The following is a 71347-nucleotide window of genomic DNA, read 5'->3' as shown; positions in this document are numbered from 1 at the left end:
ACTCAGGCTCAGAATGGAGGTTCCTTCCTGCTTATTCATAGGCACTGTGTTCTGAAAGTCACACATAACTGCTACTGCACCCTGGATGCATCCTCGTTCTCCTGGAAGAGAGGTTAGACTGGGAAATCGCACATCTCTTATAATCAGTGCAACAGCAGAGAAGAGGCCAGTGGAGCAAATGAGTTTTCTGTACTGGGCTCGCAATATTTTACAGCTGCAGCAAGAAAATGCAGACAACCATCCACTGCCTCAGGTCTGGTGTTGACCCGGTGCTAGGACTCTTCAGGAGCAGACAGCATCTGACTTTGTGGCCACACAGGGACGTTATACAAGCCACACAGTCAGGTCCCTGAATTTCCCATTAGCTGGACTCTTGGTCCTACCTCCAAGGCAGGGCTGGTCTCTAAAGAATCTCCACCATGTCTGTTGGACTTTTTAGAAACATTTACCCCCAGCCTCCTCGTCCAGTCCACTGAACAGGTTCCCATCACCTCCCTAGAGTTTTCATGCAATCCTCCCTCAGTGGAAAGCTGATTTCCACGGTGACTGTGCCCTCCTCGTGACCCAGTGCTTCTCAGGCTGGGCACCGTAGCACTTTGGAAGAGTGACTGGCAGGTGCTCCGCGTCACTCTTGTCTCTGCCCACCAGCAGCCACAGCACTCCCCTCAGTTGTGTGATAACCAGAATGTCTCCAGATAATGCCAGATGTCCTCTGGTGGACACAACCCCCACACTGTTATCTTTGTCTCTGAACCGCCATTTCAGTCAGACTAGGTGATCCCTGTTATCCTCCCCAGGCTGAAAATCTGTGCTCTGTCCACTCTTTGTCTCCTGTGGTCTTTACGAGAGGAACAGGAGTGGGATGCTTTGCTTCCAGTTGTGCAGAACAAGAGGCCAATTTTCACTATGGTGGTGGACCAATCAGGGTTCTCCAGAGAAATGAAAGCAACGGAGTGTGTGCGGGCATGTGTGCGTGTGTGCGTGTGCGTGCATGTACGTGTGTGTGCGTGTGCGTGCATGTACGTGTGTGTGCGTGTGCGTGCGTGTACATGCGTGCATGTGTGTGTGTACATGTGTGTGCACACGCACGCATGTGCATGCACAGAGAGAGATTTATTTATTTATTTTTTTTGGCCAGGGCTGGGTTTGAACCCGCCACCTCCGGCATATGGGACCGGCGCCCTACCCGCTGAGCCACAGGTGCCGCCCGAGAGAGATTTATTTTTTACAAATTGGCACACACCGTTATAGAGGCTTGGTAAATCCGAAATCTGCAAGGCAGGCTAACTAAAGTTCCAGAGAGGAGCTGCTGGCCAAGTTCAAAGGTCATGTTGCCAGAATTCCTTCTTGCTTAGGGGAGCTCAGTCTTTGTCTATCAGGTCTTCAACTGATTGGATGAGGCCCACCCATACTTGAAGTCTGTGGACTGAAATGTTCATTTCAATCCCCCCAAAACACCTTCACAGAAACAACCAGAATAATGTTTGACCACATATCTGATCATGTGGCCCAGCCAAGTTGATACATAAAATTAACCACCACAGGCCACAATGGATGAATTAATTTATCTTTTTCAAAGAGCAGAGGATCCACCTGAGTTTGTCTGGAATTTGGGCCAGGCTTTCCTGATTACTATTGGGAATGTCGCTTTTATATATGCCAAGTGGGAGCTTTCCCTGGTCTTCACCGAGAGAACCACCAGGGACCTGTAAAAAAGTATTGAGGTCAGCGGTACCCTCAGAGTGTCCAACACACTTTGTCTGAGGGGTGCGGGCACAGCAGAGATTGTTAGCGACGCCCAGTGGCCCAGTGTGGGTGCAGATCTACTTCCCTTCACGTTACTCTTGAGCTGCTGGGGCGGCAGCTCACCTCCCTGTGGCTGTCCCGGGGGAAGGAGCCTCAGCAGGAGCCCTTGCCACTTGCTGCCTGCTCCTGTCACCAGCACGGGCTTGGCAACTGAGGGTCCCTTCCCCACTATTTTAATGGAGGTTTCTACTAGAATATAACAATTATTATGTTTTATCTAACAGTTATTAAGGTTTGAGGTGCACACAGTACTAAAAGCTGGTATTATCTTATTTAATCTTCCCTTGACCCGACATGGATGGTTCTGCATTGGTCTCCAGGTTCTAAATGAGGAAACCAAAGCACAGAGAAGTTAAACAACTTGCCTGCCGTGGATACTGGCAGTCTGACGTTGATGACTTGGACAGTTAAGGCTTTTTTAAAAACTTGCTTCCATGAGACATAAATCAGGGTTACAGCCACTGGGAAGGAGCAAACAAAAATTAGCAAAGCTTCCAGATGTCATCATTGTGTACCTGGAAAACTGAAAAAATAAAAATTCTTAGAATGAATAGGAGTTTAGCAAAGTGCCAGGACAACTATTGCATTTCCAAAAATCAGTTGTGTTCCTGGTAACAGTCCGTGGAAGTCATATTTAAAAATAATGACTGGGTGGCGCCTATGGCTCAAAGGAGTAGGGCGCAGGCCCCAGATGCCAGAGGTGGCTGGTTCAAACCCAGCCCCAGCCAAAAACTGCAATAATAATAATAATAATAATAATGACTGGGTGGCGCCTGTGGCTCAAAGGAGTAGAGTGCTGGCCCCATGTGCCGGAGGTGGCTGGTTCAAACCCAGCCCCAGCCAAAAATAATAATAATAATAAATAAAAAGTAAAAACAATGACCGTATCCACATAGAAATAAAAACAAGCTACCTAGGAAAAAAATTGGCAAGCAAGGTGTGGTACTTGAATAAATAGAACTATGGAGCTTTATGAAGGGATTAAAGAAGATTCGCCCTTTGGAGACATGGTAAATATTGTAAAAAAATGTTGATTCTTTTCAAATTAGTTTATAGATAAAAATAATTCCCTTTCTTTTTATAAAATCCAAATTAGTCATGGAAATCATTTCTAAGCAATTTGAAAATTTCCAAGCACAATATATAAAATGTTTTTGGAGTTCCTGGCAACTTCCAGTATCTCAGAAGTGAAGAGTAAGTCATCATGAGCATTTGAGTCAGTTCTAAAATTTTTTTCAGACTCAGCTACCTACTGCAGGGAGATCCTTTTTGCTTGGCTGCACCTGGGGTTCTCAGATCCAAACAAATTGGCAACAAAATGGTCTCACCGTTTTAAAATATTTAAATTATGAAACTAACATCTATGAAATGTATATATATAATTCAACAAATAATAGAATAAAAACATATCTAGTTGCCAGGGAGGAAAGGCCCCTGGGCAGCCCCATGATGTGGCCCTCGTGTGTTAGCGGAATCCCTGCCCTTGAGTGTGGGCAGAACCTGTGACCTGCTTCTAGATGTACAGAATGTGGTGAAGATGAGGGGAGGACGTGGTGGTGCATGACGTGGTCGCGTTACAGAAGATTGAAATGTTCGCGTTGCTGGAGATGCTCCCCTTGCTGGCCCTGAAGACATGTAGTGAGCACCTTATATAGCAGCCATGTGGCAGGGAGCTGAAGGGCAGCCTCAAGTGCACAGCCAGCAAGAAACTGAATAGTGCCAACAACCACGTGAACTTGGATGCCAGTTAGTTCCCAGTCGAGCCTCAGATGAAACCACAGCCCCAACCAATATCTTGATTATGACCTTGCAGATGTCCTGGATAAGCTGTGCCCAGACTCTTGAGCCACAGAAATGGTGAGCTAATGAATGTTTATTGCTTTAGCTATAAAGCGTTTTTTGCAGTATTATGATTCACCAATAGATAACTAATATGCCATCACTAAAGGTAAGTCATAACTATAATTAATATCTATAACTGATCTCTCATGCATCGTTCCTGATCATATCTCTTTTCCTCCTTTCCAGAAGCAAGCACAATTTTGATTTTTGTTTTGATAATTCCTATGTTTTTCTTTATAGACTTGCTGTTGTATGTAAGTATCTCTAACTAGGACGTGTTTTGTTTTGGAAATATGAATATCACGCACAAACCTAACTCTGTAACAATTTTCAACAGGGTGATTTTTAACTTGCAATAGTGACTGTGTTCTTGAAAAATACATAGAAAATAATGGCAAAGATCTTGAAAAAGAAAAATAATAAAGGATGTTTTATTTTATTTTAGAGACAGAGCTTCAAGATGTCACCCTGGGTAGAATGCCATGGCATCGCAGCTCATAGCAACCTCCAACTCCTGGGCTCAAGCGATTCTCCTGCCTCCGCCTCCCAAGTAGCTGGGACCACAGGTGCCCGCCACAACGCCCGGCTATTTTTTGCTGCAGCCGTCATTGTTGTTTGGCGGGCCCAGGCTGGATTCGAACCCGCCAGCTCAGGTGTATGTGGCTGGCCCCTTAGCCGCTGGAGCCACAGGTGCCGAGCCAAAAGGATATTTTAGATTTGGAAGATATTGTAAAGCTAGAATAATAGAACAACGTGACCCTACTGCAAAAGTAGACTGGTGAATGGAGAAGAACGATTAAGTGAGAAATGAACCTTATTGTGCTTAGCAGTTTACTATCAATAAAAGCATCATAAACAGTGGCTTAAAAAAATGGACCTTTCAATAAGTTAGCAATCAAAAAATACCAAGTCAGATCTCTACAGCATACTTGTGTCTGCATATACCCACCCACACACAGTCACACATATACACACTTACACACTCCTAGGCGACTGATGGATGGGTCAAAGTACCACGACATAAAAGGAAACACAGGCAAATGTTCCTCTCACCCTGGTAATCAAGAACCTAAGCTTCAATGCAATGAAAAATCATAAAGTAATTTATTGATAAATTTAACTACAGAAAGATTGAGCTCGTTTTATCAGTTGACAACCTGAACATGATTAGAGGACAAAAAAGTGATTCATGAAACATACAAAGTTGGACAATTAAGTTCATGAACTCATCTCATCCTAGAAAAAAAAGTGCTGTACACCTTACTGCTGAATATCACCAGGGTCACCTTCGAAGTGCTCCCTTTAGGAAGCTGTGCACCAAGGCCAGTGTCTAGTACAGCCTCCAAAGCAGTTTTGGAACTCTTTTTCTGGAATGGTCATCAGAGCTGTCATTGTAAGTATTTATAACAAATATGCAACAGTACTAGCTTCTCTCTGTGTGTGTGTATATATATACCTAAAGAAATCATATATATATAATATATGTAAAGAAATCACACTTCAAAGGCTTAGAAATTCATGTAAGGAAAAACATAACTAAATAATAAATGTATTTAAAATGATCAACCTCAGCATTGCAAATTGAATTGCAGGGGACCATTGGCCGAGTTTCTTTTAAGTTACTTGAGTGGAATGGGATGTTCACACTCTCTGTTGAGAGGCCTGCATATTTAACAGAATTTTTTTGGAGAGCAGTGTGACAAAACTGTTCCTCAGTCTGGGCGGCACCTGTGGTTCAGTGAGTAGGGCGCCGGCCCCATATACGGAGGGTGGTGGGTTCAAACCCAGCCCCGGCCAAACTGCAACAAAAAAATAGCTGGACGTTGTGGCGGGCGCCTGTAGTCCCAGCTACTCAGGAGGCTGAGGCAAGAGAAGCGGCTATGTCCAAGAGCTGGAGGTTGCTGTGAGCTGTGATATCACGGCACTCTACCGAGGGTGACAAAATGAGACTCTGTCTCTAAAAAAAAAGCAAAACTGTTCCTCAATCCTAACAATGCATATGGTTTTTATTTAGTTACATAATCTCTCATAAGGCAAAAGTCTAAATGACGTTTGTATTGGTAAAGATGGAAACAATGCTGGTATCAGGGGAATGGCATCCACTTGTTGATGACATGAAGATATTTAAGATGATATTTACTCACAGTTTTTAATGACAAAGGTTAATGTTCATGGTCACAAATTAAAACAAACAAAAACAAAATTGTAATCCTGCAGCAGACTCTTAGCATCAAAGCAGCGGCAATTTTGTGGCAGAGTCAGATCTGGACTCTGCGACCTGCCGGCTTGCCGTGTACCTTTGGGGTAGCTTCTTAATTCCCTTGAGCCTCATTTTTACTCGTAGGTTTAAGGACCCAGTGAGATGACATAAATAAAGTAGCCCTGCATATCCTGGACATACCACGAATGTCACCTCCTCCTCCTCACATTAATAATGTTGCATACGGGAATTTTGTGTCACATGGGAGAAGGGGACAGAACAAAAAATTATATACAGATAGTTTAAGGTTAAAAGACATATCCATCCACTAATAGTCAGAAGGATGGAAATTGTCATTGTTAATTTTCAATATAAAATAAAGCAGAAAAGAGTTCCCTGTCTATACTTCCATAAGAGTGTGGCTTCTGTCTCAGGTAGGGATTGAGATAATCACAGACTGAGTGATCTTAGCAGGTTGAGAAGTGTGTGTGTGTGTGTGTGTGTGTGAGAGAGAGAGAGAGAGAGAGACAGACAGACAGACAGACAGGCAGAGACATGTGAGCACTGTCCATAGAGCATCCATCCATATACTGTATAAAAAGGCATGAACAATAGCTGGGTAATTTCTGGACAGCTTCTGTATAGTAAAGTTTATAGATTTTTTGGCGGGGGTAAGGGGGAAGTTTTTATTTTATTTTATTTTTTTGCAGTTTTGGCTGGGGCTGGGCTTGAACCCGCCACCCCCGGTATATAGGCCGGCGCCCTACTCCTTGAGCCACAGGCCCTGCCCAAGTTTATAGATTTTGAACATAGAGCTCAATGCATTTCTGTGTATGAATACACCGGTGTAGCCACTGTTCAGATCAAGATATTGAACGTTTTGGTTCAGCATCTGTGGCTCAAGTGGCTAAGGTGCCAGCCACATACACCTGAGCTGGCAGGTTCAAATCCAGCCTGGGCCCACCAAACAACAATGATGGCTGCAACCAAAAAATAGCCGGGCGCTGTGGCGGGTGCCTGTAGTCCCAGCTACTTGTGAGGCGGAGGCAGGAGAATTGCTTGAGCCCATGAGTTGGAGGTTGCTGTGAGCTGTGATGCCACGGCACTCTACCCAGGGTGACAGCTTGAGGCTCTGTCTCAAAAAAAAGATATTGAACTTTTCCAATACTCAAACAGCCTCCTCAATGCCCTTTCTGAACCACTAACTCCCACCACAAAGGGAATCTCGCAGGATTCACTGTGGATCTGGGTTCTCCCGCTCAGCATGGTGTTCATGAAATGAATTCCCTGGTCAGTAGTTCCTTTACTTTTATTGCTGAATACGGATAAACCACAATTTGTTCCTCTCTTCTACTGTTGCTAAACATCTGGACTGATTCCAGTTTGGGGCTCTTTTCAACAGTGCTGTTCAAACGTTCTCAACTGTTATCTTTTGCAGACCACAAGGGCTCTGTTCTCTTGTAAATACTTTGGAGTGGGAGTGATGGGTATGGGACACTAGTTTAATTCTAGTAGACACTGCCAAACAGGAAAAGCCCATATTCAAACAGCTATTGTCAATTAACACATAATAACTGTACATCCTTATGGAGTACAGTATGATATTTCGATACATGTATACAATGTGCAATGATAAATCAGGGGAATTGGCATATTCATCACCTCAAACATTTATCATTTCTTTACATTGGGAATGTGGCAGCCCAGCTGGGTCATACTGCCCACTATGCAGGAAAGAGCTGGTGCACCGAGATGGCCGGGGCTATGGTGGAGAAAGAGTTTACTCCATAGAGTGCTGGGAGGGGAGATGGCAGAATTCTCTGAGAATTTGGGAGATGGGGGTTTTAAGGATAGTTTGACAGGTGGGGAATTAGGTGATTAAGTTTACTAACTGGTTAAGTTTGGAGCAAAATTGTAGGGCGATGGACAGCATCTTCTTTTAGCTTCAGCTCCTGGCACCAGGAGTCCAGTTGAGTTTGTTTCCTTGGTGTGGGCCATGGATCTGGGCGTGTCAGCCAATCCCGTGGGGCCTGGAAGATATCTTAAGAGCTACCTTTAGGGTTCCAAAAGGTGAGTTATCTATGGAGGAAAGTTAAGGGTTTCTACAACTGACAGGGAGAGAGCCAAGGCCCTTTACAGCTGGCAATTAGGACACTGAGATGCTATGAGAGGATCTTAGTGGTGCCACAAAAATTTTTGAAGATCATTAATTAAATTATTTTCAAAAGAAGTTGAAAGCACAGTAAGTATATTCTTTTTTTTTTTTCTCAAGATAATGTAAGTGTGCCCTGGACGTTTAATTACAGGTTCAAGTGCGTCATAAGATGAAAAAGACTGAAAAACACTGAGTTAGGGAGAAAGTTGGGAATCTTTACAACTAACAGCTGTGCAACCCCAGCGTGGCATTTACAGAGAAGCAAACAGGGGAGAGTGGCTGATCATTTTCACTGTTCTTAACTAGGTTGTTCCTTCAAAGGGCTTTTGGGGGGCCCTTACTCCAGTTCCCACCTTGTCCCCCTTTATCAATCCATAAGAGCATTCAAAATTCTCTCTTCAGGACAGCAGAGAGAGAAAGAAGGAGGGAGGGGTGGAGAAAAGAAGAGCAGAGAGAGGGAAGGAGGGAGGGGTGGGGTCTTGGTGTGTGCCACACCTTTGGGGGGCAAGACCTGATTGCAAGAGGGACTTTGCCTAAAAAAATGCAATCAGTGTAACCTGGTTTATTATACCCTCAATGAATGCCCAACACTAAAAAATAAAAATTCCCTCTTCTAGCTATTTGAAACGACACAATAAATTATTGTTAAGCATTGTCACTGCACCAGAACTTTATTTCTCCTATCTGGATATCATTTTATATCCGTGACCCAACCTTTCCTTTTGCCCTCCCTTCCTTCCCTCTGACCTGTTCCAGCTTCCTGTAACCGCATTTCTAGTCTCCACTTCTACAAACTCTACTTTTGTAGCTTCCATATATGCGTGAGAACATGTGGTATTTATCTTTCTGTGCCTGGATTATTTCACTTACTGTACGATCCAGCCATCCCACTACTAAGTATATACATCCAAAGAAAACTGAAGGAACTGAACGCGCCCGATCGCGTCTGATCTCGGAAGCTAAGCAGGGTCGGGCCTGGTTAGTACTTGGATGGGAGAAAAGTGAAGGCGCTAAGGAAATTTCACCCCCAAATATGACTACTTGGTGTAAAGAATACTTTGAATTAAAGGCCATTGGAGATCAGGAAGACTTTGGAAGGGGCTTTCCCTCTATCTACATAAAACTGGACTGACCTGATCAAAAGATCAAAGGTGGCAACTGACTCCCTTTCCTCTCCTTGTTGACTCCTGGACTGCAGGAAAGAAGATCAAGAATGCCAGCAGACCTGGCCCAAATCATTCAAAACACAACACCTGTCTCCCCGGTTAATTTACAAGTCCATCTGTTTTCCCATCTCTTCATCCTCCGTAGTGACCACTTGCTACACCTGTAGTCCTCATCTCTCCCGCCCATCTAAAGGCAGGTGTCCATCGCTGAAATTTGCTGAGACATTGTGTAATCCAGGCATCCTCAAACTTTTTAAACAGGGGGCCAATTCACTGTCCCTCAGACCGTTGGAGGGCCGGACTATAGTTAAAAAAATATATATATATATGAACAAATTCCCATGCACACTGCACCTATCTTATTTTGAAGTGAAAAAACAAAAGGGGAGCAAATACAATGACACCGCCTCATGTGGCCCACAGGCCGCAGTTTGAGGACCCCTGGAAATCACGCTTGTGATTCTCACCATGTGCATGCTATTTGGAAATAAACAGTTTCTTATTGATCTGCCTTAATTGTGAGTTGATCTATCAGCAAATTTTCAGGGGATAAAGGGTGAGTTTCCCCTTGACCCTAAAAAGGAGGTTAGTTTGTCCAAGAGACATTTGCACGCCCATGTTTATCTCAATAGCCAAGACATGGAATCAGTCTAAGTGTTCAGTAACAGTCGAATGGATAAAGAAAATTGGATTTATATACATGACAGACTACAGTTTAGCCATTTTAAAAAAAAGAATGAAATCCTGCTATTTGCAGCAACATGGCTGAGATGGAGGATGTCCCTATTTGTATAAGGAGTTTCTGATGCACATGGTCTTGGCCACACACTGAGAAAGCCACGTGTCTAAACGCTGCATTAGTTGTGGTAGAGGGGAGAAGAGCTTGAGATACCAGCAAGGTGATTTGGGAAAGAGAAGAGGATGGGAAATGAACCTAGCACTCTCCATTAGCGCCTCTTTGAAACAACTTACTGCAATTTACCTCTTTTGTCCAAGAACGAGAACAGGGAAGCAAGCATTGGTAGAGTTGGGACAGCCAGAAGCCAGGCCACCATGTCCAACCAAACAACCTCTTCCCGCCCCAACTATGAGCTAGAATAATGCTCATTTATTTGGGTTCTCCCTTAAGGGAGCAACTGTCTCCTTGGCTTAGCTTAATAAACAAGATAATTGCAAAGCAGTGTTCTGCCAGTCCATCCTCCTAACAAAGGAGGTGAGAAAAAAAGAGATTGGCATTCTTCACTCGGCGCCCAGCCAGCATGATAAGCAATGCCAATTTGGCAGAAACTTTCACTTTTATCCAACTCTGGATGTTTTGAAACAGTAATATCCAGGAACTCGAGTGCAGGCCAGGTAAAGGGCTTCCTGTTGGCGGCACGGGGGCAGGAGGGCCTGCCTGGTCCCTCGGCCCACGCTCCCCCAGCCCTTCTGCCCGTCAGCCAGCAGTCTGGCTCAGCTTCTGCCCAGCCATGATCTGAAGCTGCTCTCTGCTGTTTCTAGGTGAGCACTGCAGACAGAGACCTAAGAAAACAGCGACAGTACAGGCCTCCGGAAAGGAGAGACTGGCTCCCACATCAAGGCAGGTGGAGGATTGGAGGTGGTGTTAAGGACTTGGCTATATGCCAGGGTACAACAGGCCCCACTAGCCAAGGTGAGTTGAATTAATTCCTGCCCCTCCCCACCCACCCCAGGCTGGGCCCCATCCCCCTGGCTCCAGCTCCCTCAGCTCACTGAGCCACCTCTGTGGCTGCACACACAGCACCACTCTGGGCCCTCTTGTTTAAACTCTTCCCCACTGCTCCACAAATGCAGTGAAGCAAGAAAACCCTTGTCTGTAGTATTCTCAAAGCTTAGGTTGTCCCTAAAGTAAGGGGCTTTGTACCATGTTGATGACCAATGAATATTAGTTGTGCAGGAGTTAAAAATATGCCGCTGAAACTGCCCTTACAAATTGCTGAAAGGGTGCAAGGCAGACCAGAGGAAGGGCCCCCAGAATTCTGCATAGGAGCAGGCTTAGCTATAATAATGAGAACAATCACCCACTGTCCCAACGCCTGCTTGATAACAGTCACGTTGCTCCTACATTTACCCTGCAGTCACGCATAGTTGTCCACATAAAATGTCACTTGTTTGGAACCTCGGGGTAGTTTTTGAGACGCACCCAGGCCAAGCAACTGACTCAAGTGGTCTTGGACACTCCCCCCAAGGTCCTGCATTGCAGTACCTGACCCACCCAGACAGCAGCCATCCTAAAGGATGGCTGACTCCTCCCTGAAACAGCCAATTAGCAAACCCTGATTGCCTGCCTAATCCTCAGCTCACCAAGCTGTCTTTAAAATCCCTGTTCTCCGAATTCTCAGAGAGGTGGAGTTGAGAGATTTCTCCCATCTCCCTGTTTGAATAAACCCTCGCTCCTCTGTAAACCCAGCTGTCTCTGGACACTGGCTTTGCATTGGGCAGTGGGCAGGCGACTCTGGCCGGGTGGCAACATCAGTCTGGCAAGTGGACTATTTTGATTATAGGGCGTTCAGGAAAATGGCAGGAGCAAGATCGCTCTCACCATGCTGTTTCTTAAAAGCAAAAGATGAAATTCCCACATGAAAAATGTAACATCCTTATCTTCAAGGATAATAAGCTGAGACCAAGGGAATTCTGTACTGGCTTTGCTAAAATAACACCTATCTTGTAAGCCCCTCCATATAATTTCAGTTACTTCTTTTCAGTTACTTCTTCACAACCTACTGGGTATCTCTATCCAATTCTGTATGTAAGGAACTGACTCTAATTACTTAATCTGGCTCTTCATTTCCTTACAAGGGCTCCTAAGCCATGTAAAACTAAATAAATTCGCACTCTTTCCTCTTGTTAATCTAGCTTATGTCAACTTAATTCTCGGGCTTAGCTGGGACTTGACGAAGATGTAAGTGGAGTTTTGCTGTCTCTATAATTGAATACATGAATCAGCAAATGATTAAGTGAACCTTGAATGAATAAGTAAATTGAAGAAGCCACCATCTGGATCTTTTTTTTTTTTTTTCTTTTAAAGAAGTGAATCTATTAGGATCATGGAGTTTTAAAGCTCTTCTACCTAACAGTTACAACAAAAACCTAGCTCTTTAAAAGTAAAAAGGGACCCTTTGAATTAGCAATGTCTGCAGCTATTTTCAGTCACCACAGTTGGGGCTACTGTTGTCTAGGAGAGGCCAGGGAGGCTGCCACCTCCTGCTGTGTGCTGGGCAGCCTCCCTCCAGGACCTATTCTGCCTAAAGCCTTGGTAATTAGCATGCTGAGGTTAGAATGCCGCTGAAGGATGCTATCTGCCAGAGGGCTGCTGTCCACATTGCTTACCACAAGCCAGCGGCAGCAGAGAGCTGCCATGTAGGAATTTCTTCCAGTTAAAGTGAAGACTGAAAAAGTGAGACAAACAAGAGCCACTTAGAGAAGTTTCTGCAGGTTCTATCAGCAAAAGCCAAAGAATTGGTACACCCATGTGTGAGGAAGGGAAGACCTAGCTTGTATCAGCTAAACCCCAAGTGTACTTGCATCTAATGGCTGGGGCAGTGCTGAAGGCATCTTTCCTCCCAGGCCAGAGACTGTGGTTTTTTGGTGTCTGTTTCATTTGTCCAAACTTCAGTGCTGACTTAATGGTGATGAATGGTACTTTGCAACCTTCAAATATTCTTAGTACTGTTTCCAAATCCAATGAATTGGATACTGTAAGGGAATGAAAAGAATGAAGGGAGGAAGGGACAGGAGGCATAAAGAAAGCTTAATTGTCAACCCCCCAAGTTGTCTGAAGCAAGTTGACCGAACTCACCACACTACAGGGTGAGCCAGAGCTCAGATGACAAGATGCCAGCAGGCTTCTCTCTGCAGCCCTCCTAGACGTGTGACCTTTTCCTGGCCCAAACTACTTAAAAAATAATGTCTCAGCTGGAACATATTCTTCTTTCGCAAAGTATCTCAAGAATGGAAGAAAGGGCGGTGCCTGTGGCTCAGTGAGTAGGGCGCCGGCCCCATATACCGAGGGTGACGGGTTCAAACCCAGCCCCGGCCAAACTGCAACCAAAAAATAGCCGGGCGTTGTGGCGGGTGCCTGTAGTCCCAGCTACTCAGGAGGCTGAGGCAAGAGAATCGCCCAAGCCCAGGAGTTGGAGGTTGCTGTGAGCTGTGTGAGGCCATGGCACTCTACCGAGGGCCATAAAGTGAGACTCTGTCTCTACAAAAAAAAAAAAAAAGAATGGAAGAAAATATCCAATGTACTCAGCCCTACTATGAAACTAATTTATAGCTTTCATATGAAAGCTATAACCCAATTATAATATGGGGAATAGGGGAAAGAAAGGGGAGGGGAGAGGGGAGGATGGGTGAAGGGAGGGTGATTGGTGGGACCACACCTACCATGCATCTTACAAGGGTACATGCGAAACTTACTAAATGTAGAATATAAATGTCTTAACACAATAACTAAGAAAAGGCCAGGAAGGCGATGTTAACCAGTTTAATGAAAATATTTCAAATTGTATATAAAACCAGCACATGGTACCCGTGATTGCATTAATGTACACAGCCATGATTTAAAAAATAAATAAATAAATAAATAATGTCTCCTCAGGCTGCCCCTTAGACTAGTTTGCACAGGACCAGCAAAGAGCAGGTTGATGATTGTAGGTTCAGTTGCTAACGTGACGTGTCTGTCCCCATCTGTAATGTGTGTTCTCCCTGCCACCACACCGCCAATGACTCCAGTCAGCATTATTCCTTACAGCCTTTCAATTTTTTTTAAATTTTTGGTTGTATACATGATATGCTCTTCTGTGAACATTATAGTATTCCAAATTAATTTACTTATTCCACAAGAGCACAAGACCTTGATCACATTCCTAAGAAGCAATTCCTTGATGTGTGCTTTTGTCACTGATGTGATAGACACCACCCACATCTGGCCTCCCCACACCTCACCACCCCTGTAGAGGGGCATGGAGACGGGCTGTGCCGTGTCACACACAGAGGCCCAGGGTCCACATTGGTCAGTGGGTGAGAAGCAGGTGCGGGCTCAGAGCTATTTTTCTGGTCCTACAAGCAGTGCTTTTTCCTTCAGATCACACACATGCCTTTAGGGTATTCAAGTCCAGGGTCTAACGTTGAATGTGGGCCTGGGAAATAGAATTTATGCTGGCAGCTCAGCCTGGATTTTATGCATCGAGCTTAATTTGTCCAACCAGGACCTCCTTTTCTACCCCAAGCCCCTCCAATTGATTCCAAAGGAGGCCTCCCTTTCCTATTGGGCAGCCCCTTAAGAGTATTTTGTCCCATGGTAGCAACAGTGCAGCCCCCACCAGGAGTGCCCGGCTGTGAATGGTGCTTCCATCCTGCGGCCACCTCCGTCACTCCAGTGAGTACAAGTCACCTGAAACCCATGCAAAAAATGAAATGTTCTGTGAGGACAGACAGGTTTGCACCCACCACTGGCTGAACACCTTTTCCTTGTGCGGACCTTGGCCATTTACACATAAGACGCCAGTAAAATGGGCAAGGTGACTTTTAGCTTCCCCCTAATGTTTTTTGTTTTTTGTTTTTTTTATTAAATCATATCTGTGTACATTAATGTGATCATGGGGCACCATACCCTGGTTTCATAGACCATTTGACACATTTTCATCACACTGGTTAACATAGCCTTCCTGGCATTTTCTTAGTTATTGTGCTAAGACATTTACATTCTACATTTACTAAGTTTCACATATACTCTTGTAAAATGCACTGCAGGTTTTCTTTTTTTTTTTTTTTAAGATGAAGAAATGGTCCTTGTTACCAAGCACAGTGGCTCACCCTGGGAGGCCAACGCGGGTGGATTGCCTGAGCTCACGAGTTCCAAACCAGCCTGAGCCAGAGTGAGACCTCGTCTCTAAAAATAGCCAGGTGTTGTGGCAGGTGCCTGTAGTTCCAGCTACTCGGGAGGCTGAGGCAAGAGAATCACTTGAGGCTTGGCACCTGTAGCTCAAGCAGCTTAAGGAGCCAGCCACATACACCAAAGCTGGCAGGTTCGAATCCAGCCTGGGCCTGCCAAACAACAATGACAACTACAACCAAAAAATAGCCAGGTGTTGTGGCGGGTACCTGTAGTCCCAGCTACTTGAGAGACTGAGGCAAGAGACTCACTTAAGCCCAGGAGTTGGAGGTTGCTGTGAGTGCTGTAGGTAGACGCTACAGCACTCTACCCAGGGCGACAGCTTGAGGCTCTGTCTCAAAAAAAAGAGCATCGCTTGGGCCCAAGAGTTTGAGGTTGCTGTGAGCTGTGACACCACAGTACTCTACCGAGGGTGACACAGTGAGACTCTGTCTCAAAAAAAAAAAAAAAATGGTACTTGTACCAGATCAGCTGTACAATCACAGCACGTTGCAACAGAATTCAAGGCAAAGACTCAGTTTAGGACAAAGACGTGCGCCTTCTTGGCATGGAGTGTTTAAAGTCTCGGGACTCTTCAGCTTATTTCATCTGGCATTCCTTTTCCCTTTCAAAATTAATTAGTTGACTATTAAGAATTAATTGTATTACCTATATTAATTAATATATGTTAATAACCAATAAAATATTAATACTTAAATAATGAATAGATGGACAATTGGTCAATAGGTGATAGTTCTCACCTAGCAAGAACACTTCTGTGGTGACGACACAAAGAGCAGAATGATAATGGGGTGACAGAACTTACACCCTTGCAACCTGTATAGTGTTATCAATGGTCCTGACTTTTGTCACTGTATGAGAAGGTTTTCTAAGTGGTGGCGCCAGACTGGATGGTGACAACTTCTTGGAAGCCACACAGAGGGCAGAACCCATTGGTGAGGTATCCAACGGTAGCCTCAGGCTGGGAAGGGGCTCTGTGACCCAGGCCTTTCCTTGGGCTCCTGTTGGCTTCGGCTCATTCCTGGCTGCTGCTCTTACGGAGTTCCCAGTCCTCATCCCTGCAGGTCCAGCACCAGTGCTTGCAATGGCTACTGCTGCCCTCAATGCCCAGCACTGGTGGCAGCTTTCCCCTTCATCCTGCCCACACCTCTCCAAATGGTCCTTCATTCAAGTATCTTCACTGACCCTTTGGCCGTCCCTTTGATGCACACAAACAGAGTCAGGCTGCTTACTGATTCACAAGCGGCCCATCCTACTATCCAACTGCAGTTGTCTCCCTGGCCGTCCACCCTTCAAGGGTCTTGATTCTGCACTCTGAAATAACAAGGAAATCCTATCAAGGAGTCTGTGTCAGGCAGGCTTGACTTCAAGTCCATGTTCTCCTCCCTGCAGGAGTCCCATCATCTGCCCCCATGACCCAGCTGCCATCTGTAATAGTCTCCATTCATTCATGTGAGCTGCATGTAAGTCAGATGTTTGTAACTTGGGAACTGCCTGTGCAGGATGCCCAGTTAAATCTGAATTTCAGATCCACAATGCATAATTTCTTTTAGTATATGTCTTTGCAATATTTGGGATATCATTCACTAAAAATTGTTTGTGACTTAGCTGATATTCAACTATAGCTTTGGCATCATCCTGGAGTTATCAGGTGAACCTAAGTATCTGTGAAGGGCACAGCATGTCACCTGCACTTTTCTTGGCCTCTAGTGAATAACAGTCGCTAATATTATTATTTTTTAATTCCTGTATTCCGAACTTCTAACACAGTACCTGACATATGCTCAAAAAGCAACAAAATTGTTGGCTAAGGAAATGAATGAATAAATGGGGAAACTGAAAACTACACAGGCAATTTGTCGGAGGTGAAAGAGGCTAGACAGTGGCAGAGAGGAGTCTGGAAGTCGAGTGCTCTGGGCTCGAGCCCAGTGGAGTGAACAGGTGCGGCCTGGAGTGGACTCTCAGAATCACTGGAAACAGCTTTTCCTTACATCCTTGCTTCCCTGATGTAGGCACCAACCCCCACCGATTCCATCCTCCCTTTTTCAGCTTCCTTCCAGCAAAGCAGACCTGACATTGGAGGGCCAGCTGCCAAGATAAAACGCAGGGGGCAATAGCATGAGGGTGGAAGATGTGATTTCAAGATGGTGGAGCCAGAATATCTGGAGCCAGGAGGGATGGTGATGACTTCAGTGGAAGCACAATAAAATCATGTTCTTATTGTCATGGAAGAAGCCCAAGTGCCCATCGACCCACGAATGGATTAGCAAATTGTGGTACATGTATACCATGGAATAGTATGCAGCCTTAAAGAAAGATGGAGACTTTACCTCTTTCATGTTTACATGGATGGAGCTGGAACATATTATTCTTAGCAAAGTATCTCAAGAATGGAAGAAAAAGTATCCAATGTACTCAGCCCTACTATGAAGCTAAATTATAGCTTTCACATGAAGGCTATAACCAAACTATAGCACAAGACTATGGGGGGGGAGGTTTGGGTGGAGGGAAGGTAATGGGTGGAGCCACATCTACGGTGCATCTTAGAATGGGTACAGGCGAAACTTAACTAAATGCAGAATACAAATGTCTACATACAAGAACTAAGAAAATGCCATGAAGGCTACGTTGAATAGTTTGATGAGAATATTTCCGATTGTATATGAAACCAGCACATTACATTGTACCCCTTGATTGCACTAATGTACACAGCTATGATTTAACAATAAAAGAAATTAAAAAAAATCATGTTCTTATTAAAAAAAGGAATGATGTACTCAATTTTGATATGAGGACAATTGATGACAATTAAGGTCACAGTGGGGGTGGGGGAAGGGGAGAGCAGAGAGAGGGAAGGAGGGAGGGGGTGGGGGCTTGGTGTGTGCCACACCTTTTGGGGTCAAGACACAATTGTAAGAGGGACTTTGCTTAACAAATGCAATCAGTATAACCTGGTTTCTTGTACCCTCAATGAATCCCCAATAATAAATTACAAAAAAAAAAAAAGATTCTACAAAGTAATTCTGAAGCTGATTCACTACTGATTTAACATAAAAATTTATTAATAATTTGCAAGTTTGTTTAGGACATAAAATATCAAATACAAAAATTCAACAATAACAACAACAACAACAAATTAATGATGAATACCAGTCAACAAACTGGCTCCTCAGTGCTGTGGCTTAGATAGAGCTAAAAAGACATTGCTTTTCTTTTTGGGATTTTCACCTCCCTTGAGTTAAAAAAAAAAATCATTAAAAGTTAAAAACTAGAATTTTTTTTCCTGGACCTAAATACTTATGAACAAATTAGGAAGCTTGTTTCTATTCTATAATGAAATAAAAAATTATTGCTTTTTAAAGATAATGTAACCTAGTGGCTATCAAACTTTTTTTAGTAAAATACTGTTATAAACAAAATCTTACAGACTCTCCATTTAGAAGTGTGAAGAGAATACCTATTAGTTAAAAATTGCAAAAAAATATAAAAAAAAATAAAAATTGCATGCTCCAAGCTCACATATATAGTTCATGCAAATTATGTTCCTGTTTGAAAAACCAAAATTTAAATTGCAGGGGAGGAAGGAAGCTTTGTGTGTGTTCATATTATGGATATTTGCTGGGAACAGCTTTTCCTTACATCCTTGCTTCCCTGATGTAGGCACCAACCCCCACCGACTCCATCCTCCCTTTTTATATTGGTCCCAGCAATTTCATGGCAATCTCAGTAAGCAAACATTCTCCATTTTGTTTTAGTTGGAGAGTACCATATTAGCAAAATCTAGGCTCATTCAAATGAATACTCACAATGGATATGATTTTTTAAATACAAGTTCTCTTTGCAACCTAAGAATACTGCAAATGGAGAAGTCAGGAAAATTATATTCACAGATCTGCCCACAAGCAACTGAAGCTTAGTGAGGCAGGTGGGTCGGCTGGCTCTCCCTCCCTGCTCCAGAGTAATGGGGTCATGTCTGGGCCTGGGGCCACCTAGCCAGTCCCTGCCTAAAGGAGAGTGTGCTCACACCATTCAGAGTTCATAAAATGGGACTGGATGTGGGTGTGTGGCCCTGAGGACTGCACGTGTGCCTCTTGCCTATGTTTGGAAACAAAATGTAGAAGCCATTCAACCTCTCCCCAACGGACCACTTGGTAGTTCTGGGAAGGCCCCATGGGACAGATTACCCCCAAGGACCTGGAATGTTCATTTGGAATTGTGAGTCCTTGTGAGCCTGAAAGTCTCAACATAAATGACATTTATGCTGAGATTAGTGGTAATTTGAAAAAAATATGACTCTTCACTACTCTGTGAAATGTGTCCACATTTGAAAGATCGGCATAACTCAATGAATAATAACTTTTTTTCTAATAATTAAAAAAATGCTACAAATTTATGCATGGATAAAAAGTGCCTTCAAAGTGGATTTTAACATAACAGAGGGCAAAAAGTGTATTGATATGGTTTCAGATTCCACGTAGCCATGAACCTTTAAAAAATTTTCACTTGTTGAGTTGTGGTAGTGTTATGCCCCAATGCCATCTTGCTAAGGGGTTTCAACACTTACACTCTAAGACTGGAAGCTCACCTGAAACAGTTCAGTAATAACTGCAGAACCCCAGCTTCCCCTTGTAAGGACTCCCCTTACCAGGTGTTGGCTCTTGTGAAATTCGTATTGATTAAGAAGTCCCCCTCCCCTACCAAGAGCCCCTTATAAAAGGTTTCCAGCCCTGCTTCTAGGGGTCCAGAGACTTTGAGGTGTGAGTCTGCTCTCGGCCCAGCCCATCAGTAAAGGACCCTTGCTTAATTTGGACTTAGTGTGCTGGCGTTTCTCTATTCCACTTGCTTTGGGTATAACAGTAGTTACAAAAGTAAAAATCCACCATTCTATGAAAATGCTATTCAAATACATGTTCGTCTTTTGTGCGTGTGTGAGACCAGATTTCCTTCAGGTAATTCAACTAAAACAATGTATTGCCCAGACTGAATGGGAAGCCAGACATTAAAGAGATCTTCCACAACGTAAAACAATGCCACTCTGTATTTTGTTTTGGAATTTTATTATTTTATATTTGACTTTATTTTACCCGGGCTACGTTTCAGTGGTGTCACAGCCACCTCAAACTCCCAGGTTTACGTGATCCTTCTGCCTCAGCCTCCTGAGTAGCTGGAACTACTAGTTTTTCTATTTTCAGTAGAGACGGAGTTTTGCTCTGCGGCTCAGGCTGGTCTCTGGCTCCTGGCTTCAAACAATCCTCATGCTTCGGTCTCCTAATGTGTTGAAGATTACAGGCTTGAACCACTGCATCTGACTGCAAAATGTTTTTCTTAAAAATGTGCAATGGTTGGAATGAATAAAAAAACAAACAAAAAAAAAACGTGCAATGGTAGGCCGGGTATGGGGGCTCACAACTGTGATCCCGGCACTCTGGGAGGCTGAGGCGGGTGGATTGCCTGAGCTCACAAGGTTTGAGACCAGCCTGAGCAAAAGCGAGACCCCATCTCTAAAAATAGCCGGGTGTTATGGCAGGTGCCTATAGTCCCAGCTACTTGGGAGGCAAAGGCAAGAGAATCTTCTGAGCCCAAGAGTTTGAGGTTGCTGTGGGCTGTGACATCACAGCACTCAATCAAGAGTGACAAGGTGAGACTGTCTCAAAACAAAAAGTGTGCAATGGTAACCTGTAATAATGGGTTTACAGTTATTTTATATATGTCAATAAATGCTTACATGTTTTTCTTGGTTGTCAAAGCTCGCTGGGACCTTCAAGCATTTCCAGGTGTCAAGAGTGCAGCGACCATGAAAACTTCCTTTGCGGCAGGGATCCAATTTCAGCACGCCCTTATATGCAGTTTGCACGTGCGTGCACAGATGCACACTTCTAAAAGCTTAGTCAAATTGTTCAAATGCATATCATCTGATTTTTAAAAGGTGTTCTAATGAAACTAAATACCTTTTGTCACATATTCCCAGAGAAGCCCACAGGAGCTAACAGTCTTCTAGCTGAACTTCAACTTGCCAACAGAGAGGTCAAGGTGTCAGAGCTGGAGAGGGAACTCAAGTCCCCTGCCTTGGTCTGGCTCTCCTGCCACACACTGTCTCCTCCCGGGCCAGTAAAGCTGTCTGCCCTGTCCTAAGCTGTCAGCGAGCACAACGGGTAGGGCCTGCCACCCTCTTAAACAAAAGTGGTGATTCTTGCCAGACACTGCTAATTGATTTCAGACCAATGCATGGCTCCAGTACAGCCCAAGTTTTTGGAGTCCTTAAACAACTGTCCCAGGTATCAAAAGCTGGTCTGCAAAATGCAGTTGGCGTGCATGGAGAAATCACCCCTTCCTTGAAAGGCGTGGCCCTGGTGTCTCAATCCTACAAAGACAGCTTCTCTCCTCCCCAAACAGTGGCTCAGGCCTTAGGCTTGTCACCACACACCACCAGCAAACCGCTGGCTTGAACAGACCACCGATTTCCTTTCCTCTCCATGGTTTTCTCCTAAACTTTTTGAGTACAAAGCTCTCACAAAGGGGGGGGGGGGGGGGAATCCCCAGGTACAGCTCTTTTTTAAAAAGCCTCGAATTTTGTTGAGTGTAGAGGAACCTCCCCCTCTTATCATGGGTCTCCTAAACCTCAAAGGTTTGCTTTTAAATTCTGAGCCTGCTGCCTTTTTTCAGAAAACGGGGCCACTCTAGATACATTATTCTGTTACTTAGTTTTTAACCATGTATTTTGAAAACTTCCGTGTGTAGACATGTAATTTCCATAAAAAAATTTGTTAAAGAAAAATTATGCAAATATCAAACCTACTTATGTATTCTTTGATCTAGTACAAGGTGGAAGTTTTGGGGCTATCCTGTTTTAAATTTTGTGACTGGCCAGAGTGAGACCATGTCTCTTAACAGCAGGGCACCTGTAGTCCCAGCTACTCAGGAGGCTTTGGCAAGAGAATCACTTGAGCCCAATGGTTTGAGATTGCTGTGAGCTGTGACACTACAGCGCTCTACCAGGGACGACAAAGACTGTCTCAAAAAATAAAAAAAATAGTGACTGGTGGCTCCTACCCGTAACTTCAATGCAGATGTTAAAATGTATCATTAAATGTAAAACTTTCAATTCTTTTTTGTCACTCTTAGAAACACTCGTGTTTGTGTGACTAAATTATTCCTTACTTTCTTGTACTCTTTTGGTTCCTTTGTTAAAAACTCAAAACTTTGATCTACTTTTATTGTCTATTGTAAGGACAAGGTAAGCAATAGAATTGACTTTTCATCTGTTACCGGTTTATTCAGCACCACTGACTGAACATTAATGTGGAAACTGCCCGTCCCAAACCCAAACCCACACAGGAACAAGGTGCACTTCTGGGCTGTGTTCTGCCATAGCCCCAGCTTTAGATATTATAGACTAACATTTAGTTCTATTTTTCTGACTTTCGTAGCTCCTCTGTAGACATGAACTGTAGAAGCAACGTAAAGATGTTTACAAGGGGAAGGCTGTTTATTAAAAGGGTTGCAAAGTTAAGGGACAACTTTATGATGTTGTTTTTCTACCCAAGAACAGTCCCTTTCACTTTGCAATTAACTTGGATGCTTGGGAATTTAGTTTTCAACATCGAAACACACGTTATTCCACACCTGCGGCAGTATTAGAAAGGTCACAGACTCCCAACAGCGTAGAGCATTAGATGGTTTCTCCACCTCACCTGGCTCAACCTTTTCAGTTTACAAATGAAGAAACTCAGGCACAGAGAAGGCAGGGATGCAGCCCAGATCTCACAGTGGTGTGGTGAGAAGTACCAAGTAGGAGCTGGGAGTCCCAGCCTCTTCTATCTGGGGACCTTCCTCCCACCACAGGGCACACCGTGAGATCCAGGTTCCTCAACATTTCCCCTCTGAGGCTGCAGGCTGAGAGACACCTGAAAGCACAAGGTCCTATGCAGAGGGCTCCCCACCTCCCGACATGCCCCCAGCACACAAAGTCAGCCATCCACAATGAAGAGAAAAGATATTTAATTATCTCTCAGTCTAATCTCTTAAAGCGCTCCAAGTGTTTTCACAAGTGCAAGGGGGAGGGATTGTTCTCAGCCAACATTTACCAGTGATTCCGACACACGCAAAAATACTCCAAATCACGGTGCTTTATACTTTTAATTTCTGCACTGAAAAAGAAAAGGAAGGTAAAAACAATAACAGATTAGTTTACAGTGACTTCATCTTTGCCCTTAAATTAATCTTTGCTCTTGGGAGCAGAGAGAGAGAAAGACAAGAAAACATCAAAGCCTGATGGTGAAAAGGGTGACCAGGACACCTTGGTCTGGCAAACATGGGCTCTCCAAGCCCAGACACAGTGCCGGGGCTGCACTAGCTTGTAAACAGACAGGCAACAGTAAAGTACATTTATAAAAATCCCACAATGCCATTTGTAAAATCAAGCACAAAATCTGACAATGAAACACAACCAAGGGTTCTGTGTCTCCACCTGCTCCAGGCAGCTCCCTGGAGGCAGCCCTGTGGAGACCCATACACGCCATGGGGACAGACACCTGTTCCACACAGAGTTCCGGCTTCACTGAACTGCAGCGAGCATGCCCTCTCTCCACCTGTGCAGAAATGTTCTGCAGGGAGGAAGAGGGGCCCATGGGTTGCTCCCCTGTACAACCTCCCTTGACAGACAGCAAGAGTTGCAGGTTTGGGGGGCTCTGTGTGCTTTTGAGGCTGCTGCCTCTGGAATGTTCTGTGTTCTCAAGGCTTGGTTGGGCTGTGGGTTTTAGTTACGTTCCTCACGTTGTTTAAGTGCTCGCTTTATTTTTCATGTGCAAACTGTTACTGTCTAAAGCTTTCAGAAGGCCGTGTACAGACATGGACACCCTGGAGAGAGGGGAGCGTCATCACTAAGGCCCTCCTCCCTCCTGCGGTGGGGCAGGGCAGGGGATGCATTACAGAAATAGAGAAAGGATGTGTTCCGCTGCAGTTAAACTCCAGTCCCTGATTCGGTCCGTCTGGGGTGGGCTGCTCAGTAGGTGACCGTCCACTCCTTGACAGAGGCGTCGTGGGAGGTGGTGACCAGCGTGTGCTCGTCCAGCCATGCCAGGCTGCTGACATGGTGTAGCCGATGTGCATCTGGAAAGAAAGGGCACGATGTAAGGAAATCCAAACTTCTCCAGTTCAACACACATAGGGACTAGATGAAACGACCCGCACCCAAATCATCGAAAGGGTTCCCCCAAACCCCAAGAATCATTGTTAATCAGGTCCCCTTTCCCCATTTCAGGATCCTGGGACAAAAGCTCTGTGGGAGCAGGGCCAGGCTGGTAACTCTGTTATGAGGTTCAGGAGAATGAGCACAGCAACCTTCTCTCCAAGTTCTCTCCCTCCAAGTCCTGAACCAACACGTCCCCTCCCACAAACAGTTGAAAAAAAGTCTTTCTTTTTACCTATCAAAGTAATAATATGTGGAAGGAAAGGCTGAGAAGCACAGGGCTGGGGGACTTGTCTGACCTGTGCAGGGGACCAGATTCCAGATGCAGACACTGTCTGCACCAGAAGTCCCCTCTGCAGCCAGTTGGTCCTTCCCAACAAGCTCCCCACTTGACAAGGGGGGGGATTTCCACCAGTTCTCTGCTCCCCCAGCCTGGGTGGCTTCTAGCCTGTAGGTGTGCCACCCCACCGGACAGGGGAAGCCTCAGCCCCGGCACAGCAGCACCTACTGTTGAGGTCAGCTTGTGTTTGCAAACCTGTGAGCACAGGACACAGACCCTGACCCCCCAACTCTACCCAACTGGCTCTTGCTGTAATTTTTCTTTCATCCACTTCATTCATGGACTTGTATGATTCTCACTGAAGGATGTCTATTTCCTTACAGACCAGAACAGCCAGTGACATCTGCTTTATGGCTCCTCTGTCCTCACCTGCTCTCTGCCCACCTGCCTAAGACACTGAGGACACAGCCCAGTGGCCCCCCTTGGCCTGAAGCTGGCGGACAGGCTCTGGGGGTGGGCTCAGACTTGTTTTATGTTTAATACAAAAGGCTGCCTTTGTATAGAACAGGACCAGAGGACAAGAGCACTCATGGAGGCCTGGTGGTGCTGGGGACAGGAGGGCATGGCAGTCAGGGCCGGGCCACCCCCAGGGAGGAACAATATGTCAATTAAAATACACTGCTAAGGGGCGGTGCCTGTGGCTCAGTGAGTAGGGCGCCGGCCCCATATGCCGAGGGTGGTGGGTTCAAACCCAGCCCCGGCCAAACTGCAACAACAAAAAAATAGCCGGGCATTGTGGCAGGCGCCTGTAGTCCCAGCTGCTTGGGAGGCTGAGGCAAGAGAATCGCTTAAGCCCAGGAGTTGGAGGTTGCTGTGAGCCGTGTGACGCCACGGCACTCTACTGAGGGCAGTAAAGTGAGACCCTGTCTCTACAAAAAAAAAAAAAAAAAAAAAAAAAATACACTGCTAAGGATAACTTCACCTGCTTCCTTTCTAAAGGAAGCTTTTCCTAGGAAAAGCTTAACATTTCTGTGTGACTCCCTGATCCTTTGTTGGACACCACCATCTCACCTCCCACCACCAGGCTGTGAGAACCTGGTCCTGGGCTGGGACTGAGGCCGGGTTGGGGAGGGAAAGCTGTCCAGAGTGCAGCCCTCACACAGCTCAGTGAAGGTCCTGTGCAGAGCACCCGGGTACTCCCATGGGGAACACAGGGCACCCTGAGGCCCCCAGGCACGGCCCCTGCCCTACCAAATCACCTCTCTAGTGACACTCGGCCCTGGGGACAGCAGCCAGAAGATGACTGGCAGAACCCTGGGCCATGAATATTCCCTGCCAGGGGCTAGTGGCAGGAGTCACCTTGGATCTTGACTCTGGTTTCTGGGTCGCTCAGGGTCCAGACGTACACCATCATGTCCATGCCACCAGAGGCAAAGTGTTCATTGTCTGGTGACCAGGCGAGGCAGACAATTTTTGCGTGGTGTCCATAAAAAACATTGTTTTCCTAGTTTTGGGTGGAAACAGAGAAGAGCAGGTGAGGTCTGGGCCAGAGCCACCCTGCACCAGGTGCCAGCTCTGTGCCGGGGGCCCTGATGCGCTCACTGGCTCCTCAATCCTACGAGGTGCCTGCTGCTTAGACACAAGCAAACAATACTCAGAAAGGGCAAACAATACTCAGAAAGGTGCAGCTGCCCAAGGTCACCAAGCACGGAGAACCTCCCACTGCCTGCTCACCGAGTAGCCATCTGCAACACTGAACACCGTGACCACCTTGCTGGCATCGCACACGGCGAGGAAGGCGCCATCGTGGGAGTAGGCCACGTCTGTCACGGGGCCCTTGGCCTCCAGGATCTTGTTCTCATCCTTCAGCGTAGTGCCCAAGATGGTGTACAGGCGGACATTGCCATCCTACACGCAGGGACAGCAAACAGGTGAGGCTCTCCCAAACCACGTGCACTCACTGTGCTCCCCTCCTCTGCCCATTTTTGAAGGGGGGAAGTCAGGGTCCTGTTGAGAGAAGGTGCCTTTTGCCCTCTCCAAGCCCTGCCCTGCCCTGGGCCCCCAGAGGCCCAGTGGCGGGTCCTCACTCCCACAGATCTCCTGGCTCCCTTACCACTGTGGGCACAACCACCTGGGAAGCTGTTAAAAATCCCACCCTAGATCTCCCCCAATTCTGACTCTGCAAGTCTGGGTGCTCAAGGCCTGGACTTTTCACAAATGCCCCTAGAAGTTCCAGCATAGGTGTTTACAGGCCAAACTCAGAGCAAACTCCTGCATGCACATAGCTCTCTAGCAACGGCCCTGTCTGCCTCAAGCCACCCTTGCCCACCTTAGGACCTGGGCAGGGTTCCCTGTGGCCCAGCTGTCAGGGAGAACCCCATCTACCTGCCTGCCTTGAGCTGCTGTCCATCACCCTGCCATGCTCAGGCACTGCCGCCCTAGACAGGGCACACTGGCTCCTTACCCATAGCTGTCCCCATCAGCCCTGGAGAGGGGGGAAGTGTCTTTCGTTCCCACAACAATCACCAGACTCCACCCAGCCCTCACGAATGCAGTCCTGTTCAACCCTGGCCCCAAGAACTCCCAGCAGTGGCTGGTGGGAGTGGACAGACAAGCTAGCCAAAGCCACAGTCGGGCAGCCACTGTCTGCTAAACTCCTACAGGGACACAGTGGCCTCCCCTTTGCTGTTCCAGAACCTCTTGACCACCAGACCATGGCCAGTCTCTGCAACCTGTCCTGAGACAGCCTTGGGCTTCCCAAAAGGCAAATCCACTGAAGACCAGCCTGCCCTCTTGAGGAGCTGGGCCCTAGTGTCCCCAAAACACCAGTGAGATCTCCTGCTCTCACTGCAAAAGCAGGAGGACGACAGTGGAATTCCAGCCCAGGCCGGGCTCCACTGTATCTAGGGACGTTCACAGACACGCGAGGTCTCTGAAAAGAGTCCTTTGAGGTCACATGCATGGACAAGACATCATTTCTTGGGCCCTCTTACTGCCTACATGGTATAGGAGTTGGGGCCCCGTGGTCCTACATGCGGGAAACTGCCTGTCCCACCAGGAAAGCGCTCACAGGAAAGAGCTGTGTTCACAGATGGCCCAGGCGACCCTGGGTGTGCAGAGGAAATCACAGGAAAGCAGCCACCAAATGTCTGACATCAGGTGAATAAGCTGCGTGACACCATTGGCCCAGAATGCTCTTTACCATTAAACAAGGTAAACAAAGCCCAATATGTATGGCCCGGGCACTGCACAGGACAGGGGCTGGGAGACAGCTGGGAAAAGTGGGAACGGTTGATGTCTCAAGCTGCGAGCTGGGCAATTTCTCTTTAGGGGAAACCATTTGAGGTCTATCTAACAGGGAAGACCCGGTAATGTGGCACTGGAGAGCAGCCGTCACCCCACCCAAGACCCGGCTGTGTCCCTCTGAAAGAAGATGAGCACACCACAGGGAGGCTGGGGAGGCAGCTGGGCCGGGCTGGTGAGGTCAAAGAGAGAGGTGACAGGCCCAGAAGTCCCCAGGGCTGCTGGCAGGCCACACAGGCTCTGGGGACAGTTGTCCACTCAAGGACACAACCCACATAGCCTGGGGGTAGCACCGAGCAGAACAGGACTTCTGGTGGCACTGCTGACCTGAGTCCAGAGGAAGACTGGCTGGTGGCAAGGGAGGGGATGCTCCCGGGGAGGGGCCAGGCCCGAGAGTGCAGCCACAGCACACAAGACACTGTGGCCGCCTAACTAACGGAAGAAAACGCGTATGTGACAAGCAGAGATTATAAAGCTGCCTGTCCTAAGACCACTGAGGACGGTGACACCAGCAGTGATGAGCACAAACACCAACTGTAACTTAAGGGCTAACAGGCCCCTTTTACCCGTCTCAGGAGGAACCACCTTGGTTCCCCTTCTCTTCACCTCGCACCTCTGGATGAAGGCCATACGGGTGCTACACAGTTGAGCTCACTCTGGGAGGCGTAAGTGGGCTGGAAGCCAGTCCCAGTGTGGACAGGCTGCAGCTGTGCTCATGAGCCTCAGGTGGGGCCATGGTGAGGCTGCCCAGTGCACTGCCCAGCCAACCCACCGTGTCCTCTACCTGCACCCTACCAAGGAGAGCGAGACAGGAGGGGCCTGCTTGGTGGGCACTGCCCAGCAGACCCACCGTGTCCTCTACCTGCACCCTACCAAGGAGAGCGAGACAGGAGGGGCCTGCTTGGTGGGCACTGCCCAGCCGACCCACCGTGTCCTCTACCTGCACCCTACCAAGGAGAGAGAGACAGGAGGGGCCTGCTTGGTGGGCACTGCCCAGCCGACCCACCGTGTCCTCTACCTGCACCCTACCAAGGAGAGAGAGACAGGAGGGGCCTGCTTGGTGGGCACTGCCCAGCCGACCCACCGTGTCCTCTACTGCACCCTACCAAGGAGAGCGAGACAGGAGGGGCCTGCTTGGTGGGCACTGCCCAGCCGACCCACCGTGTCCTCTACCTGCACCCTACCAAGGAGAGAGAGACAGGAGGGGCCTGCTTGGTGGGCACTGCCCAGCCGACCCACCGTGTCCTCTACCTGCACCCTACCAAGGAGAGCGAGACAGGAGGGGCCTGCTTGGTGGGCACCCAGAGCAGATGCTGCAGAGCCAATGCCATCATGCACCTCCCATGTCCCTGGCACTGGGCACAACCCTTCCTGTGAACGCACCCCTGAAAACCTCTGTGAGAAAGGCTGTTGGCACCTTGGGGCACAGCTGGCCTCCCAAAGTCCCCAGGCTGGTGGAGGAAGCTGCCACTGGGCCTGGGCGGGCTGGCTGCCGGGCCTGGCTCTGTGTGGACACAGGCAGACGGACCTCCAACAGAGGTGGGCACTGCTGAGTCTGCAGCTCGGCTCCCAGTAAGAAAGGGAGGAGGGCGAGTCCCCTGTGAAGCCCTCAGGACCCGGCCTAGCAGAGGGCACTGCTCTGCACACTCGAGCCCTGCCTATCACAGGGCGTGGGAACCACACTGTGCATGACAGGAGAGGCAGAACTCAAGGACAGCTGCAGCGAGAGCGCTGCACCCTGAAGGTGAAGAGAGCCCGTGCCTCTCCTCCACAACCTGGGAGCTCCACTGCGCGTCTATTTCCCTTCCTGATACGCCGCCCGCTCTTACTCCCTAGCACCTTACAAGGCTGACCTGGGGCAAGATGCACCCTCCTTGGTGCTCCCCGCCTCACTGCCTGGGGAGGGGCACTTGAGCTCCTGAGACCGTGGGTACCTCGGCCACCACACCTGGCTCGGTCAGTGGTTGGCACAAGGAAAATGCTCACTGATGGTCTGGCAATAAGGACTGCAGTGCGGACCCTCGCCAGGGCTCACCCCCAGCCCCTGCCTGACCCAATGCTCCAGAGGACAGGAGGGTTGGCACACCTCTGCCCCCGCTGCTGAAAGCCTGCGGCCCACCCTGCTGCAGGGGCCTCAGTGCATGGCAGGGAGCCCGAGGCCAGCCAGCCAGGGCAAGGCCCCGCTCTGGGCAGTGGGAGGCAGCTGAGCTGCACACTGGGCTCCTCTACCCCACATCATCTCCAAATCATAGCCCCACACAAGGGCAGAGGGTACAGGGAAGGGAAAGGGCCTCACCGTGCCTCCAATAGCCACTGTTTCTCCGCCAGGGTGCACTGCCACAACTTCGGGCTCATAGCCAGGGCTGTCGATGCTGAAGCACTTCTTCTGATCCTTTAGCAGGACAACCTGTGGGTGGGCACATGGCGGACAGTCAGAGCAGCGCAGCCCTAAACTTGCCACAGGCCAGTGGGGCTTCGAGCCCTCCACCCACCATAGGTTCAGCCTCAGCCTGTGAGCTCCACCAGCCGGGCAGAGCTGTGACAGGTAGGTACTGGACAGTCAGAACCTCAATAAACACTGCTGTCACTATCCCCATCATCACATCATTACCACAGCTATTGCTATAGCACTGACTTCCTGGAAAAGTGATGGCACTTAATTCCTCCCATCACACCGCGAGCATGACACACAGACTCTGCTCAACAGTGGGGAATGGCTTTCAAGCAACAGTGGATGTAATGATGACACGACCCATGCCAGGCGCTGGCTTCTCAGGCCACAAGAAAGAGCTCCTGGTCATCAGTGTGTCTGTGACAGCCTGGGGACAGGGCAGGCACCCAGGTGACAGTGAGAGCGTGGAGCTGGGACTGCCTCATCCAGGAGGCACCTTGCTCTCCACCCAAGCTGACCAACCCTGGAGATGGGGAGTGGCCGGGAAACAGCTGCCCGCTGCCTGGGGCTGAAGCTGCTTCTCCTCCACAGCCTGAACCCACTGCAGAGCTTCCTGATCTAAGATCCTAGGCCCCGTTCAGCACCCCATGGCCCCTGGGTAACAGGGAGCTTTGCAGAATACCCTCACCTGGAGTGAGGGTCACAGATGCCCCCAGAGGGCCCAGTGAACAAAGGCAGAGCACAGAAAAAGACACACATGCTCATTCCAGGGGTTCCCGGGACTTCACAGACCCAGCCCTGGCGCAGCGCGGCATGGCCAGGGACTCACTGGCACCTCCCAGTGGCAGTACCAGCGGAGCCCCACCTGAGAGTGTGACCGTCCGGACAGGGACAACTTCTCCTGACAGCAACTTTAGGCCTGAGACATGAAATTCTGCTTGAGGTCCACAGTGTAGAGAGGTCCAGAGGCTAGGTTCAGACACCAAGGCTAGAGGAGCCTGGCGGTGTGGAGAGGAACGGCTGCCAGCCTTCCAGAACACTGTTTCTGGCCTTGCTCCCACGCCCCAAGGCCCCCATGTGTGCATCCCTTTGTGTCCCTCTGGCCAGCCAGGCTGTCTACAGTAATTGCTTGGCAGGGAGCTCTTGTTATCTGGGACACACAGCAGTTAAGTTCACAGGACTGAGCAGGGGCAGGAGGATCCCAAATGGCATCTATCTTTAGCAGGGCTTGTCACGTGTGCTGACAGGGATTCAGGTGCTCCTGCCTTCCTCAGCTGACATGCTGGGATACCCAGGTCCACTGACAGATGTTTGCCACAGAGCAGAGTTCTCTAAAAAGTGGGTCAGGCTTGGATCTCAGTTGAGAGCACTTTGCTCCAGAAATTCCAAAAGCAAAGGCATGTAGGTTACCTCCCTATGTGGATGAGAACTCAGGCTACGAAGTCAGAAAAACTATACCCCATTCTGGCCCGGGTAGCACCCTGTGTGGGAATGCTCTTGGAACCCCAGCAGACAGCTGAGTGTACCCTCCTCATTTGTGAGAGGAACATAAGACAGCGTGAGCCTGCTGGAGATGAGAACACTGAAGCTCAGAGAGGGCGAGGTTCATGCCTCAAGTCACATGCTCTAGTTCAGCAGGGCTGGGACCTGAGCACAAGCCAAGACAGACCCACTTAAGTAGAGTCTCTTGCAGCTCTAGGGACAATGGGCACACAGTAAGGTCTGCTGCTCAGACAAATCCAAGCCCTGGTCCAGGACTCATCTGCCTGTGCCTCCTCCTCCTCCTCTGCGCAGTGGGAGGGACCATGCAGCACAGCACAAGCACGTGCTCTGCAGAGACTGTGGCTGGAACAGCTGCCAATCATGTGAGTGGGGTTCAGAAACTAGGCAGTGTGCAGTCACAGACTCCATCTGGTTGCACAAAGGCGTCCAGTTTCACACTAACCTGCCCGATGCACACTACCACAGCGTAGCCCCCAGGGCCAACAGCAACACACTTCGGCTGAACGTCCAGCTTCACGACTCCTTGTCCACTGTTGGAGAGAAGGGGGAACATGTTACTTCAGCGTGTTAGCAGCTCAGCATGGGTACTTACACCTACTCACTGCAAAACCACGGCAATTCAGCTATTGAGAAGGGAATTCTACTGTAACTACACTGAAGGAGGAAGTGGCTAACATGGGGGGGAGTGGTAGTGGGGGCTGGGTGTAAGAGACCAGGGGGAGCAGCTTCCGCCCTGTGACTCTGTGATAGACACCTACCCCCACTGTTCTGCCCCATGTGGCTTTTGGACCTACATGTGTCGGCTAAAGACGGGAGTTTCCTGGGCACACAAGAATTGAGTTCTGCTTCCCCCTGCAGGGGGCCGACTTTTTTTTTTTTAAGATAGAGTCTCACTTTCTTGCCCCTGTCAGGGTACTGTAGCGTTGCAGCTCACAGTAACTCTTGGGCTCAAGTGATCCTCTTGCCTCAGCCTCCCAAGTAGCTGGGACTATAGGTGCCTGCCACAACACCCAGCTGTTTTTCAGGGATGGGGTCTTGCTCTTGCTCAGGCTGGTCTCCAACTCCTGAGCCCAAGCGATCCACCCACCTCAGCCTCCTGGAGTGGCAGGATTACAGGCGTGAGCCACCGCACCCAGCTGGGGGGGAAAGGCTGACTTTTTAAGAATTTATTACCTTTAACCAGTAAAAATCATGTGTAATCTTTTACCTTGCCTAATGCTATCAAAACTCATCCTAGTAAAATCAGTACATGCACAGAACCTTCTTGAAAACTGTAAGTCAAGGAAACTTCTATGTAACTGGGCCAACCTTGGAGTCCCCAAGTCTCCCTGGGGTTGGGTGCATAAGGGCATGGCTGATGTGGTCAGGGAAGACCTTAATAAGGATATGTTAAGAGCAGGATGGCCACGGACAGTAGAAAGAGGACTATGGCCCAGACTCCTGGGTCCTCTGCAACTTCCTGGGAGGCTCAACTGACTCTCAAAAGACACTGGGCCAGTCAGTCAAGTGGGGCCTGCCCACAAGCACCACGTCTGTCACGATGGGTGCCAGCTTACACGATCCTCCCAAGGACGACACACCCTGGGGCCTGGTCTCCCAGAGAAGACCCGCCCCAGGCAGGACAACAGGTCTTGATGGCATCTACACACGAGTGGCCATCCTGGGGTCAGTGGTGGGTAAAAACCTCTCAAGAGATCAGAAACATGTACCCTTCTCTCCCCCGTCCCCTGCATTCAGAGCTCTGACCAGTCAGAACAGCTGTTCTCCTAGCTCCAGTGACTGCCAATCAGCCAAGTGCCTGGTTCACCCCTGGGCAGCGGGAGGATGCACCCTTGTTCCAAGCACCTGCCCTGTGCCAGGCTCCTTTCAGGGCCTGCTTTGACCTTCAAACACTCTGAGGCAGGCTACGCTGTACCTGAAGGATAGGGCTGTCCCCCCTACTCCCCATAGAGTCTATACTGGGTGGTCATCTGGGTGGACCAAAGCATGACCCAGACACCACCGGAGTCTGTAGCTCAGCACTTGGCTCAGGGCCTGACAAAAGGTGAATAATGCTCAGGGAAAGAAATATGATGAGCAGCTAAGACATGACCAGCACAGTCACTGCTGACGGCAACAGGCCTCCATGGGGTCTGCAGTTCAGCTCTTACCTGTAGTCACGCAGCATGAGGTTGGTGTACCGCACGGTGTCATCCATGCTGCAGCTGACCAGCTGCCCAGACTCGTCCACAGTCATTCTGGACACCTGATTCGTGTGGCCTTTGCCAGCAAAGGAGTCGTTTTCCCCTGTCTCTGAGTCCCAGTAATGTGGGGTGAGGGTTAAGAAAAAGCCCGGACTCCAGGACTGTGGTATCTGCCCCCATTATGAGGCCAGCCAAGCCCTAGTACCAGGCAGCCCAGATATCCCAGCCAGTTGAGGGGCGCACTGGCCTGGCCCTCAGGGGGCTGCTCCAGGATGTTCATGTCTGGAATTTCAGATAAGTGGTTAAACCAGCAAGATGGCCCCACTGCGTCCATAGGCCACTTTCAACTCCACGTGCCAAATCAGAAACAGTCAAACTAAGTCTAACAGTGTCACACACAGCTAAGTTACCAGAGCCCATGGCCAATTGACCTGCAGCAGTGAGCACTGTCCTTAGAGCACACAGCCTGGGAGAAGTCCCTTCTCACTGGGACCTGGTATGATGGAGTCAGTGCTCCCTTCGGCTTTTCTGTAACCTGCTACCAAGCACACGGCCATGAGCAGGAGGCTACTGCGCCCGCTGTGTGTCCTCTAGCCAAGACCCTGGGTGGCTGCACCCTCAGGGAGGTCTGTGGACGCCGAGCCCAGGTGCTCAGGCGTACAGGGTGGCTCAGGGACAGACTGTCCTTTCAAATGCAGGTTTCTGTCCCCTCTGGGGAGCTAGCAGTGTGTTCCACTGTGGACACACCCCTGGGAAGGAGCTGTCTGGAGCTGTGTTCACTATACTAGGACCCAGTCAGGAGCAGGGAGGGGCAGACCTCAGGGTCCTCGAGGAGATGAAACCGTGTGTGGGGACTGCTCAGTTCCAGTAGGTAAAACCTGGGGCCTTTTCTCTACCAACTGTGACAGCCTCTAGCAGGCTGAAGCCCTCTCCTACCTCACTCTTTATGTGCCCTGCCTCAGAGCTCAGCAAAAACACTCATATTAGGGAGAAACCAGAGGCCTCACTTATAGAAACCCCAGATGGGGCTTTCTGGGCACACCCATCTTCAGGGAACCTCATCCCAGGAACTCCAGCCCCAGTTCTGATGATTACAAGCTGTGTGACATTGGGAATGGCTGCAGTTTTCCCATTTTTAAAGCAAGGGAACTCTACTAAAGGGTCTCCAAGTCCTTCTGAATTCTAAGAACCAATGCCTCCCATAGGATGAGGGTGGCACTGTCACTTGTAAGGAGGGAAGGAGCCCAAGTTCAGACAGGTGAAGCCACACACTTGGGGCTGCACAGCCAGAGGCCTGGAGCTGCTGGGCCTCGTGGGCGGACATGACACACCTGAGGCCACGCTGGTCAGGGGAGTGCAGCTGTGGCTAGAGCCACCTGGCTGGCCTGGCCTCTAGCACTGTGGGAATAGGAAAGTCCCCTCTCCTGCCAGCAGCTCTGTGCATCAAAGGATATTGATGTGTCCGTCGTGGCTCCCAGAGTAGATGTAGGACTTGCCACCGTTTTTGTGCACCGTCAGACACTGGATTGATTTACTGTGACCCTGTGGAGGGACACGTGGGCTGGGGTGAGCTGAGTACACAATACCCTGCCTCCCTACCTGTCGGTGGGTTTCTACCCACTGGGCCCCTGGGTGAGGGAGGGAAAGAAGCCCCTCTGCACATGCAGTGCAGGTGCGCCAAAGCCCTCAGCTGCCTGAATGCACACTCCCAACACACCAGCTTTCCCTGTTGCCTGATGCTGGACAGAGCCCTACCCTTCACGCCCTTCCCTCGAAGGCATCTAACCCGTGGGCCCAGACATGGATCTGAGTCATGCACTTTATCTGAACAGAACACAGATGCACCAGCTCATCTCATGATGTCCTGAGGGACACCTAATGGTGGCCACCTGCATGGAGCACAGCAGCCCTCAGGGACAGCTCAGGGGGCCTCAGATCTGGCAAGAAGCAGCTGGGGCCCTGGTTCTCTCCCAACCAGATCCCACCCTGAGACGTCTGAGGACTCTGACACCCCAACATCCCAATTGCCACTGCAGGGACAACAGACCTGGTTGTAGACAGGACTCGTCTACAGCCAGACAGTTGCGTCAAGAGGGAGGCGTTTACCCTCCTCTACAGCTGCTCCCAGGGAACGGGGGCAGGTGGCTTCCCCACCAGTTTCTCTCTGTTCTTTATCAGCCACGCTCAACTGCCAGTTGGCACAGTCTGAGCTCAGGGCTTTCCCCCAGGAACTTTCCAAGCATTCTGTCGTGTCCCACGTATTGCCACAATATGGCATTTATCTTGGGAGAAAGGTACACACAGTTCTCCGCAGGATGGGAGAAACTAGGAACTGACACGGCAGAAATGGGGAACATCACCCACGTCCCAAGCAGAGGTGCTGAGCTGCTGTCCTATCTCTTTCCAGCACAGTATTTGACCCAGCCTACTGTTCAGTGTGGGCCTCACAGGGACGGTAGGAACCCACCCTGCCTGCTGGACCAACCAGCACTCAGCTCTCAGATGTCCACAGGGGTCCCCTATGAGAGACCTGGGGTGCTTAACAAGCTGGCCCTCAGCACAGGGAGCTCAGCTCCAGCTGCCCTGAGACCATGCGGAGACTGAGCTGCCACGGGGCTGGCTGGGCAGCAAGCTCTTTTTAGAGCTCTAAAGTGGTTCCAACAAACAGCCAGGGCCAAGAACCGCTAGTCCACCCCCACTGCAGCCCGGCATCAGCAGCAAAGGCTGTGTGACTCACACAGGTGTGGCAGGAGAACTGGGATGTAACAGCCATAAAAGCCCACAAGGTCTCCTGTAGCACCTGGCCCCAATGCCATCAGCAGCAGACACACAGTCCTCCTGCACTCCCTGTCCTCCACCGACAGACACAGGAGGACAGACCTGGGGATGGACATCTGGAGCCCTCAGGAAACTTTCTGAGCAGAGGAAGGTGGATGACAGATGGACATGCTGTCTCACCACCCTACTTGGAGGCCCTCAGAGTAGTGATGGTCTCCAGCTTCCCCTGGGCCCCTCCAGATCCCCTGTCCTTGCTGGCCCTGCTCATCCTTCCCTATTGTCCCAAAGCAGGCCTCACCTTGATGACCCGCAGTGGCTTGCTGGGATTGTTTTTGTCCAGGTAGTTGATGTAGCCGGACAGGGATATGCTGAGCAGGTGGTCCTTCTGCCACAGGCAGCCCAGCTGCTGGTCCAGCACAGTGGAGCCCATGGGGAAAGTGCTGACAACAGAGTTCATGTTGACGTCCCAAATCTTGGAAGTTTTATCTCCAGAAGCAGAAAGCAGATGGGTGCTATCAGGACTCCAACTAATCTATTCAAATAAAAACCATGTGTCACAGGCCAGAGAACTTCAGAGTGTGAAGAGACCCCAGAAAGCAGCCTGTCTATTGCCCCCACTTCTGAGCAGGACAAGGCAGAGACCAGGGAGGGGGTGAAACTTGTCCCAGAAAAGACACCTGGTCCTTGGGTCTCCTATCCTGGCCGTTGGCTTCTCTAGCCAACTCACTGCGACCCTGCAGCTCTGCCCCGGTGCCCTTTCAATCCCTTGTCCCAGCTGTCTGACTTCAGAATGAGCACAGAGGGCTGCACACACAGACCCCCATTAAGGAGACAGAGTCATACTCACAGCATAAATCCCTCCATCGTGGGCCTTGCTTCCTCCCAGTGCACACACCTTCTCCCCCGACTTCCCGTCATAGATGTATATCTTCCAAGAAATAAAAACATGCGTGGGTCACGTGTGTGTGAGTACCCTCAGCAGTGAGCGTGCCACTTCTCCACTGACTGGCTCTGAAACACACATGCTGTCACACTGCGCTCCCAGTGCCATTTAAAAGCAGACATGAGTCTAGTGGGCTGTGACGACACATCCTGGGAGACACCTAAGTTCCAAGAGGTAGGAACTGCCACCCCCAGGCCCATCCCAGCCCGTACCTGGCCGTCAGCGCTGGCTGTGGCAAACCTGTTCCCGTCAGGAGAGAATCGTACGCAGTTGACAAAGCGGCTGTGGTCCTGTGGGAAAGCAGACGGTTACCCACCCCCTTCAGCTCTGGCTGCATGACAGTGTGAACCGCTATCCACAGGAATACTACAGAACTCTATTCTGTATAGAATGGGCTCTATTCCAGTCCCCCTGGCCTTCCTGGGAGGAGAGTGCGTCCCCCTCCCACTCCCTCTGCTGGGCACAGAGAGCTCCAACCTCATCATCGAAGAATCTACTAAAGGAGTAACTGACTTTTCAATAAACCATGGCTGTGACCTTCATCAGGAACATGAGTCTGAGTGGCCAAGGAAAAATGACCTCTGGGGGCAAGTGCCTTAACACCTGAATAAGTGGATTCATCCCTTCCTCAACCAAGAGGACTTTCTAGTCAGAGGGAGACCCTCCAAATGCCCACCATAATGCTGCCTCTACAGTACACGCCCCTCCATGTGCCACTAACCCCACCAGCAAACGGTGCTGATGAGCAACTCTCCCTGAGTAAGAGGGAGAGTGGCCTCTGTGGACAGGGACACTTCAGGAAAGGCCGTGAGCCCCCAGCAGACCACGGCCCTCCCCCAAGTAAGTTACTGACTTGATTTTACAGCATAAGCCACTAGTGTGCAGGGAACCAACCATGTTTGATTGGGGTGAACTGTGACCCTCTAAGTCCTGACCCTGGGTACCTGCGGATGGAACCTTACTTGGGAACAGTGTCTTTGCAGAGGTCACCAAGTTAAGATGAGGTCACTACAACAGGCCCTAAATCCAACAGGACCAGCGTCTGCGTGAGATGAGAGAATCTGGACACAGGTGCAGACACAGGGGTGGAGTTGTGGCAGAGACTGGAATGATGTTTACCAAAGGAGCACCAAGGGCTATCAGAATCTGGGGAAGACTTGGTTATGGGTTTCTGGCTTCCAGACTCAGGCAATAAACTTCTGATGTTTAGGCCACCCAGTCTGTGGTGCTTTGTTGAGACAGCTCCCGCAAACACATGCAGTGGGCACCATCTGCAGGGCTCGTATAACGACCTTTCAGGTAAACTACACGACTCGCTGACGAAAGCAGGTCCAAGAAGAGCAGTCATGTGCCCAAGGGCCTCTGCCCACAGCAGGAAAACTGAGGTGCCCGCAAACCCCCCAGGAAGCAGCCAAGACCGAGTCCCTGCGGGCACGAGGGACTGACGTGCCCTGGGCCAGAAGAGACTCACCCTAGAGCTTGCACACAGCAGCTCCAAGCTGCACTCACTGACTCCCCGCTCCCCTCAGCCCCCAGCCAGCCCGGCCCCTCCTCAGGCTGCCAAGTGCCTTCAGGGCTGGGAGCAGACAGGGCCTGGGTCCCGAGCCGAACCCGGCTCTCCCCCGTTACTGACCCGTGTTTTAATTAAGAGAGGAAAGCTTGAGAAATCAAATATCCTGGCAGTGTGGAGTCCTGGTAATTACCTGCTTGAGATTTACCGAGGGCAACCACAATCACAGTCCCAACCTAGAGGACGAGCAGACTGTCCTTCCTGTCCCACTTCAGCGAGTGTTGTCACAGGACTAAATCCTATCCAACGACTGCAGAGCTCATTCTCTGCAGTGGCCACCTCCCACGAGGCTGGGGACAGAAGCACTGAGCTGTCTCAGGCTCAGCCCACGTGAACTCTGGTTTGCGACAGAGGGAAGGGGGGCTTCCCCCAGCCATGCAGGATGGCTGGGCCCCCGGCCTGCCCAGTCTCAGGTCACTGTGAGGCCCCCAGCTGACGGACGGGTCAGCACAGTCCCCGAGCTGTGCACTTCCAGCTCCTCCTGCGCCTACGGCTGCGCCGCGCTCTCGCACGTGTGGGTGCGTGGGCGTGGAAGGACCGCACGGACTGACGGGGGGGCCAACTCTCCACACTGGGATCTCAGGCTATGGACACATCACCTCACTTTACCCCTCCTGGGGCCAGAGCGCCTCCAGGCCAGCCAGCCACAGGGAGAAGCAGGCCGAGAGGCTGGTAACTCAAGCCGCACCCCATGCAGGAATCTGGTTTCTTGTCCATAGCTCCATCTCAGCTGTGCTGGTTCTCAGGTCTGGGGCAGATACTGGGCAGGCCTAAGCGTGTTCTGGTTGGGAGCCAGCCCCGAGGTCAGATCCTTAACTCCTCAGGCTGCCCCCAGTCCCTCTGCCCCACCCCAGCCTTCAGAAGCCCACTGCCCGAGACCACACCACCCAGTGTGTCTGAGCTCAACCGTTGTAGGAAGGAGCAGTTGGGACACAGTCCGTGGTGGGAGAGTCTCATCCTTCCAGGCCACCTGTGTGGAGACATGGCTGCAGCCACCACTCCTCTTTCTGGAAGAGGTTGAACAGCTCAGTTCTTAAATGACATAACCAACCGCAGCTCAAATTTAAGACATCAGACCCAAACCTCGACTCTTGCTCAGCAGGCACAGCCCATCCTCCTCCTCACCACTGCCCTTGCCCTGGCTCCTACATCCTCAAGGCCGAGTTTCCTCAATGGTGAAGTAGATGAGGAGGTGACATGCTGGGGCTGGCTCAACCCCCGGACTTCTCTGACTAAACGTGTCTGGAATGGGAGGCCAAAAGAGCTGGCCCCAAATTTAGCAGAGCAGCCCAAGAACAGGTCAGGATAGTGGGTGCTGCTTTCTCTTGCTATGTGCTGGACTAAAACAGCCACCATTCGGTTCCATCTTGTAACAAACATCCATCTCACAGCCTCCCTGAGATGAGGACACTAGATCCCTCCTGTAGGTCCAGGTCCTGGAAGTCAGGAACTCCTAAGAAGCAACCCAGGCCCTCTGTGTGACACCTCCAGCACCCACCTCTGCTGGCATCTCCAGAAGAGCCTGGCAGGGTGGTATCCTATGTTCCTCCCGGGAACCTGGGACCACACAGGGAGGGGTGGAGGCTGGACAACTGGGTAGCAGGCACAGTGACTCAGAGTCCCAGGCTTCAGAACCTCTCCCTTTCACCCTTTCCCGCAACTCAAGCCAAGTGGCAAGAGTCCAAATGAGCAGGAGACTGATGTCTGCTCCTGAAATAGCCCCTTCAGAGGGAGAGTGAAGGAAACAGCCCATTAAACCAAAAAAAAAAAAAAAAAAAAGAGAGAGAGCGAGCTAAAAATAGCCCTTTTCACAGGGAAGCCAGGCCAGCGGACAAAAGAGGAGGTTTGGTAACATGGCCGCGAGTTCAGACTCAGCAGCTTCCTAGGATGCTTGACTTGAAGGTCCACCTCCAAAGCTGGACCTCCAAGCTCAGCCTCACCCTGGCACAGCCTGGTAGCCCAGCCTCAGGCCACCCCTGGGGTGCACGCCCGACACCCCCGAACCCATGCCCAATCACGCCTGCCCGACCCCCCCGACCCCCCCATGCCCAATCACGCCTGCCCGACCCCCCGACCCTCCTATGCCCAATCACGCCTGCCCGACCCCCCGACCCCCACATGCCCGATCATGCCTGCCCGACCCCCCGACCCTCCTATGCCCAATCACGCCTGCCCGACACCCCCGACCCCCACATGCCCGATCATGCCTGCCCAACCCCCCGACCCTCCTATGCCCAATCACGCCTGCCCGACACCCCCGACCCCCACATGCCCGATCATGCCTGCCCGACACTCCCCACCCCCCATGCCCGATCACACCTGCCCGACACCCCCGATGCCCCTATGCCCGATCACGCCTGCCCAACACCCCTATGCCTGATCACGCCTGCTCAACACCCCTATGCCTGATCACGCCTGCCCAACACCCCTATGCCTGATCACGCCTGCCCAACACCCCGATGCCTGATCACGCCTGCTTGTCTTGCTGCAGTCACTGTTCGGCCCCCAGCTGGACTGGGTCAGGGCAGCCCCTTCCCCACTGAGGAATACACCCAAGGCTGCATCGCAGGAGTTCCAGTGGCCTGACCCCAGTAGGCACACCTGGTCAGCTCAGAGGGCCCCCCAGACCCCTGTCCCTAGCAGACTCAGCTGACCCTGTACGTAAGTGGACTACAGCCCCTGAACCAAAACAGTCCTGTGTCCAGCAGTACTGTACACGTGACTATGAGCCACTGGGCCCTTTCACCACCCACCCAGGACATCCATCACAGGGACATGCTGGCATGACGGAACCCAGCAGTGTGGCGGGGCAGAGGCAGGGAGACAGCCTCACTACCCCACCAATCTTTTCAGGCCATAGTTGGACCCTCCAAGGGAAACTAAACCATCGTTATCCACAGAACACCAGTGCGGGAGGTAGAGCCTATCTGGCCCCCATTTCAGACGCTGTCTCCCGTAATTCTGGGGTTACCTCTCAGGTCACCCACCTCATCAGAAATATGGGTGGGTCGGGAGAGTGGATAAGGATAGGCTGGTGCCCAGGCCTATTCTCCATCCCCACCCTAGAGAAGCCTCCATCAGTCATTCAGGTTCAAACAAAGACAAGCCCTGGTGATCAGGCCTAAGGCACACAGAGGAGCCTGGCTAAAGCTGAGCCGTGACTCTGTGTCAGAGGAGCTAGGAGCCCACCATGGACTCTTAGACAAAAAGGAAAATCGTCATGAACCACACCCTGGGCCAGCAAGGCGGAGGGTAGCTTACCTCACTTCATTTGGGAAGGTCCTACTTGCTTTTCTCTGAAAGGCTAGTTGCATTTCTACTCAGGCCTAGCATGTTGAAATTCAGAATATGACTTGCTCCTTTCAAGCTAGCAGCTCCAGCCCTCCCCTCTGGGCCCTCTCCTGCCCTGTTGACCTGGGAAGCTCCATGATAACACTCCCCACGGCTCTAGGCTCAGGGAGGCTCCCAGGGCCTAGCCATGCTGCCCCTGGGAAGGGGTGGGTGCAGATGCCACCACAGCTGCTCACTCTCAGAGGAAGGTTCTAGCAGGCACAGGCGGTCAGGGCTTACGGGCTGGGGAAGAGGGAGGGCAGCCCTCCCAAGTGGTCATTGAGCTGGAAATGTAAGATGTGAGGGAAAAAAGAGCATTACTGTTCAGATTTCACAGAAGAACTTAATTTCCTCTAAAAAGAAAAATCCTGCTTTTCACTAACGAGAAGAACTCACATGCGGAAAGATGCCAGCGGGAGGCTCTACCCCCAGCCCCACACACATCCCGACCTCCTCACCTACTCTGTGACCACTGCTCACTGCCCACCCGCCTCTGCACAGCTGCCCTCTGGATCTGGGGAAGAAGCCAGCTTGTTCCATAGCCTTAAACACGGATACCAGGAAGAGGGCAGGATCCAGACCTTGGTGGACAGGCAGCCCACTGCTGCCCTGCATGACCACAGTATCCTGCAGGGTCTGAGGCTTAGGACAGACATGCACAAACATCATCAACTCCTTAGAACTGCGGTCCCTGACCCCCGTGGCCTGTTAGGAACCAAGCTGCACAGCAGGCAGTGACTGGCAGGCAGACAGGGAAGCTTCATCTGTGTCCGAGCCGCTCCTCATCACTCACGTCACCATCTAGCCCCACCTCCTGTCACATTAGTGGTGATACCAGAGTCTCACAGGAGAACAAACCCCTCTGTAAACCGCACATACAGGAACCTAGGTTGCGTGTTCCTTATGAGACTCTAAAGCAGGGGTTGTCAACCTTTCTAAGGCCACGAACATTTAACATAGTCCAAAAGGGTCACAACCCGCAGGTCAAGAACCGCTGCCCTAAAGCCTGACGACCTGAGATGGAGACATAATGTGCTTGAGTCTGAACCATCCCCAAACCACTAACCCCCAGCCACCATCCTGGTCCACGGAAACACTGCCTTCCATAAAACTGGTCCTTAGTGCCAAAAAGGATGGGAACTCCTGCCGTAGAAGGCATGTGAGCATGTCTGGGGTCCCTGGGAGCTCTCCCTGTCCTTTTAGATGCTAGGCCAACAGAGCCCGCAGCACTCTTTTCAGATGGACTCCCACCCTTGTGAACACATGATGTCTGCTGGCACTGCTCCCCATCTCCCCACAACCATGGGCTCAGTGAAAGGCCTGTAGGTACAACTCCCCCAAAGTCCAGGCCAGCCAGCTCAGCACCAGGCTTCCACCCAGTGCCTCTGACCCTTGGGTCAGCCTTTTCCCTCTCTCCCAGGTCCTCAGACAGGACACACACTGGTGCCGAGGGAGGGCCGGCTAGGAAACCTTTACACACAGACCTGCACTCCTGGGCTGGGGCTGTGGGGTGGACTGCTCTGAGGTGAGAAAGTAAAAGGAAAGAGAAAGAACGTTGTGGCCTGAGCCAGCACACAGAACGACCCAGTGGTACAGAGTACAGGCTTGAGTCCAGTGCCTGGGCAATGACCCCAGCTCAGCTTAATGGCAACGAGCAGCTCCATACCTGCTTTAACCCCTATCTGTCAAATACAAAGGGTCCCTCACAGGGCAGGGCAAAGAGTCCTTGCCCCCACCCCACAGCCCAGATTAAGGCTAAATGAGACTAAACAAGGTGTGAAGGGTGGGGGGCAGTGGGACGGCAGCACTGCCAACAAGTCGGGGTGCTGCTTCCTCCTCCAGCTCAGGTGCCCCGCTGACTCAGCATCCCCACTCCCCACCAACCTTGCACAGCCTTCTACAAAGCTCTCAAAATAGCCAGGTCTCCACTACCTGCCAATCAGGCAGCGGAGAGGCCACTGGGGCAGGCTCTGAGAACTATAGAGTGTCCGGAAAAGACCCTGGGGCTGAGTGCTCTGCTGGCCACAAGACTCCTTGCTCACACACAGCCCTCCAGGCCCTGCCCAGCCTGACACTCCAGGGATGAAATGAAGCCCCTTTTGCTTCCAGTGGAGACTCCCTCCTATGCCTTAAGCTAAGACCTGCCTCTGGGAACTCTGCCAACTTGTGCACCTGCCTGCTACTTATAACTCACTGCATCAAGTCCTCGCAATGCACCACACTCCCCAGTGAGCCCCTGTAAGCACGTGCTCTCATCTGCCCTCTATGAGGCAGACACTTGGACTACTGACGCTCCTGCCAACCCCCAGATTCAGCCTCCTCCGAGGACATAGCTCCTCAGAGCCTGGCCTATGTGGTTTCATCCTTTCTTATCAAAGACAACGTGCGCTAAGAGCCACTGGGAAAGCCAAGGCAGGCTCAGGACCACAGAATATGCTGGTATAGGCTACAGGGCCTCTGCCCTGCCGTGCCCTCACTCTGGCACCACTAAGGCAGGAAAATGGCACCATGGCTGCTCTGGACCCACAGGACAGCTAGCTCCTAGGTAAAATTCACAGTTAAAATCCTCAGAACCTGATGCCCTCACAAACTTCCATCTTGAAGACATGAAAATCGAAGGATCTGGAGGCGGAGGTCCTTGCCCAAGAGAGGCTGCATGTGCAGTGGGACAGAGACCCCGCCATTTATACCCCAAGCCTACTGCGCGACAGCATTTTTTGGCATGTTTCTTCGCAAAGCCTGTCTAATTCTCCTGATCATGCATCACTCCACATATGTTGTCTCTGCCCAGCAGATGTCTTGCCAGCCCATTTTCCTTTTGCCACTGTGGTGGCTCAGATGACAGCAAGCTCAGCAGTTGTGAGCCGTGGGCGTTACCCGGGGCTCCACAAGATCCCCTTTCCCACAGGTATCTCCAGCTCAGAACGTGTGTCTGGCTATACAATCTTCAGAGGCCCGACATGCACTTGTGGTCCTGGGATAGGGCTCCGGGCAGGACCCTCACATGTCCAGTCAAGGCCCTAGGAAGACGAGGGCTGGACTACAGAGTCCTCCTCTCTGTGGAACTTCCCCCATAAGCCCACTATTATCTACATGCTGAAGCACAGGTGACAGGCGCTGTGACCTTTCTGCCGTCACCATTTAAATAGGCCTCGATTCTAGTCTCACATACAAACCACAAAAGTCACTTACACCAATTGTGAACTTGAACTTGAAAGGGGGTCCCTCAAAGAATGCAGCACAGTTATCATCACTTCCTGTCACCAGCCGGTACGGCCTGCTCTGCTTGATGTCCACGCTGTTGATGACTTTGTTGTGTCCTGTGATCTCACCCACGGAAGAGCCACTATCCCACAGGAAGACAGCTCCAAACCTGGACCCAACGAGGAGTCAAAGGGGAAAAATCAATCCCATGTGGTGATGAGAACATGCTGAGCTCCAGTGGGCCAAGAAGTGAATGCCAGCAGGGCCACTTGGGTCTTAAAGGAACAGACTGCGTCCCCCTCCCACCAGGGCAGGGCACATGGAGGACAGGCCACAGGACAGGGCAGCACACCCAAACAGTGACTTACTTTTCCCGTCCTTCCCCGACCACGGCGATCCTCTTACTGTCTTCAGTCCACGCGATGTCTTTGATCTTCCCGGCGAAGGGCTGATACTCATACTTGAGCAGGTGCTCCTTCTGCGTCGTGTCCCAAATCCTCAGCTTCCCAGACACATCTGTGGGACATGACAGGGGTGGTCAGGGCCACATGGCCACACTCCCACTCAGCACCACCTCTAGTTCCCTGGACTTTCTGGAGGGAAACAATACCCTCTGCACAGCCACTGTCACAGCCGAGCCTGCAGCCGCCCTAAGAGCTACTACTTGGGGTCTCTGCCATTTCACCAGAACTCACCCTGGTGACAAACCCTGCTTAGGTGTCAGAAAAAGCACAGAACATGTGATGGTAAAACTCCAACATGCTGTGAAGCAATTTAGCTCCATCACTGCATTTCTTTTCCTATAGGGGCACTGACTACCTATGGGCCTGGACACCTCTGCAAAAGTAACAATGGCAGTTAGGCCAGTCTCCCGGGTCACCAGTGCAGGGTGGTCACGCGGCTGGGGGGGAACGCTGGGCTTGGCCTGGTAGCCCCTGCCAGAGGCTACAGACCCAGCTCCCCATGCGGCTCCTTGGTGGCACTGCCAGGCAGATCAGCAGCCTCACTGGGTACCAGGAACACTCCCCTCACAGGCAGCGCAGTGTGAGTAAAGAGTCTTTTGAGAGACCTGCAAGGTGGGTGTGGTGAGGGGGGGAGACCCTGTGCTGAACCCAACGCCAGCTCTGTTCTCTTGGGAGCGTGGTGGCGGCTGCAATAAATAGAGTGACACTAAGGCCCCACCCCCTCCCACACCACAATCCTATCACTAGCTACCCACCCCCAGCCCCAACACACGCCTTCCAAATCAGCCCTGTGTCAGTGTAAAGAAATGGGAATTATGTCTCACAAATCCTTACAGCTTAGAACCTCAGCCAGGCTGCTAAAGCAGGTGGGGGCGTCTGTCTTTTCCAGAGTACCCCATGCCTACTCCAGCCAGCAGCACTGAAAACAGCATTTGCTTCAATGGTCAAGCCAGGGCCAGGGAGGGCAGCAGCCAAGAGTTGGGCCTCAGGAGATGGCCCCAAGTTCAAGTCCAGCCTCTGCCCTGTCCAGGCTTTTTAGGCCTCCCCAAGCCCCATGGCCATTTTGTCCTTCCCTCCAAGAGGGATAAACAGCGGCCCCCTCAGATGGCTGCTGCAGGCCGCAAGTGTGAACACGTGCAGTCTGATTGTCCTCAGTATAGCCAACACTCGACATGCACCAGCAAGGCCTAGTTGTGAGTGAGCTAAAGTGCCAGCGACACTGCACTTAGGAGCAGACATAGAGCCCGAGCCTACACCAGGCCAGGCCCTGAGACTCAGAAGACACATGTAAAGACCACTGGTGCTCAGCTCAGCTGTGGGGACACACACAAGACGCCCAATCCACAGCAATAACTCAAACTAGGGGAGTCCCAGAGAGCCTGGGGTCCGCTGGCTGAGGTCCTGGCGTGCGGCCAGAGATGAGTTCCAAAGAGCCAAACAGGTCAGTGGGAAAGGAAGAGGGAACAAGAAGAGGCTGGCAGCTTCAGAGGGGGAGTGCTTTGTGTGCAGGAGAGACAAGCACACACGTGTGCACACCCCCCACATCCACTCATGCACACACCTTTTACACACTCTGCAACACTGAGGAACGTGGCCACTGTGTTTAGGCCCATCCAGGGCCCATGCTACCCCATGGAGAAGACAACACTCCCAGGACAGGGCCCAGCCAGCTACTGCCTATCCTTGTCAGTGTAGCCTCTGGTCCAGCCCTGGCTTCCCAGCCACCTCCCACCATCTTACTCACTAGACCATCAGCCCCCTCCACTGAAGCCCTGCTGGGGAATGAAAGAGACAGAGGGGCCCAGGGGATCCGGCACACTGGCCCTGATCTGATGAGGACAATGCTGCCTCAGTCGCCAAACACTGGCCAACAGCAGACCATAGCCAATCCTGCAGGAGGCTCTCGAGAGCAGGAAGGCAGTAAAAGCACACCTTCCACTTTGTGTCTGGCAACCAGGAAGAAAAGCTCAGCAGTGCAGGGACGGGGGGGATGAAGAAGGCTCCCTTCCCCCTGCAAACTCTTGCCCACCACCAAGACGAGAGGCTGCACAGAGGAGTGGCTGTGCCTGGGTGTCAGCACCACCCTGCACACCGAGTGTGCCGAGCAGCTCAACAAACCCAGGGGTGGAGCGGACAGGGTGGCGAGTGGGAAAGCCAGCCCTCCAGTCCCAGGAAGGCCTCTGCTCACCTGGGAGCTATGGGGCCTGGGCTTCCTTTGCTTGAGCAGCCCTCACAGCTTTCATCCTGAGCACAAAGACCCTTCCTCCAGGAAGCCTGCTTTGGGTCTATAGCTAAACCAGACGCCAACCACTCCCCACACCCTGAGGGCCACTGGGAACTGCTGCCCAGGCACCAAGGGGAATGGGCGACAGGGGTGGGCGACCAGCATGGAAACATCTCAGGGAAAAGGAGGACAGGGTCTGCCCCAGAAATGATCCACATACTCTGAGACCCGCTGGTGGGGACGCAGGTTCCCAGAGGACTCAGACTGACCATTAAGTAGGAGGTTCCCAGGGGTGGAGCTCTTGTGGAAGGTTCAATCCTTCATCTGTTGTGGGCCAGTTTGACCAGCAGGATCTAAGGAGCCCAAAGAGGGCTGGGATCCTTCCTGGGAGCAAGCTCTGGGCTTCCCAAGGTACTGGGAGCCACCCACCTGGCTGGGGCACAGGGCACTGGGCACAGGTACCACGTAACCCACTTCCTGAGCTGCCCTCCTCCTCCTCCCTACACATCACATTATTTTTAGCCCAACTCCATCTCAGCAGCAAACATTCCACTGTAACCCTTAACAGTCACTTCCCTCTATTCAAAGAAATGTACTGGAACCAGAAAACATGCTCTCCACCGGAAAATACCCGGACCTGAGTGAGGCCCTAAACTCCCCTGGCTCCTCCACCAAATCAGGGTGCTTTTAAAAAGAGGGAATGTCAGACTGATGGCCATTTATTCATGGGGACCATCCTTTGGGTCAGTCTCTGGACAGAGACAGCTTTCCTCATGGATTCTGTGCTAGCATCTGAAGGCCTCTGATTTCTGTTTTGTTGGATCCCTCCTCCCCAGGACTCAGAAAAGGGTAGGCCTAGGCAGGAAGATTCTCGGCCTTCCCCAGACACAGCAGGAAAGCTGGGCTGGGAGGGGCAGAGGCCCTGCCACCACCTTCCTCCCTAAGAATACACGGCTCAAAGCACCCAGCTCTGTGTTAAACACAACTTAAAGACATTTAGGTCAAATCTTAGAGCTTTAAATGAAGAGACATTTTGCTGGCAAGCAAAGCCAGGGGAAAAAATAAATCACAGGACTAAAATAAAACATGGGACATAAATTACAGAGAGTTTTACAGATGAAGCTGGAGTCGACCTAAACACAAAAACCATTAAGTACCTTCTCCATGCCAGACTCTGGGCCTAGCCCTGAGCATGAGCACAGCTGGCCTGCTGTCCCAGCTGTGTCAGTGCAGAAAGCTGAAAGCCGCAGTGTCAGCGACAGTGTGGTCACCCTGCAGCTAAGCACTGCAAGAGCTGTGCACACTGGGTCCTTCCAGCAGCGCAACTCACAGGAAGAGAAGCTAAAGGGAAGTCCTTCCCCTAAGGCTACACGGCTAGGGAGGGGCTGCTATGGTTTTCAACGTGGGCCCCAAAAGATTGAGCTGGAAACTTAATTCCTAATACAACAGTGCTGGGAGGTGGCCCTAATGAGAGGCCATCAGGCCACAGGGCTCTGCCTCATGAACAGTTTCCTGACCTTACCACGGAGGGTCCTTATAAAAGAACAAGATCAGCCCCTCCAGTACTCGCCCTGCCTCTGCTCTTCAGCCACAGGATGACACAGTAAGAAAGCCCTCAGCAGATGCTGGCCCCTCAGACCCCAACTCCCGCCCCCTCCCCGAACCATAAGCCAACTCATAAAACACCCAGTCCCTGCATTCTGTTGTGGCAGGGCCAAGTCCAGGTCTTCCCCAACCCCAAAGCCTGCCATCTCTCTTCTCTCAGATGTGCTCCCTTCAGGAATAGGCTTCTGGGCCCCTGCAAATCTCGCCCTCCCCTCCTGCCGGCCAGCTGGCTGTCTCGGCAGCTCATCAAGTCACCAAGACACTCTCCAGAAGCCGATGGGTCCACACTAGCTCACTCACTCAGCCCTTCCTGGGGCTGGAGACAGGGCTCAGCAAGGCAGGCAATAAGTATTAACTGAGCATATGAAAGAGTGGGACCCCGCTCTAACTCCCATGCCTCCTATCCTCATCTGCACAAAGCTCTCCTTCAGGAAGCTCAGTGAACAGAGCGCCTGCAAGTGAGAGGATCTTCCCCACACTCCTCGTCCAGCCTCCTGCTGAGCTGCACCAGGGCCCAAGGCCCACAAATGAACCCCAAGTGTCAGCCCTGAGGCTGGCTGGTCAGGTACAGGGATAGGAGGAGGACGGAACAGTGACACAAAACCAAACTACAATTCAGCCACACACACAAGGAGCTCCAAACATCACCTGGCCCCACAGAAGGCCTCTGGGCAACCTCACACCTGAAACTGGAAAGTGTATTTCCTAAAAGTAGGGCCAGTCCTGGAATGGGGACTCCACTGGCTTGTACTTCCCTTGTCAGCCCCAACTGAAGCCACGTACACTGGTTCTCTCACCTCTCCACTAAGCTCTCCCCACTGTGTTACCCCTCCAGCCAGGATCCCAGCTCAGCCCTGGGACCTCAGTGTCACCTGGGCCATGCCACATACCTCCAGAGGCGATGTAGAAGCCGCTGGGCGCGTACTTGGCCACCACCACCTGCTGGGCATGCTCCGTGTAGATGTCAGCCACGGCTGGGTTCTGCAGGGAGGGAGCCCAGAGTGAACACAAGGAAGGCTGCTGCAGACCGGCCACGTTCAGCCTCCTCATCACACGTTTGGGGAAAATGACACATACACAAACATCTTAGGGCAAAACCTCCATGGAGAAAACAAGTAACCTACCTGACTACCTAGGTGATAGAAGTTTAGGTACTTTTAACTCTATTTCTTTAGTCTATGATTATAGAATTCAGAGTCATTTTTTTCTTACCTGCTTTTCTGTACTTTGCATAACACAGAACAGGTATATACTTGTAAAACACACACAGACATACAAACTTTATGGCTACCCCGTATATGAAGTGAAAGTTTGATTGAAAAAGCCACCGTGGGCCAGGCACAGTGGCTCATGCACTCTAGGAGGCCAAGGTGGAAAGATCTCTTGATCTACTTTTAAATTAGCAGGCACCTACAGTCCTGGCTACTTAGGAGGCTAAGGCAGGATGATTGCTTGAGCCCCGGAGTTTGAGGTTGCGGTGAGCTAGGTTGACACCACACTCTAGCCTGGGTGACAAGGAGGAGCCTTTCTTAAGTAAAACAAAAACGAAAGTCCTGTGGTTCCAACTGTCCCCTACCTATGGGCTGTGGGAGGCCACCGGTTGAGGCTGTGTGCATTCCATGGCTGGTGGATCCCAATTCCCCCAGGCTGAGCACCCCCCAGGACCAGCTCTCCCAGGGTATCCATGGAGGACTAAACGCCCCAAACAGTGCTGCTGGCTGTGCCACACAGGGGCAGAGAGGGACGTACAGCTGGAGCCCTCTGTCAAAAACCTGGGGAATTGACCCCACTCCCTTTTGCAGCACAGACACACACATATACCCAAATACATACACACACACAGAGACACACACGCAGAGCAGCTCTCAATGTGCCTCCACAGTCACGGTTTCTCTTGGGAGGGAACAGAGACACAGCCATCTCACTTCCCTGATGCCTGCTGTGGGCTTACTATAAATCCAGCCCTCTTTGAAGAGGGAGCGTCTGGCCGGCTCAGACACATCTTACCTGACCGGGCCATCACCACCCAGCTCATGTACCTCCAGCCCCCCTGACAAGAGCCCAGGGCTTGCACTCTCCTCAGCCTCCAAGTTTGAGGAGACCAAACCCCAGCCCCTCCGGCCACCCTAAGCCAGGGACGCCTATCCTGCCTGCTGGTCCCTACCTGCCCACCAGTGTCACTTCAGTGACACTCTCTTGTCAGTCTGAAGACGCCTCCTCTACCTGTATCGGCGCTGTCCCTCGGTGCTTCCAAAGCTACTGAACACGTCCCATCACAGTCCCCATCAACCTTGTCCATCTCCCCCAACTCTTCTGTGACAGCTTAAGGTAACATGCGTCCCTTTAGACATCACAACACTTAGCAAATAACAAGTGCTCGATAAGAGGGTTGGAGAGGAAAAATATTATACACAGTCCCCCCCCTTCTCGTCCCTAAGACCTAACACTTGGCATTACATGATGCAGTAGGTACTTGTGATACGTAATATTCAGAATAAACATCTGCCAATGAAATAAGAAAGTTATCAAGACACTCGGTGCCCATAGCTCAGTGGTTAGGGCACCGGCCACATACACCGGGGCTGCTGCTAAACGACAACAACTACAACAAAAAAATAGCCAGGCGTTGTTGCGGGAGCCTGTAGTCCCAGTTACTTGGGAGGCTGAGGCAAGAGAATCGCTTGAGCCCAAGAGTTTGAGGTTGTTGTGAGCTATGATGCCACAGAACTCTACCAAGGGCAACACAGTGAGACTCTGTCACACAAAAAAAGAAAGTTATCAAGATACTGAGCATCTATCCAAAGATTTTACAAAGAGCAAATAAGCACAAGAAAAAGTGCTTGGCATCCCTGTCTTTTAAGAAATGCAAATCTGGGCGGCGCCTGTGGCTCAAGGAGTAGGGCGCCGGTCCCATATGCCAGAGGTGGCGGGTTCAAACCCAGCCCCGGCCAAAAACCACAAAAAAAAAAAAAGAAATGCAAATCTTAGCCTGTCGCTGTGGCGGGCGCCTGTAGTCCCAGCAACACAGGAGGCTGAGGCAAGAGAATCGCCTAAGCCCAAGAGCTGGAGGTTGCAGTGAGCTGTGACACTGAGGGTGAGCACTCTACCGAGAGCGATAAAGTGAGACTCTGTCTCTAAAAAAAGCAAAAAAACCACAACAACAACAAAAAAAAACCCGGGCACTGATACAATTAACAGCTGATGTCACCAATGGTGACTGCCTTGCTCGTAAAATGCAAAATGATACAGCTGTAAAATAGTCTGGCAGGTTATATATAAAGTTAAACATACACTCACCATATACAATACCAGCAACCTCACTCCTATGTATCTACCCAGGAGAAATGACAGCCCCAAACTGAAAACACCCAAACGTCCCTGAACAGGTGAACGGAGAAATTATACGTGACACATCTGTGCAATGCCACACTGCTCAGCAGCAGGGAGGAACCGCAGAAGCCTATGCTGAGTGAAAAGGCCAAGCAGAGGAGCCTACACGCTGCATGGTTCCCTTACACAGGAGAAGTGTGGGAAGAGGCAAACCCAGTGACAGAAAGCCGACCAGCAGTTGCTGGGGGCGGGAGGGGGGAGGGGTTCTGTGCCGGGACCAGGGTGCTGGTTATGGGAATACAGATCATATATGAATTGGGACCCGAGTTGTGCAATCAACACTGATGGGTTTTATTTGCATCTAAATTACACCTCAGTAAAACTAACACACTGGCTGTCTATTAAATACCCGTCTAGCCCAATCCTCTCCTGCTTAGATTAGCCCTTCACATTTCAGCATTCTGACACAGACAAGTTCCCTCACAAGGCACCTGGCAAAAACAGACCTTCAACAAGTCAGCCCTCCCAGACATCAGTGGTTGACTTAAGGTCTTCCGCTCACATGCCCCTACCAGTTGAGCCCTCACTGGCTCCTGGGCAGCCCCTGCACAGCCGGCTCTGATGACCAGGCAAGACCGCAGAGCAAGTGCTACCCTACCCCTAAAAATTCCTTCCCCTACCTGGTCAGGGATGTGTGTAAAAGCCCCTGCTGGATGACTCACTCACTCTTTTGTATCCCGTGTACAACTGGGTCAGCGTGGGGGACACCCCCGAACTACAGATACTGACTTATGTCTGAGTCAGAGCCACCTCCTGCCCACGCTGCTCAGCTCACAGAGGGAGGCTGCTTACTAGAGCCAGGAAGACACCTCCCTGTCCCTGCTGTCACCACCTGTCAGGTTCACTCCAGATCAGCTGGGTCCATTTGGGCCAATCCCAGAGGTCTGGTGCAGTCACTGCCCTGGAGGAGCTCCCTCTCCCAAGGGGGATGATGAGGCTCTGCCCAAGGCTGCCCCTCCCCAAGTGCCTTTCTCTGCCTCCACCCAGTCCTCGCCCTAGGCCGACCCAGCCTTTTCCTTTCTACCCTGAGTCAACAACTGCTTCCCAATTCATCTCTCCACCATCATCAGGAGACCCTGATGACCTCAACGCCCTAGCCTGCAACCTCCCACCCTGGGCCCCCGAATAACCACCCAATAACCCATGACTCTCACCCCCAGGCTCACCTGGGAGCTAGGGCAGGCTCGGCCCCTCTACTGGGCTCCCCTTACCCCTGGAGGGCAGGACAAGACCTCAGGTGAAGCCCCCAGATCTCTTGGTGTCACCCACACAGATGCCAGGGCGCCTCACAGAAGACATAAAGGATGCCTGCACTTTAGGAACCACATGTGTGACACTAAAAGATAGAACCCACAGTTGGTGACAAGCAGCAGACCAGGAGGGCACCCAGGCCATGCCCTCAAGAGGGCCAGGTTCAAGGCCCAGCTTGGGACTCACTCAGGCAGCCAGCTCTGCTCTTGCCTGCTGTGCTCAGACTCGCTGACCTCCTGGGGGATCCCTACCCAGGAACAGAGCATCTGTTTTCCTGGGAGTCCTGTAAAGGGGACACACGGACAAGCCCTGAACACCTTCACAATTTCTGTCCTGCCCCTACCACACAAGCAAGCTCAGAGGGAGCCCGACCCCACTATGCCAAGCTGCAGTCAGCATCTGACCTGGCCAGCCCTGCAGCTCCTGCAATTTCTCACATTCCTATGTCCTCCCGGCCTCTGGCAGTGAAGCAAGGTCACCACACTCATTTATAGGTAGGCTGTCACAGCCCAGTGCCCTCCTCTCCTGCTACCCTCCCAGGGCCTTACTGAGCAGTCACAGGGCAGACTGTGCACCCCCAGAGCTTCAGTGTCCTCACCTCTGAGAGAGAGGAGACAGGCACTGCCCTGGCCTCGGCATCTCTGAAGATGCTTTGTGCACTAACTCAGTTGAACCCCACAGCAACGGCAGGATACTCTGCTTACTCTCAGTTGTGGAAACTGCAAAGCACGTGCTCGGCCACTGCCCAGCACAAATGTGCTTAACTAAGACCAGAGAGGTGCTGAGGATTACACACTCTGTGGAGAACAATGAACAGCGGGGCACGGCAGGACCCGGGCTGGAGGGCACGGGCATTTTCTGGGTAGACCTGGAGCAGGGGACAGGAGTGGCGAGTAAGCCGAGCAGTGCGAAGAGTCTGCAGGTCCTAGACAGGCCTCACCACCAGGGGAAGGAACACCCACACCGTGGAAGAGACGCAGACAGGGCCCTTCCCAGCCCAGTGTTCACAGCACCCTGGGGCAGAGGTCCCTGCAAGGTTCAGACGGGCAGGGTGCTGGAGTGGCAAAGCCTGCCTCCACCAGCCTTGAGTGTGAGGCAGAACCTTTCCTTTTACCTTGAAAGTGGTTTTAATATCCCTCCCCTTTCCTAAAACAGAGCAAGAAACATACCAAGGCCACCCGACAGGCACCCACGGTGTGGCTGAGGTGACCCAGCTACACATGCTACTTCCTGCCTGGACTCTCTCATCTGCTATGTCTGTCTCAAGCCTCATTTCAGAGAACTCTTATTCACCGTCCAAGTCCCACTGCAAATGTGCTGCCTCTCCAACAGCTCTGTGCTCACCTGGTCTCTCTATCCCATTCCCAGAGTACTCAGGACATTCTTTCAAAGTGCTTAACCTGGTGCAATGGAAGGTTTTTTTTTTTTTTTTAAGAGACAGAGTCTCACTTTATCGCCCTCGGTAGAGTCCCATGGCGTCACATCTCACAGAATCCTCCAACTCCTGGACTTAGGCGATTCTCGTCTCAGCCTCCCGAGTAGCTGGGACTACAGGAGCCGGCATAACACCTGGCTATTTTTTGTTTACAGTTTGGCAGGGCCGGGTTTGAACCCACTACCCTCAGTATATGGGGCCAGCGCTCTGCCCACTGAGCCACAGGTGCCGCCCTGTTTTTTTTTTTTTTTTTTTTTTTTTGAGACAGGATCTTGCTGTGGTGCCCAGGCTGACCTTGAATTCTGGGACTCAAGCAATCCTCCTATCTCAGCCTCTGGAGTAGCTGGGACTATAGGTGAGAGCCATGTCTGGCCATGTCACAGTGCTGTTCACCAGACTTCTCAACCTTAGCACTACTGGCATTTGGGGCTGGATAATTCTTTGCTATAGGATGGTCCTGTGCCTTGTAGGATGTTTGCTGACATCCCTGACTTCTACTGAGTGAATACCAGTGGCCCCAAAGTGTCTTCAAACACTGCCAAATATCACCCAGAGGGTTTGGGGTGGTGGGGCAAAATCACCCCCTCCCTGAGAGCCAGAGTTAAATCTTGCCTCTGTGGCTTACAGGCAGTCAGCAAGACAGGGCAGTGAATGTGTGCTGGGAACGTGAACCGAAGCATGGCTGTACCAGCTGAGCACACCAAGCCCTGCCTTCAGCTTGGGTAGCTTGCTAATTGGCTCAAATCTCAGGTACAGAACTCTCTCCTAAAGATCTGATCTTGTTACCTGTCTGCCCGACCTTTAAGGGTTCCAGGGACCTCTGGAGCAGGGCTGGGCGATCTATCCCAGGGCTGCCTGTGCCACCTGCCACCACTGGATGCCCATGACTTCCCTAGCCTGGGACCCATTCACTCTCCTCACACCCAGTGCTGCAGCTGGGAGATGGATGCACTGTGGCCTCCTGGACACAGCCCCCTCTGTGGGAGCCTTCCTATTGTCCCAGTGTTTCCTGACTGACACTTGCAGCTACCCAGGTTTTCTGCACAGCACTCTGCTGCCTTCTGCTGTGAGGTGGTCAGACCAAAGTCCCCAAGGTTCTGGTTCCTGGCTCTGGGACTGGTGCTACCGCCTACTCCTTTTGTCCCAGCGGTCACACACACACACACTACTTCCTTCTGCCGCCCAGAGCTCACTTCACCCAAGGCAGTGACCTCTGTATGCGCAGGGCCTCAGCAGGTATGCATTTACACAGGAGGAACAAGGTCAGTCCTCAAGCCCTCAGCCCCACCCCACTACCCCAACCTGAAGGGAACACATAGGGGATCTTTCTGGGCATGACTGGTACAAGACTGCACCAAGTGACACCTGGTGAGAGATTATGACATTCCCCAAACTGGTCTGTACTCTCTTGCGGAAGATGAGCCCAGACACCATGCTCACATGCACAGCAATGTCAAATTACTGTAACCACTCTATAGTCTGAAAATCAATTTTATGGACCAACTTTTCCAAATGTATATTTTAGTTCCAGAATCTAGGAACTGGGTACTTTAAAAAGCAGATCCCAAACTTGCCTGCAGAGCAAATAATCTGCTGGCTGCTTTGGGCAGCATTTGAGAGGGCTCTGTCAGGAAGTTCATTGGCAAAAGCCGGTTTTTTACAGGAATGACACTGGGTAGTTTAAAATCATGAACAGGTTCCTTCATATCCCCTGGGAGTAACTCCCTGCAGAGGTCACAGAAGGCAGAGGCGATATGGGCCCAGAAGTGCCCAAAAGACATACTGCCTGGACCCACACAGGTGCCGGCACCCCCAGGATGCAACTTTCTGGTGGATAACTTGTCTCAAACAGTGGTGTACACACTGTTCACTGGAATCTTATTTCTGGAGCTCTTTCCTCATATCAGTGTCTAACTGGCCACCACCACATGTTCTCATACTGCAGTGGACAATTTCCTCTCCAGGTGAGGCCATGGGCTATGCTGAGAGAAGATTTAAAAAAATAATAAAACACCTAGCCTTTTCCTCTAAGTTTAAGAAATACCATTTATGAGCTCGGCACCCGTAGCACAGTGGTTATGGCACCGCCACATACACCAAGGGTGGCAGGTTCGAACCCGGCCCAGGACAGCTAAACAACTTCAACAAAAAGCAGCTGGGCGTTGTGGCGCGAGCCTGTAGTCCCAGCTACTTGGGAGGCTGAGGCAAGAGAATTGCTTAAGCCCAAGAGTTGGAGGTTGCTGTGAGCTGTGACACCACGGCACTCTACCAAGGGCAACATAATGAGACCCTATCTCAAAAAAAGAAATACCATTATGTTGGGTTGACAAAACAACTTTTAAGTCAACAAAATAAATGACAGAGGTTGTTCCAAGTGGAAAGCTGGCCAGGGTACTTATGTTTGAAAGAACGTGGACTCCACCAGACTTGGGTCCAGCAATCTAACCCAGGATGAGGCTTTCTTCTTCTCAGGCAGGGAGACCTCCATGGCTGCCTCTCATCTAGACAACCAGGCCAGCTTTCAAGGCCTTTCAACCAACAAATAAGTTACTGAGCACCTACAGCATGCCCTGTTTGCCTGGAGATGACGTCTGGTTCGGGATACAGGTGGATACACTCACTCGCAGGAGTGGTGTGCCCAACAGCTCCAAGGGGATATAGAAAGGCCAATATGGAAATTCTACTTAGGGGAAGCTCCTCTATGGAGCTGACATCTAAGGAAAACTGGGAGTGAGTCCTTGCAGATACCTGAGGAAAGAATACCCAGGTAAAGGCAAAGCAACCAGTAGGTCCCGAGGCATGTGGGTGGTGGTTCAAGCAGCAGCAGGGAACAAGACTGCAGGAGCTGAGAGAGAGGGGCCCTGCAGAGTTGGCCCCACCCCACCCCCCACAGGGAGGACTCTGGCTCTCACCAAGGCAGGCCTCCTGTGTTTGAACCACTCCCTCTGCAGTGTTAAGATCAGACCACAGGGGAGCAAGACCAGTTTGGTGGGGGTTTTGGGGGGAAGGGGACAAGCAATAATCCCAGCAGGAAAGGATGATAGCTTAGATGGGACGGAAACAAGAAAATAGGGAAAAATTTGTTAGATTCTGAGCATACTCTAAATGCAGAGACAGTAGGATTTGCTGAAAAATTAAATGTGAGGCATCAAAGAAAGGGGGAAACCAATAGGAATCCAAGGTTTGGGGCCTGACTAGCTGCAGGAATGGCAATGCCCCTCAGGTTAAGGGAACACAAGAACCCACAGTTAGTTTGAGGTATGCTAAGTCTGAAACCAATTAGACATTGGTTAGGCCTTCCATGGTCTGGCTCTCAGCCTCCCATCTTCCCTCCTTGAACCTGTTCTCCAACCAGACCATCTTCCTCTCTACCATGACTGGTCTTGAGAACTCACGTCTTGTTTTCCCAGGAACACTACCCCCTAATAACAATACCTTAAGTACCCACGGTCCTAACAAAAGCCTAAGGACCTGATCTACATCTGGCACGTGGAAGGCTAGATCAGCCTTATCCCAGGCTGTTCCGGCACTGCAGAAACTGAAAAGCAGGGGGAAAGAGAAAAAAAGGGTGTATACTCAGGAGAGAACAGTAACCCTGGGCCATCATGGTGGCTCACACCTGTAATCCCAGCACTCTGGGAGGCAAACGTGGGCAGATTCCTTGAGCTCAGGAGTTCAAGACCAGCCTGAGGGGCATTGTGGCAGGGGCCGGAAGTTCCAGCTACTCAGGAGGCTGAGGCAGGAGGGCTGCTTGAGCTGAGGAGTTTGTGGCTGCAATGACCTATAAGGAGGCACTTTCACTCTAGCCTAGGTGACAGAGTGAAACACAATCTCAAAAAAAAAAAAAAAAAAAATCTCCAAAACAACTACAAGGTGTTTCACAAATCAGGAAAAGCTTCCTGCCACAGGGTACCGCCTGTGGTTGTACATAGCTTCTCCACGGCAAGGGGTTCAGTTACTGGCCTCCTTCACCTTGCTGTGCCTGGTGAGTGAAAGGACAGGCAGCAGCTGCTTCACCTGGGGTCTCCTACTGGCAGTGAACGTGCATTGCCATAACCCAGGTTGGCCTTGTTAGGTGCAGGGCCAAACACTCTATTCTTCTGTATTTCTGAGAACACTTTAGTGTTATTTCATTTGTCAAAATGCCAAGTGAGTAGTACCTCTTTAGAGCCACCTTAATTTTTATTTTCTCAAACTCTCAGGCCCTTACTGCAGAGCCTTCTGGTGTTGCCCCAGTTCTAAGGGAGCATAGATCACCTTTCTAGGAATCCATGTGACTAGAAAGCTATTAGCACCCTCAAAGCACATTCGCGCCCACCTGGCCCTGGTCTGTGGGGCCCAGCAACCTAGAGCGGGGCAGAAACCACCAGAGATGGAGCAGGGCCAGAGCACTTTGGACCAGGAAACTCTGGTCACTGGAGCCCCTCCACTCCCTCAGCCATCAGAGACTCTCTGGGAGGACGCAAAGCCTGTCCAATGAGGGACAACCCCACACCACTGAAGAAATCAGGCTGACATTCTCCATGAGCGAGGGGATCAAGTCCACCACCCCCGCCCTCTGACTTCTCCAGGTTCAGCGCCTCCTTCCACCACTCAGGCTGAGGAAGGGGGAAGCAAGACTGAAATGTGCAGTTCTGGAAGTAAAGGAGGCTGAGGGGTAGACAGGTCACCTCAATAATTACAAAGAGCAGCATGAATTTGCAGGGGTTTCCCAAGGAGCTGGTCCTGGAAGCATTTCCAGCCTGGACACGGGGCACTGCAGAAAGGGACTCACGGGCATAGACTGGCGTGGTTTTTTTCCTCTGGGGCTCAGATCCAGCGGCATTATCAGGCTGAAGCTCAGAAGCCCGGCGGGTAGCCTAGGTTCTCCCACACTGGGCTCTCCCACACTGGAGACCGGGATATTAATAATGACTAAGCCCCAGTGTTCACTGTGCGCCAGGCACTGCTTAGGTTTAGAGACACGCCATCAGCTCATTCAGTCTGCCCAGGCTGCCACAGAAGTGCGGAAATCGTCATCTGCTTCACAGATGAGGAAATCCCGGCTTGAGGCGGTCAGGAGGCCTAAGTCCCCAGTCACACCCAGCTCCAACCAAGCAGCAGCTGACCGGGTCTGTCTCATCCCTTAGATCCTCTTTCAGGACTTAACTAACCTGAGCCTCAGTTTCTCTATCGGGAAAAAGAGGAAATGAAATGGGGCTGGGTGAAGTTGAAATTCGTCTCCCAGTTTGAGGGGGCGTGTCGCCCTAGTCTTCCGCTAGCCACTGGGCAGGGGGTGAGGGCGTGGAACCGACATTCACCAATTCCTACGGCAGCGCAGGCGTGGAACCAGTGCCCGGCGGGGGAAGGGAGTACTCACGTCGATGTTCCTTAGGATGACGCACTTTCCATTGGTGTACAAAAAATTGTTGCCTTTGGGGTCGCCGCCGATGATTTTGGAGACTCCCCTCTCCACCTGGGGGAGGCTAGCGAATACCTTCTCTGCGGAGACACAAACGCGGCAGGACACATGAGGGGTAGTCCCTGCCTCGACGGCACCCCCGGGCCAGAGCAGAGTGAGGACCACGGGAACGGGCGGGGAGTAGATAAGGGCCCTGGACCGGTCTCAGCCGGTCACCTGTTGCCTCCGCCGAGAGGGGCGGCCGCCACTTTCAGGAGAGCAGGGGACCGCGCCACTTCCTGGTCTGCGCTCCCGGCCGGACCCTGCGGTGCCACCCGGGCTCCGCTGCCCGGCCCGCGGCGCCAACTTTGCGGCGCCTCCAGGGCGGGCATCGCCGACCCGCAACCCGAGGACGGCCGGACACGCGGGGCGCCGGCCGGAGCCCGCACCCCTCCCCCGCGCCCGGGGACCCCGCCCGGGGGCCGGGGCAGCGCGGCGCCCGTGCGGGAGCCCCCGCGCCGCGGCACTTACTGATCTCGTACGGCATCCTCGCCCACTTGTTACTGCGCCGCGCTAGCCGAGAGCCTCCAGGGCCGGCCCGCGCCGCGAATCAGTCCTCGCCAAGGCCGAGCCCGGGGACTGGGCCGGAAGGCGGCGCCGGGCGAGCCGGGCGTGGAGGGGGCGGTCCGAGGCCGGGGCTCTCAGGCCAGCTCGCGCCTGCCCTGCGCGCTGCCGCTGCGGACGCCCCGAACCCGGAAGCGCGGCGCCGCGCGCGGCTCGCCCCCAGCTTTGACCATATATAGTCAAGCGCTCGGCTCGGCGGTTGCGGCCCCTGTGAGCCTGCGCGGAACTGGCCGCGCCTCTCCCCCTCCGGCCCCGCCCCTCTCTGCGCCCGCCCCACCCCGGAAATGACGTGAGCGGCTCCGTGAAAAGGTGGCGCGAGCGGCGGGCTGCGCTAGTGTCTGGCCGGGGTCGGGCAGGTTGCTGGAAGTCGCTCTCCTCAGGGGCGCAGGGCGCCGCGCCGGAGTTCGGGTAGCCCTTTTCGTTCCTGTGCCTGCGTGGCAGGCGCCGGGCGAGCTGGGCCGCCTGGAGTTTGCGGACAGAAGTGGAGGGTGCTTGTTCTTCTCTTTTCTTCTTGAGGCTGAGTCGCTCTTACCCCAAGTTCTACTGTTAACAACTACAGGGATGTGCCATGTAGAGCCGCAACGCTCACAAACTCTTTCTCTCTAAACTTCCGTCTAGAAAACTAAGCCAAGGAAAATAAGAGGATGTAGGTTCTGAGAAAACCAGGGATTATTTCCTAAGGCAACTAAAGAAACCCTGAAATCGGAGTTGTGGCTCACTGGAGGCAGGGAATAGGGACTGTGACTATTTGAGGCATTGAGCCTTGTTTTCCGATACGGTGGGCACAGACCTACATGGGGGGTTGCGGGGGCGAGGAGGGAGATAAAGCTTGAGAGTATGTAAAACACCTGTGGGTATTTCAAACGCCCAGAAACCCAGCCTTTAAACGACCTTTGGCTTTCCTCTATCTAATCTGTTGGAAGTCCTGTTTTATTTTCAAAACGTACCCGGATGACAACTTGCTGCCTGGGCCCTTAGTTCCTGCAGAACAGAACCCCTATCCTGAGTCACCTGGGTTTCCCTTCTGTTCTCGCTTATGCTTCTACCTTTCCCCACCTGCTCAATGTTTTCTTAGCAGTTGGATGATCCTTAACGTGGGAGTCTTCCTCAGTTTAAAACCTGCAAGGGTTCCAATTTTAATAAAGTAAAAGTCCTTTAGGGCTGGCCTACTAGGCCCTTCCTATGTGATGGTCTCAAGATTTTACCTACTGGCCTCTCATCGAAAACCTCATTTTACTGTGGTATACTGGCCCTGGGGTTCCAAGAATGCCCCAGGAATGTACCTGCACCCAAAGCCTCTGTTGTCTACCTGATAGCACCTTCCCAAAGACCTACCTGACAGCTCTTCAAAAGTACTTAATTGCTCGAATGCCACTTTCTCAATGAGTGTCACCTAACTCGACCACCTTATTTTAAAATGTGACCTACTCCCAGCCAAACGCTTCTGTTTCTCCCTGTGATGTTCTTGATGGGTGTATCCCTAGTATGTGGGCGGGACCCCGATAGAGGACCCCATTCCCTACCTACAAATAAAGAGCGTAAAAGGTAGTTCTGCAAACTGAAGGGCCCCAATGTGTCAAGTCTTCGTGCAAAATGTACCCTTTCCGATCTAATTTTTCTGCTACCTGAATACTCCCCAACTATTTGGGGCAGGAAAGAGGTTGGTGGATTACTCGTAACTATTCTACAGTTTAAAAAACATAACTCAATTTTTTATCTTTTTAAGTTACAAACGAGTGTTCTTATATATCTTTTTGGTGATCCTGAAGCAATCTTCAGGATGAAGTCCAGGCTTTCTCTTGGGTGTGTCTATCAGTAGAAAATGGTTTCTCTCCTTCCACCTTTTCCATTTCTCTGCAAAGCATGTAATCTTGTTTATTTTGAACTATAGAATGTATCTTCCCATTTAGCCTTTTCTCAGCTTCAGAAGATGATCTTCCCCTCTTCCTTGAATTTGTTCCTCACATTACTTGCAAACAGATTTCTCCTGCAAGAAAGGTGTATCTGCACTGTTTCTCCATTCTCCTTTTATGAGTAAAATATGTAGCTGGTCACAACGGCAACTTCCATCAGCCATAATACTTTTTCCCACCATTTGTAGGACCTCCTTGTTCTAACATACAACAGCACTAACCAGCTTTGTCCTTTCTTCCCATAAACTTTGTGTATTCTAAAATAACTATTGGTTTTTCAAATCAAACAGACTTTCTTCCTATAACCCATGATCAACTGTTTAAGGGCCAAAGAATGTACTCAGCATTGTCACTAACCTCTTGTCATGGAATAAGAGGCACATTGTTTTCACCTCACTTGATAGGTACATAATGCATACTCCTGAAGTTTCTCAGATCACTTGGAAAATCCTTCTTAGAAGCTGTAACTGTTTCTGTTATATGTATTTCATTTTGTGCAATCCTCAAGCTGAGGACTTGTGTAGAAAGCAACAACAAAAAATATTGGACGTCTTTCAACATCAGAGCAGAACAGGAGAATCATCTAGGTTAGGCACAGTATCAAGAACGGTCAGATTCCTGGAGCAGCAATGCGGTGGCCTACAGCAAGGCTGTATCTACTGAGCAACCAAGATTTTAGTCATCAGACCTTACTAGGAGTGTTCAAACAAGTGCTGCAACTCCATCAACACCTAGTGCATCTCGGTAACAGGTCTGATAGGCATGTATTCAGGTCCAGTCGCAGCCCCAGTAAGGCAAAACAATCACCTTCCCCTCCCCTGCGGACTCTTCTGGGGTGTCTTTTCCACTGTGGCAAACTTACCTCCAACTCCACTGGCCAGAAACCTAACCTGCCCCTATGCTCAAGGCTTTGCCAAATTCGGTCCCTTTAAATGTCTGCATCTCTCGAATCTGTTCATCTCACTAGCATGGCCCTGCTCTGAGCTTCACTTCACCTGGGCTACCTTATCTACTTCCCAACTGGCTTTATTGGCTGCATCTATTTGGAACTGCTTATTACAGTCAGAATAACTTGTCCCTGGCCAGCCCTTAGCCCTTATATCTATCTTGTTGGCCTAGGCAGATGCTTGGTCCCTTAGGCCCTGAAGTGTCCGGGCCCCTGCTGGCCTTAGGCAGGTAGTCCCCTGGGCTAACCCACTGTGCCTAGCCTTGGGGCTGCTGTATCTATTTCTGGGTCTTCTAGGTGCTGGGAGCAAGCCCTGGGCTGTGGCTTCACAGGACTCCCGCTGTCCTCAGAACTCGCTTTGCATCTGAGCTCTCATTTCTGACTCCAGAAACTGGGCGTGAGAGAGGTAAGGCTTATGCTCTTGGAAGCTTTGGGGGAGGGGGGAAGAGAGGAACAATGGGACAGCGCTGAACTTCCCCCAAAGCATATTAAGCTACTTCAGGACTTTGAACCTCACTTGATATCCAGATTCAGAGGAAAAGGACCTCCTCTCTCAACTATACCTAGTCCCTGGGAGAAGGCCCTATACTAGGAGCTAAGTCTGCAAGTGGCAACCAGTGAGCGTTGTAGGTCTGACCTATGGCAGGAGGTGACTGCCCACCAGCCAAGTCTGCCTGCAATGTTCTGGCTACAGTTGGTTTTCTCAGATCTTGACTCTCAAATCTAGCCCCATTTGAATCAAGAGTCCCGTAATAGTCTATCAACTAGCTATGTGGGGTTGGGGATGCTACAGGTATCCACCGGAGTTAAGAGACCACTCTTACAAATCACTTGGGGCAGCAATAGCTAGACAACCACTTTCCTACATCACCAGAAAAGAGTTGGTGGGATTTAGCCACTTATGCGCCATCCACAGCCCACCACCTTTGATCCTGAAAGTGCTGGATGGGGCCGGGGCTGCCCTCCTAGAAGGAAGAATTGACAGCTGAGGCATCATCCCCAAAGCTCACTGTGCTTTGTCTGGTCCTCCGTTTCTTTATCAAACAATGGATAACACCCTCACCTGCCTACATAAACCTACTCAAAAGTGTTAACCTCTGCGTTGTAAAAACTCTCAGGCAAGAAGTGACTTCTCATCCCAATCCTAAGTGAGTTTACCATTGCATCTCTTCTTGCGGCCTATCTGTAAATACCTTTTGTTTATCCACTTCGAGTTCCCATCAAAAAGTGGGTTTTGCAAACAGGTAAACATCTGAAATCCCTAACCAATGCTCATGTACTTTCAAATCCCTGCAGGTTGTGGCACCTTGAACATACTTTCCTCTCCTATTTGAGGTTATCTGAGATGTGCTTCTAAGAACTCAATATCACTAGTGGAATTTTACACCAGTAATAATATAGTTCAGGGACTACGACACATACCCAAGTTTTTCTCATCCTCTTAAAACCATTTTGCAGGTACCGAAAACACCTCATTCCTTCAGGGTCCAGATTGAGGCTTAAATGGCTGAAGCGGAGCTGTATTTGGGAGACCCAAGGGCCCATGCCCTACACAGATCAGACTTGTCTCCATAGCTGCAGGGGCTCTGGGCAGGCTACAGTATTCCCATGCCACTTTCTCACAAAGAACTCCTCTGAGAGAATGTACCTTCTCTGCCCTTCCCTGCTGCCCGAAATGCAGGGGGTAGGCAGGTGACGGTCCTGTATACCTCCCAGATCCCCTTTCTGGAACAGCAACTCACCCTCAGGTGTGAGTACCTCCCGTGAGCCAGGACTACCTCCCATGAGATGGCCGAAACAAATGGACTGAAACTGGCAAATCTTAGCTGTGCTCCTAAATAGCCAACTTTATTCTAGTAAATGTGGTATAATCTAGTGGTTCTATCAAACGAGTTCAAGGATGGTGTCAGTCCCCCTCCAGTTGAGAAGCTTCAATCCTTTGGGCAAACACTCAGGCTCTTAGGGCACCTGCCTTTTCCTTCTGACTTAGGCCAGAGAGTGCTCAGGCCCTGGCTGGCCTCCAGTTGTGTGGTCAGCTGTGAGCTGCTGGGCTCTGAGTGCTGATGTTTGGCCTGGTAGTGCCTGTGGTACTGTTATACCCAAAGTGAGTGGAATAGAGAAATGCCAGCACACTGAGCCCAAATAAAACAGGGGTCCTTTACTGGCCGGTGGTCAAGAGCAGGCTTATGCCTCAAACTGTCTCCATGACCAGAGGCAGGGGTACAAACTTTTTATAAGGTGCTTTCAGTAGGGGCAGGGGGGTCCTTAACGCAAGCTGAGTTTCATGAAAGCCAACACCTCCAAGGTTAGATCTATAGGATAAGGGGAATGCTTACAAAGGAGAGCTGTGGTTTTCCTGCAAATCACAGGATTTTGCAATTTTTTGCTAAACTCTGCAGTTTTTTTGTTTGTTTTTCAGTTTTTGGCCAGGGCTGGGTTTGAACCTGCCACCTCTGGCACATGGGGCCAGCGCCCTACTCCTTTGAGCCACAGGCGCCTCCCAACTCTGCAGTTTTTTAGCTGAGCTTAAAGGGGGAGTATTGAAAGCCCTTAGCAAAGTCCTTAGCAAAAATGGAGTAGGTCTGGCTCTGTACAAAATGGAGCCAGGGCATTACAGTACAGGGGCTTGACTGTGTGGTCAGTGGATGTAGTGGGGTGCTGTGGAACGTCTGAGAACATGCCTGTGTCAGTTACTGATGGTCTAGAGCTTCTGGGCACGGGGGGCTCTGCTTGTGCACCCCACAGCCTGTCTCTGCCCATCCATGTACCATGTGAGTGTTCAAGAATATTCTGCAGAACTGGATCCAGCCCCCTGCCCAGTGGGTGCTGCTACATCCGCAAACCACCTGGATTCTGCGGGCACCATCCACCACTGCCCTGAACCCTTGGTGGTGACCTCTAGCTGCTTCCAAGCTCCTCCCTACTACCAGCCTCTAGTCTGCTTTCTCTGAACACACAAAGGCTCAGACACTTTCTCTAAAGCGTAGAAAACACAATGCAGATACATTTTGGCAGCGGGCTCTTGCCCCAATGTTGCTATGGAAAAGATCGCTGATGGCTGAAACCCAGCTTCTCCGTTCTCATGCTGCTGGCCAGGAAATGGGCCCAGGGTACTGGATGTGTGCAGTCCAGCCCTTTTCTTCCTTGGACTCAGGCCTCTACCTGCTTGAGTAGGTGCTGACCAGCTGTCTCAGAGTGATTGTTTCCAGGTGTACATCTCCCAGCCCCCCCACCAGCCGGGACCTGGAGTTCTCCTGCATGAGGTTGAGAAGACATATTACTGTTAGAGCTGGGTTGCCATAAAGTACCATGAACCCAGTGGCTTAGACAGCTCTGGAGGTCAAGAACCCTGAGGTGAAGAGGTAAGCTGTGTTGGCTCCTTCTGAGGGCTGATGGAGAATTTTCCAGGCCTCTCTTCTGGCTTCTGCAGATTTGCTGGCAACTTCTTGGCGCCTACCAACTTGTAAGAGTTTCTCCTTGACCTGCCTTCATCTTCACATGGTATCTTTCTGTGCCTGTCTTCATTTTTCTCCTTTAACAAAGACTCCAGTTTTACTGGATTAGGACCTAACCTTTCTACCTGACTCATCCCAACCAACTGCATCTGCAACCCTATTTCCAAATAAGGTCATGTTCTGAGACTGGAAGTCAGCACTTGAACCTGAACTGGGAAAATAAACTCGGCCCTACCGGTATTCAAGGCAGGGCTTGCCCCTGCCGTTCCCCCTCTCCTAGGCCACAACTCCAGCCTTTGGGCCCCTTGGAAGGAAACAAAGACAGTTGAGTTTTGCCTTTGCCGCCTTGATGGTGACCGTGGCATTTGTACTGTAAGAGCGCTACCACCCATTCTGGGACACCTGTCCTTGAAAACTGCAAACCAGGGTACAATCTGAGATCAATAGGTAGACGCCTACACTCCATCAACCTGGCCATAGGGTCACTGAAATGACAGCTACTCCCCACCTCAGGTCCTGGCTTCCATCCTAAAATGCTCAAATGAAGTGGCTTAAAACAAATAGCTACTTTTAAAAAATAGTCAACAGTATTCAAGAGTTACCTCAGCATCTGGCCTTGCTCTCAAGTGCTGTGGGACCAATTCCTCAGCGTGGTCGGTGTGACCCATGGCTACTTCAAGTGCCTCCAAAGCATGGTGGCAGCTGCAAGCTGACCAGGAGCTGATGCTGTCTCAGGGTCCCTGGCTTGGGCACAGGTCTGGAGAAAGTCCCTCCCTGGCCAGGTGGGCTTCAGTTACTCCCAGTGGCACTGTTGGGATTGGGTAGCAAGGGGTCTGTACTCAGACCCCTTAAGTCATGTGTTACGGGGCTTGAGATCCATTGATCAAATGCAAGATTCCAAGGGGAGGTTGGAGACGCATAAGTTGAGACTTGGACATTGAAGCCAGTGGACCAAGCAGTGCCTCTGTACACCCTGGGGGAGTACCTGGCAACTGGCAGGGATTTTAAACAAGGCGTTCAGTCTCAGTAGTGTCCATCGCCCTTCTGCACACCTGTCACTTCTTAGAGCTGATACCACAAATGTGCCCTATGGAAGGTGCACAAGTCTGCCCACAGTGGAGGCCGTTAGACATGTAGGACAGAGAGAGAATACCCTCAGAGGCTGGTCCCTGCAGGTGAGAGATGACCAAGGCAGTGTGGTGATAGCAGAGCAGCCCCCTACCTCAGTTCTGTTTTGGCACACTGTGGATGTCACATAAGTGACTCAATCTCCTTGATTCTTTTCTAGTAGTGTAGAGAAGAGGTGGTCTAGTTTTTTTTTTTTTTTCTGTCCCATGATTTGCAGGAAGGGTCTCTTGCCCTTTTTCATTTTTCTCCATAAGTACCCAGTATATTTTCAGGGACAATGAGTTATGCTGAAACATTCAGGATATGTGGCTGGTAAAACTATAGCCCTCTCCATGACTCTAATATTGAAGAGACTAAAAACTCAGACCCAGAGGTTTCATATACAAAAATAGTAATAGCATAACTGAGTTTGACTGCATTTCAAAAATATAGTTCATTAGTTGCATAGCCTTCAGTAACCCCTGTGGTCCTGGGATTTGGGGAGTCCTGCTCTCAGGAGCACCAGGCCCCTTTATGCCAGTCGATGTTCTCAGTTCCTGCTTCTATCACTTCAGAACACCCATCGTTCCAGCTAGCATGTCTTTTTCCCTCTGTTCTCTTCTCTTGCTTCCCTTCTGCTTTTGATGACTTAATGTTCATGCTTGGGTGTCTCCTTCAGCTTCCTCCGTAATCCTCTGCTCCACCACAGGGAGGTGGTCTTGAACTCAGGACATCTGAATCGCACTTGACCCCAGTCTGGATTCTGGCTTCTGAACTGTAAGCTCTTGCTGTGTTTCTTAGGGCCAGGGGCCCCCTTTTCCTTTTCTGCCTTGCTACTAGGTGGAGGAGGATGGCTGCTCTGTCTGTACTCCCTGGTCAGTTTTCTTTCCTCTTTTCCCTTTTTTTTTTTCGTTGTGGGTTTGTCATCCTCAGAGCCTCCGGATGAACTTGTGAGTGGAGCACGAGCCCCACAGCCCTTCTCCTGGAGCTCTCTGGTCACCTCATCCACTTCAGTGCCCTTAGAAACCCGATAGCGATGAGATCCACTCGGACAGTTCACCCTTTGATCTTGATCCCATTAAAATTGTTGACAGCCAGAATTGTGCTTCTCCGGTCTTCATAGCAGGGGAAATAGAATGCTTTGGATCTCCCAGTCTTCTTGTCTCACACAAGATTAATTTTAACAATCTCCCCATATTGGGAGAACACACAGATAATGTCTCCTTCAGTCAGTTCATAAGGAAATCCTCCCAGAAAGATCCAGGCACTGCCCTTGTACTCGGTGCCAAGACACCTCGCCGCTGTCCCAAGCTCAACTCCTCATCCCTTCAGCTCACTGACCAGCTCCACCTTAGTGAAAGGGCTCAGGTTGGCAGATTCCCACCCGATATCTCTTTTTCATCTTGCTGGTCCAGCGGCGCCCACAGCATCCTAATTACTTGAAAGTGATTTCAATTTCCTCACACTTGACCTTCCCCTGTTCGGCTTCCCAGTCCTGCCGCAGCTCTTGGAGCCGCTTTTTCACAAGGTCTTGTTTAGGCAAACAGCTTGTGTGCACATCTGAGTTCTTCCCCAGTTTCCTCTGTGATCATTTCTTCCCTTCCCTCTTCCTCCAGACAGAAGGCCAGGCTGGAGAGTCGGCGTGGCCGCCTGCTGCTTCTGATCTCCAACTTCTTCAGCTGCAGCTCCTTGGACTGCTGCTCGGCCAGCTGCTTCTCTGCACCTCAGGCTTGGCCTTCATGCTGTTCAGGGTCACCAGACTCATAGTGCCAGACTTGAGCTCAATCCCCACACCACCGA

General features: G+C 51.0%; 1 protein-coding gene across 1 annotated transcript; it reads right to left on the bottom strand.

Moving 5' to 3' along the window:
- Window positions 1-23061: 23061 nt before the first annotated feature.
- On the bottom strand, window positions 23062-62109 carry WDR1 (WD repeat domain 1). Its single transcript, XM_053566689.1, has 15 exons — window positions 62034-62109; window positions 61482-61603; window positions 50937-51027; window positions 46122-46269; window positions 45742-45922; window positions 37862-37939; window positions 37554-37634; window positions 37005-37238; window positions 35383-35470; window positions 33896-34052; window positions 32188-32275; window positions 30147-30257; window positions 26282-26455; window positions 25907-26051; window positions 23062-24188 (listed from the first exon to the last, which is right to left on the bottom strand). Exons 1-15 carry the CDS (start codon window positions 62047-62049, stop codon window positions 24082-24084), a joined length of 1821 nt encoding a protein of 606 aa, XP_053422664.1. The 5' UTR covers window positions 62050-62109; the 3' UTR covers window positions 23062-24081.
- Window positions 62110-71347: the final 9238 nt, after the last annotated feature.

The sequence above is a fragment of the Nycticebus coucang genome, chromosome 17 (assembly GCF_027406575.1).
Source record: "Nycticebus coucang isolate mNycCou1 chromosome 17, mNycCou1.pri, whole genome shotgun sequence".
NCBI lineage: Eukaryota > Metazoa > Chordata > Mammalia > Primates > Lorisidae > Nycticebus > Nycticebus coucang.
Note: the sequence above shows the minus strand (reverse complement) of the source record. Positions and strands in the feature narration are given on the sequence as shown.

Coding starts and splice junctions, on each gene's coding strand:
- WDR1 (XM_053566689.1), bottom strand. Junction 51,028..61,481: donor TCATCCTAAGGAACATCGAC/GTGAGTACTCCC, acceptor CCCTCCCTGCAG/AACCCAGCCGTGGCTGACAT. Junction 45,923..46,121: donor GTCGGGGAAGGACGGGAAAA/GTAAGTCACTGT, acceptor CGTTGGGTCCAG/GTTTGGAGCTGTCTTCCTGT.